This window comes from Rana temporaria, chromosome 12 (assembly GCF_905171775.1).
Source record: "Rana temporaria chromosome 12, aRanTem1.1, whole genome shotgun sequence".
NCBI lineage: Eukaryota > Metazoa > Chordata > Amphibia > Anura > Ranidae > Rana > Rana temporaria.
In genome coordinates, this window is record NC_053500.1 from 56784888 (window position 1) to 56856976 (window position 72089).

The window sequence follows — 72089 nt, forward strand, 5'->3', positions numbered from 1 at the left end:
CCTGGATCGGCGGTGACTTTCTGGCACCCGTCGTCGGTTCAGGGCGCTGAAGGTTCCCTTGTCATGCATTCCCTGATAAAGCCCCGGACCTGATGTATTTACAGTGCTGAATATAACTATTTTAACATCAGAGAAAATCAATGTTAATATTTGGTACAGTAGGCTTTCTTTGCAATTACAGCGGTCAAACCTTTCTTGTAGTTTTACACCAGCTTTGCACACACTGGAGGAGGGATTTTGGCCCACTCCTCCACACAGATCTTCTCTACATCAGTCATGTTTCTGGGCTCTCGCTGAGAAACACGGAGTTTGAGCTCCCTCCAAAGATTCTCTATTGGGTTTAGGTCTGGAGACTGGCTAGGCCACGCCAGAACCTTGATATGCTCCTTACAGAGCCAATCCTTGGTTATCCTGGCTGTGTGCTTTGGGTCATTGTCATGTTGGAAGACCCAGCCTCGACCCATCTTCAAAGCTCTAACTCAGGGAAGGAGGTTGTTGCCCAAAATCTCGCAATACATGGCCACGGTCATCCTCTCCTTAATACAGTGCAGTCACCCTGTCCCATGTGCAGAAAAACACCACCAAAGCATGATGCTACCACCCCCATGCTTCACATTAGGGATGGCGTTCTTGGCATGGTACTCATCATTATTCTTCCTCCGAACACGGTTAGTGAAATTATGATCAAAAAGTTATATTATAGTCTCATCTGACCACATGATTTTCTCCCATGACTCCTCTGGATCAGTCAAGACAATTATGTCAGCAGTTATTTCACACCCTATATACTCTTATTAATACTGCTGTTCATCATGGCACCTCCTGCCCATGTGATATGACTCTGTATCAACTACTACTGTTAATACTACTACTGCTGCCGCCCAGTCAATACACCTATGTCAGCAGTTATTTGACACTCTATATACTCCTATTCCTACTGCTGTTCATCATGGCACCTCCTGCCCATGTGATATGACTCTGTATCAACTACTACTGTTAATACTACTACTGCTGCTTCTGCTGCTGCTGCTGCCCAGTCAAGACACCTATGTCAGCAGTTATTTGACACTCTATATACTCCTATTCCTACTGCTGTTCATCATGGCACCTCCTGCCCATGTGATATGACTCTGTATCAACTACTACTGTTAATACTACTACTGCTGCTTCTGCTGCCCAGTCAAGACACCTATGTCAGCAGTTATTTGACACTCTATATACTCCTATTCCTACTGCTGTTCATCATGGCACCTCCTGCCCATGTGATATGACTCTGTATCAACTACTACTGTTAATACTACTACTGCTGCTTCTGCTGCCCAGTCAAGACACCTATGTCAGCAGTTATTTGACACTCTATATACTCCTATTCCTACTGCTGTTCATCATGGCACCTCCTGCCCATGTGATATGACTCTGTATCAACTACTACTGTTAATACTACTACTGCTGCTTCTGCTGCTGCTGCTGCTGCCCAGTCAAGACACCTATGTCAGCAGTTATTTGACACTCTATATACTCCTATTCCTACTGCTGTTCATCATGGCACCTCCTGCCCATGTGATATGACTCTGTATCAACTACTACTGTTAATACTACTACTGCTGCTTCTGCTGCCCAGTCAAGACACCTATGTCAGCAGTTATTTCACACCCTATATACTCTTATTAAGACTGCTGTTCATCATGGCACCTCTTGCCCGAGTGATTTGACACTGTATTGTCAATGTCTACTACTACTATTACAGCTCAGTCAAGACACCTGTGTCCCAATTTTTTGGTACACTATTGACTACTATGACCACTACTGATGCTGTAAAGTATTCCCCAAGTGTTTTTATGCTATGTATTACTATTACCACTACTGCTTGTAAATCATGCCTGTGTGATACTTAGTGGGAATGCTTTAATAAGCATTCCCAGTATGGATACCCGTAAATGTATTAATCTTAATTAGTGTGAATGCTTTAATAAACATTTCCAGTATTGATATCCGTAAATTTAGTAATCTTATTATTCCTTACGTTTTTTGGTTCTGCGTAACTTCGGCATACTTTCAGCTATTGAGACCATTCAACTGTAAAAATGTTCGTCTCGTTCAGCTAATGATGGGACTTCTTCAAGTTTTTTTCTACTTTTTACACTTTTATAAATTTTAAGCTTTTAGACCCTTTTTTTTAACATTGAAGTCAATGAGAACATCCTTTTCCCCTTTGAATTCACATGCCCTGCCAAAAGTTTCAGCTACTTCATACTTTCACTTACAGACACTGAAAAAACTTTAAAGCGGTCACAAAATATTTAGCTATCCGGCTATGACTTTTCAGATCGTTATCGTTTACAATTTTTTGGTGAAAACGCAATTTACGTTTTGCGAATTTTTCACAAAAATGCAATAGGTTATAATGTAATCCTATGGAGGGGATTTAGAGTCTGTCATGTGACCTTAACATTGGAGATCTTTGTAATTAAAAATATCTTTACAAAAAGGGGAAACAAATTGGTCTCACGCCCACAAGATCTACTTTTCATACACAATTTTTATATCAAAACGTAGCTATGCTTGTCTGGTTTATGGCAATGTGACAAATTCTGCGATACGTATTTTAGTTTTAGTTATTGGAGCAACAGCCAGAAATTATGTCTCATAGACTCTCATGTGAAATTATCTACCACATTTTTAAGTTTATCTACATAAATTTCATATCGATGCGTTTACAAGGGCCGTGTATTTCAAACGGTGTAGTCGTTGTATCAATTGCATGTACGTTTGAGGATTTATTAAGCTTTGTTTGGAGGCTTAAATCATGTATTAGATCTGTGAATTAAAAGCGTTTGTAATGTTATTTCTTTCCATAAATAACTTTCCTGACCTCAGTGCAATATTCCTCCTCACTGACCTGGGGGGGAGGGGAAACCTATTGAGGGGGGAGGGGCGACCAGGAAGTCAGCATACTCTATACTTTGCAGATAGAGAAAGAAGCTGTGTGTCCTAAAGATAGTGTAGTGGTTATGGTGAATGTCTTTGGCAAGGGGCTCACCAATTAAGCTATTCAGCATTCCCACTCGCATTTTCCTCAGGAAATGCATTGTTTAGTTATATTATATTTTAATACTCCTGCTGCTGCCTCCATGCTGAGTAAAGCTTCATGACCTCTCTGGCACAGCGGATCCACCAACAGCCTCCGCTACAAGCTACCAGACCGGACTACCAGACCGGATCTAAACAGCAAGTGTAACTATAACAATGAACCTTATGTTAAACCCTGTTTTGCGGCATTTATACTGCAACCATTGGGCTGTCTGCAAGAGCTCATCTGCATTCTCTCTCTTTCTTGCTCTCCCTCTCTCTCTCTTTGTATATATATATATATTGTTGCTTTTGTTATGTTCATTTTTCAACAGTTTATTTTGTGTTCGTCGTGTCTGTGTCGTGTGCTTTAGTTTGTCCTAGGTTAATGTTAAATAAAATAATAGTATAAAATGTTTTTGCTTATTATGAAGTTAAATGTGTTGATGTTGATTTGTTTGATGTGAAGTTAGATGTGTTGAAAAACCTACAACTCTATCTCAAAAAGAAATGAAACATTTCCAAAAAATAAGATTTTTTAATACAAAAATAAATTTAAATATAGCTATCAATGCGTTTCTGAATGCGGTGCAGTTCCGCAATCTGACCCGATAGCTGCTGCTCTAGCAGAGCATTTTGTTGGGTGAGGTAGCTCATCTTCCGCTGGTTTTGCAGGATCCTCTGGTGGGTCTTTTCGATGAGTCTGTTCTGCCTCCTCATATCTCTTGATGCTTTTAGGATATAATAAAAAAACATTTGGATTTCAAATAACGTTACCAAATAAATAAATATTTTTTTTTGCTTATTAATCAATCATTATCATGTGTATACACTTGTTATGTGTCTAACACATCCCGGGAGTGCAGAATTATTAGGCAAATGAGTATTTGGACCACATCATCCTCTTTATGCATGTTGTCTTACTCCAAGCTGTATAGGCTCGAAAGCCTACTACAGATTAGGCATATTAGGTAATGTACATCTCTGTAATGAGAAGGTGTGTGGTCTAATGACATCAACACTCTATATCAGGTGTGCATAATTATTAGTCAATTTCCTTTTCTTTGGCAAAATGGGCCAAAAGAAGGATTTGACAGACTCTGAAAAGTCCAAAATAGAGAGATATCTAGCAGAGGGATGCAGCACTCTTAAAGTTGCAAAGCTTCTGAAGCGTGATCATCAAACAAAAGAAGCGTGTGGAAAAACAAAGGTGCAAAATAACTGCCCATGAACTGAGAAAAGTTAAGCGTGCAGCTGCCAAGATGCCACTTGCCACAAGATTGGCCATATTTCAGAGCTGCAACATCACTGGGGTGCCCAAAAGCACAAGGTGTGCAATACCCAGAGACATGGCCAAGGTAAGAAAGGCTGAAAGACGATGACCACTGAACAAGACACACAAGCTGCAACGTCAAGACTGTGCCAATAAATATCTCAAGAAAGATTTTTCTAAGGTTTTATGGACTGCTGAAATGAGAGTGAGTCTTGATGGGCCAGATGGAAGAGCCCGTGGCTGGATTGGTAAAGGGCAGGGAGCTCCAGTCCGACTCAGATGCCAGCAAGGTGGTGGTGGAGTACTGGTTTGGGCTGGTATCATCAAAGATGAGCTTGTGGGGCCTTTTCGGATTGAGGATGGAGTCAAGCTCAACTCCCAGTCCTACTGTCAGATTATGGAAGAGACCTTCTTCAAGCAGTGGTACAGGAAAAAGTCACCATCCTTCAAGAAAAACATGATTTTCATGCAGGACAATGCTCCATCACACGTGTCAAAGTACTCCACAGCGTGGCTGGCAAGAAAGGGTATTAAATAAAAAAAAGTAATGACATGGCCTCCTTGTTCACCTGATCTGAACCCCATTGAGAACCTGTGGTCCATCATCAAATGTGGGATTTACAAGGAGGGAAAACAGTACACCTCTCTGAACAGTGTCTGGGAGGCTGTGGTTACTGCTGCACGCAATGTTGATGGTGAACAGATCAAAACACTGACAGAATCCATGGATGTCAGGCTTTTGAGTGTCCTTGCAAAGAAAGGTGGCTATATTGGTCACTGATTTGTTTTTGTTTTGTTTTTAAATGTCAGAAATGTGTATTTGTGAATGTTGAGATGTTATATTGGTTTCACTGTTAAAAATAAATCATTGAAATGGCTATCTATTTATTTTTTGGTTAAGTTGCCTAATAATTCTGCACAGTAATAGTAGTCACCTGCACACACAGATATCCCCCGAAAATAACTAACACTAAAAACAAACTAAAAACTACTTCCAAAAAAATTCAGCTTTGATATTAATGAGTTTTTGGGGTTCATTGAGAAAATGGTTGTTGTTCAATAATAAAATGAATCCTCAAAAAATACAACTTGCCTAATAATTATGCACTACCTGTATACTTCTAGCATCAATACCATATTATGGTTCTACAATCTGACAGGTGCGCTTTATATGTTGTCCATTTTTATATCTACATTTTGTTGTTGAAATGTTATTAATCATTGTGCACATATTTACCTTCCTGAACGAGGCTCACAGGACCGCTCTCTTCCTCCTGCTCTTCTGCTTGAGAAGTTGGGGTGGTGGGGGGGGGAAGCTCCTCAGCTTGCTCCTCAACAGGAGCTGGGGTTGGGGAGTGGGAGGGCCCTGGCTGCTCCTCCTCATGCATCTCCTCCTCTGCCGCATCCTCCTCCTCCTCCTCATCGGCCTGGCGCCTTCTGCGCTTGGCGCGCACAACTGGCATTGGAGCTCCTATAATAACACAATGTTCATATATTATAAAAATGTTTTCTAATGACGTATGCAAATTCTGTGTACTCTGCTGTATTGTATATGAATACAAATTGATTTATATAGACAGTTAACCAATGGGACAATGTTATATTAAAGGGTCTTGTGGGCACTACAGGGGACTGAGCGTGAGCTGGGATGCAACCATGTTAAAATGAGCTGTTTTTGTCTCCTTTGTTTTGTTCAGACCATCTCATGTTAAAAAAAGGGCCTGATGGAGCACACGGGATTACTATAACAACCCCACTCCTAACACAGGAATTTAGTGGTAATCTATATATATAAAACTCAACGTGTGTGTGTGCATAAATGTATGTATGTATGTATGTATGTATGTTCCAGCATCACGTACAAACGGCTAAAGATATTTATATGAAACTTGGCACACAGGTTACTTATATGTCAGCCACAAACATAGGATAGGTGGTTTAAACCTTACCCACCCCCACTTGCCATGGTCGGGGTTTTTCTTTAAAGTCCCATGCAAAGCAATGGGAAAATTATGTTCCCACATAACTTCTGTGTTCCTGTCTGCTGTCCCATGTCTTTTTTCAACAGTACTATGAATACCTTGGCTGGTGGTGATATATGTTAGCACAACATGGCATCTTACATGAATTACATATGACCTTACATAACTGTCACCAAAGGAGCTGCGGTGGCTCCACGCGATTGCCACTGCACTGACAAGTGATTCACCTCTGCAGCTAGGGGTTCGGATCCCGCTCTCGGCTACCTGTGAATTGAGTTTGGTGGTCTCAGCCCCGCCCCTGGTGGGTGTGCTATGCGAGGTTGGGTTGGGAGGACCCCCTCACACCCGCCATTGCCAACCGGGGCATGGAGAAAGGTGGCAGATTGCCTCTGGGGGAGGCCTCCCAACTCCTGCAGGCCGGCTCCTCTCTCTTTCGAGTTCACGCACAAAATACACTTTTTAAAAAAAAAACATAACTGTCAACAATAACTTACCTGGATGATATTTAGCCCGAAGACGTCTGACCTGATCCATTTGGCGCCTCTTCAGGTCAGACCACTTCTTCACAATTGCATTGTGGTCGTGTTGGCCGCCAAAGTCAGCGATTAGGGCGCTGACCACAGCCCTTTTCTCTGGCTGCCTCCGCAGCTTATCGTATCCTGTTTCCAGGAACTTCTGCAAGATGAAGAACAAAGTATATTGTAATACTTCTGTTGACAGCCTTATGGATATATGACATAAATGTATGCTATTCAACAATTGGAAGCATTCTCGCCTTATTAATCAATGACAGGGGTAACATGACAGATTTTATATCCTGCCATTTCGGTCGCCACCTTTTTTGCATAAATATAGCAGCCATTATCATTTGCATAATTATGAATATATTATTAACAACACAGGATACACGTATAGGGGAGATATGCGTTGCTAACTCTTTTCCCTGTCAGGAGCCTAACGCCCCGGGGGTCAGAGACGGGACCTTTTCGGAGGGCCACTGACGTATGTACCCGTCGCAGTTTTTTGTGATGTCACTCTTTAGGTGTGTGCACATTTTTCACTGCATCCGGGTGGAGTTTTTGGGTTGTGTTTTGCACGCCACAGGCTTTTCAACAGGAAAAAAACAGCTGGAGGCAGAATGGTTGCAAAACACTACGGGTTTGTTACCTAACTCTGGGTTTCAAGACCAGTCCACCTCCAGCTGTTGCAAAACTACTACTCCCATCAGCCACGGTCTGTCAGTGCATGCTAAGAATTTTACTTTTGCTGCATCTAGGGTGCCACAGTTTAGAGACCCGTGCATAAAGGCCTGAAAAATGGGGGCCTGCAGAACTTACAATACTAGAAGTGCCAGCATTCCCAGGCATGCTGGAAGTTGTAGTTCTGCAACATCTAAAGGGCAATATGTATTCGAACGTCCTTGGGCCTTGAGGACACTGAAGTCAGGACGTTCGCATACGTCCTATGTCCAAAAAAATTTAAATTCATTATGCTAAATAACAAGGAAAAGTGCCTAAATACACATTTGCCAACCAGGGTGTCTGCAGCTGTCCAGGCATGCTGGGACTTGTAGTTTTGGAAAAGCAGGAGACACATTTTTTGTGAAATACTAATATCTGATCATATATACTAACTTTTAAACTAGACTAAAATGCAGTTGAAGATAATGAAATAACAGTGGTCGAAATACTTACACAAATCAGCAAATTTTCCTCAGATACAGTGAAATTACTTCCAACCATCTTGCTCTGCGATTGCGTTGCGATCAAAAAGTTGGAAACTGGCAAGGGTCCAGGAAATAGTCGTGTGTTGTTCGCGTGTTGATTGCGCTGCTTGGACCGAGATGGGTCCATATGGCTTTGGCAGTATGGACCACAGCAACTCTTTTCCCTGTCAGGAGCCTAACGCCCCGGGGGGTCAGAGACGGGACCTTTTCGGAGGACCACTGACGTATGCAACCGCCGCAGTTTTTTGTGATGTCACTCTTTAGGTGTGTGCAAATTTTTCCTTGCACCGGGTGGAGTTTTTGGGTTGTGTTTTGCACGCCACAGGCTTTTCAACAGGAAAAAAACAGCTGGAGGCAGGATGGTTGCAAAACACTACGGGTTTGTTACCTAACTCTGGGTTTCAAGACCAGTCCACCTCCAGCTGTTGCAAAACTACTACTCCCATCAGCCACGGTCTGTCAGTGCATGCTAAGAATTTTACTTTTGCTGCATCTAGGGTGCCACAGTTTAGAGACCCGTGCATAAAGGCCTGAAAAATGGGGGCCTGCAGAACTTACAATACTAGAAGTGCCAGCATTCCCAGGCATGCTGGAAGTTGTAGTTCTGCAACATCTAAAGGGCAATATGTATTCGAACGTTCGCATACGTCCTATGTCCAAAAATTTTTTAAATTCATTATGCTAAATAACAAGGAAAAGTGCCTAAATACACATTTGCCAACCAGGGTGTCTGCAGCTGTCCAGGCATGCTGGGACTTGTAGTTTTGGAAAAGCAGGAGACACATTTTTTGTGAAATACTAATATCTGATCATATATACTAACTTTTAAACTAGACTAAAATGCAGTTGAAGATGATGAAATAACAGTGGTCAAAATACTTACACAAATCAGCAACTTTTCCTCAGACTTAGTGAAATTGCTTCCAACCATGTTGCTGTGTGATTGCGCTGCGATCATAAGTTGGAAACTGGCAAGGCTCCAGGAAATGGTCGCGTGTTGTTCGCGCAATTGCGCATGCGCGATCGAAAAATCGCAATCGCAATATGTATTTTGGTTAAAATATCATACATATTCGATTTCAGAGTGCTGCTACAGCAGTTTTCGAAATATCTGCAATCAATTTCACATTCGCATGTTGCGATATTTCGATAAAATATCAGGAATATTCTGAGCCAATCAGAGCGCTCCTCCAGCATATCTCGAAATTGCGCAATAAATATCGCATTCGCATGTTGCGATATTTCGATAAAATATCACGAATATTCTGAGCCAATCAGAGCGCTCCTCCAGCATATCTCGAAATTCCGCAATAAATATCGCATTCGCATGTTGCGATATTTCGATAAAATATCACGAATATTCTGAGCCAATCAGAGCGCTCCTCCAGCATATCTCGAAATTCCGCAATAAATATCGCATTCGCATGTTGCGATATTTCGATAAAATATCACGAATATTCTGAGCCAATCAGAGCGCTCCTCCAGCATATCTCAAAATTCCGCAATAGATATCGCATTCGCATGTTGCGATATTTCGATAAAATATCACGAATATTCTAAGCCAATCAGAGCGCTCCTACCGCAGTTATCAAAAAATCGCAATTATTTTCGCATTCGCAATAGCGAAAAATCGCAATCAATTAATTTCGATAAAATATCACGAATATTCGAATTTAGCGAATATATCTCGAATATTCGAATATATATTCGAGATATATCGCGAAATCGAATATGGCATATTCTGCTCAACACTAGTCCTTTTCCCTGGCAAGCTGCGATATGCAGGTACCGCCGGTATATCCCATCGAACACCCTTCCAAGAAACGAGACGTGCTACGTTTGAAGGGGTCAAGCAGACTGCCTTTATTTTCCACATTTTTCCTCCTTATATCTGGTTACAACTGTACAGAAACAAATGACACTCCCCCCTCATCACACACTAAGGCTAATTACTAAATATTCTTTAATTAATAACAACAAAACCTTCACCCACTCCGTCTCCTAGGCAGACATTTCGTCTCCGCATACAGAGACAGTGTTATCACACATAAACAGTTTTTAGCATGCATAATTATAGTTCTGAGAGCAGACCTGGGATTAACACCTGTCCATTACAACACCTTTATACAAGGACAATGGACTGCCTCCCAGGCCCTGACGCAATTAGCATGTCACTAGACTGAGTCATAGAATATTGACTGGTTGGGGTCACAATTAACCAACATCTTGTAGTCTCTCAAGATCCTGCAATTATTATCAATGTCCAGGCAGAATAGTCCATAATCCGTTACACTGCCCCCCTTTTGTGGAACACTCCGGCAGACCCGGATTGATCCTTTTCGGATCAACTTGGGGATGTCCGGTCTGCTGTTAGGGTAAAAGTTCCGTTTGCCTGGACAGTCCGTCGGCCTTCCCATTGGCTTACCAGGTCGGTAGCTGATGGTGACGGTGAATAATAGAATTCAATTCTGGAACAGTCACTTGCTTTGCTCTCTCAATGGCTCCCAAAACCTGTTGCTGATGCTCTTGGGACAGATACGGCACCACCTGGATGCAAATCCCATTTAATCTTTTGACAATTTCCGCCTGTTTGTGCATTTCAATGTTCAAGCCACGGGACATCTCATAATACGTGACATAGTGTCGTTGCATCTCTGATTTCTCACTGGCCAACTTGTCACATTCCCATTTTAGACTGTGATATTGTGCCGGATCTACAGTACATGTCGGGGAAGGTAGTCTTACCCGGTTCTCAGCAGCAAGTGGGTTGATTCCAGCAACGCGGGTGGTCACGGCACAAGCAGCAGCAGGTGTAGGTAAATAAGCCGAAGTCAGAGGGCCAATGTCGTTGCCCAGCACCACCTCGGCAGGTAGGTTGTCCATGATACCAACTGTGGTCTTTCCTGACCCGGCTCCCCAGTCTAAGTGCACCCGGGTGGTGGGTACGCGAAATACAGCACCCCCTGCGACCCGGACGGCAACTGTGCGAGTGGACACGTTCTCTGGCTTTACCAGATGTTTTTGAATGAGAGTGATAGTAGTCCTGGAATCTCTTAGGCCTTGTGCTACTTGTCCATTCACTCGTACCTCCTGACGGTGATGCTGACGGTTATCCGGAGAGGCCGCTTGTATTGGGTCTGCCTCATACCAAATTCCCAGACATTCCTCAGGGCCCCCTTCGGTCTCCAGGCAGTGGTCCGCAGAGGGACGTGATGGAGTGACCTCTGTGTTGGGTGTTGTGCGTCTCCAATTGTTATTTGCAGCTCTTAGAGGGCAATAACGAGCAATATGTCCAGTGTCGCTGCAGTGATGGCACGTCACCCTAGGCGAATCCCGGGGGTAGTTGCTAGGCCCCTGAGGACGTGGTGGGACTGGAGCCCGAAACTCTGGGCATGGGGTGACGGTTGGAGTACGCGGTTCTACCTTATGAGCCAGCCGTGTAGTACCCTGGCTTACTTTCCTTGTCTCCGCGTACTCATCTGCTAGCCGAGCCGCCTCGTTTAAGTTAGCGGGACGGCGATCTCGTACCCAGTCTTGTATGTCTGCGGCCAGGTCTTGAAAGAAATGTTCCATTAGGAACAGCTGCAATACTTCCTCCCCGGTGTTGGCCTTGCACCCTTGGACCCAAAGGGATGCCACCCTTTGTAACTGGTTGGCCCATTCCATGTGGGAGTCCACAGCCATCTTCTTGGACTCCCGGAAGCGCCGGCGGTAGGCTTCTGGCGTTACGGCGTATCGGGTTAGCAGCGCCTTTTTAACTTGCTGGTATTGTAAAATATCCTCTGGAGCTAGAGCCCGAAAGGCTTCATTGGCTTTGCCTGACAATTTCCCCGACAAAATAGTGACCCATTGGTCTGGTGATACCTGGTGTAGTGAGCACTGCCTCTCAAAGTCCGCCAAATATCCATCGATTTCCTCCTCACTTTCTACAAAAGCTTTAAATGCAGTGAACGGTATTTTCTTTCCTGTAGCAGCAGGTGGGGGGGTAGGAACTGCAGGTGTAATGGGCTGTCTCGCTCTTACCAGTTCCAGTTCTTGTCCCCTCTTCGTTTGTATCTCTTCCCTTGCTTCCCGGAACAGCTGGTTGATTAGTTCCACGGACGTTTCTGGATACAAGGATAATCTCCGCTGTACAATCCCAGTAATTACATCTTCTTTGCTGACAGGTGCAGGGGGCTCAGTGCCTTCCATGGATCCATCCATTTCGTCCAGCTCCAGCAGGTCAGCTATCAGCTCCCTCCGTGGTCTGTTGCTGGCGCTCCTACCACGACTCTCCAATAGATCTTTTAGTGTGGATCTTTTCAGCCTGGCGTACTGCGACTCCATTCAGCACTTGCTCTTTGGATAAAAGGACCATCCCACCGCTGCCAACCAATGTAACGGCTACCCAAGTGGTGTGAGGGTCTCAGCCGTTGGAGACGTCCTTTTCCCTGGCAAGCTGCGATATGCAGGTACCGCCGGTATATCCCATCGAACACCCTTCCAAGAAACGAGACGTGCTACGTTTGAAGGGGTCAAGCAGACTGCCTTTATTTTCCACATTTTTCCTCCTTATATCTGGTTACAACTGTACAGAAACAAATGACACTCCCCCCCTCATCACACACTAAGGCTAATTACTAAACATTCTTTAATTAATAACAACAAAACCTTCACCCACTCCGTCTCCTAGGCAGACGTTTCGTCTCCGCATACAGAGACAGTGTTATCACACATAAACAGTTTTTAGCATGCATAATTATAGTTCTGAGAGCAGACCTGGGATTAACACCTGTCCATTACAACACCTTTATACAAGGACAATGGACTGCCTCCCAGGCCCTGACGCAATTAGCATGTCACTAGACTGAGTCATAGAATATTGACTGGTTGGGGTCACAATTAACCAACATCTTGTAGTCTCTCAAGATCCTGCAATTATTATCAATGTCCAGGCAGAATAGTCCATAATCCGTTACATGGCTTTTTAAAACTTTCGAGTCTTTGTAAAAGAAATGTTCATGTCTATGTACTGTAGATTATTTATGCCACCTGGTGGAGTGTTTTGTATGCCTACAGATCATCATATTAATGGAATAGCATATGTTAGATACCCAATCTCTCTTAGAAGTGCCTCTTTTTAGAGGAGGGGGTTCAGGGAGGGATTGTATGTTTTTGATTGGTATAGAATTGAAATGCAAGGTGGAGACACTGACTTTATATGCTGTTAATCTGAAAAATGTATAAATAAAAAGATAATATGCAAAAAAAAAATAAAAAAAATAAGTGCCTCAAATAATTCCATTTATGATAGTCAATTTGAATGTGGAGGTAACAGTGCTAGGGAGTTGCATATACTGTAGGTAAAGAAAGATAGATATGCATAGTGGCCTACCTAAAGAGCTCAGGGTTCTGTACAGTAGGTGGCTGCGATATTGTGAGCCGGCTTGCCGCAACGGGAAAAAACCGACATAGAAGCGACGGGGATCCGACTTGTTTGGTATGAATCATGAGGGGGAACTACACACCAAATTTTAAATAAAAAAACGGCATGGGTTCCCCTCCAGGAGCATAACAGACCCTTAGGCCTATGCCGAAAAAACTGCGTGAGGGTTCCCCCACAATCCATACCAGACCTGTATCCGAGCACGCCGTTGCGGCCCCCCCCACCCCAAAGCACCCTGTCCCCATGTTGATGTCGTCATGCAACTCTACTCAAATTAAATTTATATAATTCTTTTCACACAAATAGAGGTTTCTTTTGGTGGTATTTGATCACCACAGTTTTTTTTAATTATATAAACAAAAAAGGCTGTAAAAAAACAATATTTTTTTACTTTCTGTTATAAAATATATCCAATAAAATCTAATTTCTTCATAAGTTTAGATGTATTCTGCTATATGTCATTGGTTAAAAAAATCCCAATAAGTGTATATTAATTGGCTTGCATAAAAGTTAGACATATGCACACTGAAATATTTCGATTTGGAATTTCGTTTTCGTCCGAAAAATAAATGTATTTAGTTACTCCCGAAATTTGTTTTTATTTATTTTGTTTCGTTATAAAATGCATTCGTCTGAAAATCTGAAAAACAGCTAAACTGTATCATGCCGCAACTGTACATTTCCGGTCTAATGTTCCACCTTCAAGCTATAGAACAATGGTTCTCAACCTGGGGGTTGGGACCCCCTCGGGGGTCAAATGACGATTTGCCAGGGGTCACCGAATCCTGGGCTGTTCCTGAAGCCCACACCGCTCTCCCAGCCTTTTCGCGGCCGCCCAACAGGGCTGTCCCTGGAGCCCACGGTTGTCTACTCAGGCTTTTTGTTGCCACCCATTCAGTTCACGGCATGGCTGGGGGGCAGGGACTAGAGGTCAGCTGACTGGTGGGGAATGTAAAGTGGGAGGGGCTAAAGGTGATCTTCTGATTTCGGCATAGGTGTCACTGCTGCGAGACACCACAAAGTCAGAGACACAGTAAAGCCGGAGACACAGTGAGTAACATTACCTGTGATTATAGTTGCCATTAAAAGTCCCCACTACAGTTCTCAGATCAGCAGATGACCTTGATCAAGAGCACCTAAGTTGGCTGATCAGAACTTCCCGCCTGCACTGCTACTTATCCCATTACCCCCTCCCCCCACCAAGGACTAAGAGAAGGAATACAAATCGAGAATACATGGAAGGGAGAGGAAAAGAGGGGAAGGAACACAGAGAAAAGGAGAGAAACAATAAGAAAGACAGCTAAAGCGAGGGAGGGGGAAAAAACAAGAAATTAGGATAGAGAGAGAGATATAAGGGAAAGAAAGGAGAACAAAGAGAAAGAGTGGTATATCCTAAAATGTACCACAAGGGGTTTTAATACTGTAGTGGAAGTGGAAGGGACTCAGGGAGCGGTAAATATTGGTGAGTTTGGGGTGCAAATGACTTGTCTTGCCTTGGGTGCTGACAACCTATGCTACAAAATAATTTTACTGTTAGGGGTCCCCACAACTTGGGAAATTTTATCAAGGGGTCACAGCACTAGAAAGGTTGAGAACCACTGCTATAGAAGAATTCTAGTGTTGTATGATACTAGTAATAATTATATTTATGAATTATTTTTAAGCATTTGACAGGAAATGTATGATTGCAGCGTCATACAGTTTAGCTGCTTGTCGAATCCTCTTAGAATTTTCGACAGACACCATAAGCCTTCAATGACAGATTCAACGTTTGTATGTTTTTCTCTGCTTCATCGAATCTTCATCGTTCATGTTGAATGGTCTACCCCAACACTGTCTCTATAATGTCTAATCTTTTCTCTCTATGTCGAATCTTCATGTCTCTATAATGTTGAATCTTTCCTCTCTATGTAGAATAATCTTGGACTAATAGAGTTAGGTTAGGCACATTCGGCCACAGGTTCGATAGACACAGATTGCTATTGCCACCATCATGTCTAATCTCCTATCTTTATCGAACTGTTGTACCACCAAAAACGAAAATAAAGCATTTTTTTTTTAAGGCTGATCTTTCAGATATCGGATTCTGCGCGTTCCTTATTGTTTGTTAAAACGATAACGAAAATACCTGAAATTCGCACGAAAATGCACATGTCTAAAAGTTATAGAGTCTACAAATGATGATATGTATACCCAATTTTTTATACTAGTAATGGTGGAGTTCAGCGACTTATAGTGGGACTATAATAGTGCGGTGGGTAATCTGACACTAGGTGGGAACTGACACTAACATCACCAGTGACACTAATACAGGGATCAATAATAATATTATACAGTGCCACTGTGCTAATGACACAGGCTGGGAAGGGTTTAACATCTAGGGGCATTCAAGGGGTTAACTGTGTACCTAACGATGTTTTTAATGTGTACTGCTTTTACTAATTGATGTGGTTGTATTTTCCCCCTGCAAAGTAAAAAAAAACACCCACATCTGCTACCATGTACAGAGCCCTGTATTGGTAGTAAACACAGGGCTCTGTACTGTGATTCGCTCAGCCAATTAGCAGGTCCCAGACATAAATCATTGGCTGGTACCTGCTGACCGACTTGTGCTGTACCGAATCAAAGCACAGATGGGGTGGCAAGCATGTACCCCCCTTACCCAGAAATGCTGGATCATGGTTATGTACGTGATCCAGTGCAGAGCGACCATCCTGTTGCAGTATTTTTGCAATGGGGCAGTTTGCTTGTGAGTAATAAATCATCCTCAATCAGTGTTGCCAACCGTCAGTATTTTTACTGGCAGCCAGTAAAAAATGGTCACTTTTATCCTGCCAGTAAATGCCAGTAAGAGGAAAAGGTTGTGTGTTTGGGTGGTGTCGGCGGGGGTCGGGTCTGGTGGAGGCGGTGTCTGAGCATGTCGTGTGATGTCATGGTACAAGGCAGTGGCCGGAACCTCATGTCTGCAGGATGAGATTAAGGCAGAACGAGAATAAGGCTAACCGGGAGCGGGACTGACAGTGCTGTTTGGACTGGGGGGGATACTGAAAGGACCATCTGGCATGGAGAGAGACTGTTACTGTGAATCAGGAGGGGGGCGTGTCGTGTCAGTGATCTGTGCTGCTACACACTGCTGTCAGTATTACTGTGAGAGTCAATTGTTATGTGTGCATCACCCATTCTAATGTATTGCCCTCCAGAGTCCTGTTCCCGAGCTACTTACTTACTATATTGAAAACAAGATAAGAAATATGCTTTTTGCCTTAATATCTACCTTAAAGCGGGGGTTCACCCTTAGAGGGCACTTTTCCCCCTTAGATTCCTGCTCGTTTTTACTAGGGGAATCGGCTATTTATTTTAAAATATGTGCAGTACTTACCCGTTTACGAGATGCATCCTCTCCGTCGCTTCCGGGTATGGGCTTCGGGAATGGGCGTTCCTTCTTGATTGACAGTCTTCCGAGAGGCTTCCGACGGTCGCATCCATCGCGTCACGATTTTCCGAAAGAAGCCGAACGTCGGTGCGCAGGCACAGTATAGAGCCGCACCGACGTTCGGCTTCTTTCGGCTACGAGTGACGCGATGGATGCGACCGTCGGAAGCCTCTCGGAAGGCTGTCAATCAAGAAGGAACGCCCGCTCCCGAAGACCCATACCCGGAAGCGACGGAAGAAGATGCAGCTCGAAAACGGGTAAGTACTGCTCATATTTTAATACAAATAGCCGATTCCCCTAGACCGAACGAGCAGGAAGCTAAGGGGAGAAATTTTTTTTTTTTACAAATGGGTGAACTCCCGCTTTAAATCACATTGCATATTGTACTTATTTGTAGCCTACATACTGGAATTTGCACTTAAAATTTTATTTTTTTTTACTTTTGTAACTGCCAGTAAAAACTTGGGGCCAGATTCACATAGAATTGCGGCGGCATAACGTATCGCATTTACGTTACACCGCCGCAAGTTTTACGGGCAAGTGCTTGATTCACAAAGCACTTGCCTGTAAACTTGCGGCGGCGTAGCGTAAATCCGTCCGGCGCAAGCCCGCCTAATTCAAATGGGGCGTGTATCATTTAAATTAGGCGCGTTCCCGCTCCGAACGTGCTCCGTTTTGAAATTTCCCGCCGTGATTTGCGCGAAATGACGTCGCACCGACGTAATCTTTTGAACGGCGGTGTGCGTTACGTCCTTTCCTATTCACGGACGACTTACGCAAAAAAAAAAAAAATTAAAATTCGACGCAGGAACGACGGCCATACTTTAACATGGCAAGTCTAAATATAAGCCACGAAATAGCAGCCGTAACTTTACGCCGTGAAAAGCCGACTAGCGACGACGTAAGAGAATGCGACGACCGCGCGTACCTTCGTGGATCGCCGTAAACAGCTAATTAGCATACCCGACGCGGAAAACGATGTGAACTCCACCCAGCGGGCGCCGAAGTATAACACCTACTATCCGAAGGCGTACGAAGCCGTACGCCTGTCGGATCGAAGCCAGAAGCCGTCGTATCTTGGTTTGAGAATTCAAACTAAAGATACGACGCGGCAAATTTGAAAGTACGTCGGAGTATCAGCAGATACTCCGGCGTACCTTTTCTGTGAATCTGGCCCTTGGTTGTGCCAGTAAATTTTTGGTGTCGTGTCAGTAAATTTCAATCTGGTAGGTTGGCAACACTGTCCTCAATGTGTATGATATTTATAACGTTTGCGCTTTAAAAAAAAATAGCCTTTAAATTAATTCATGAAAAATTGAATAAAAACGAGAAACAAAAACATTAGTATTAATACTTTTATAAAATCTAAACTGAAGTAGACAGAAAAATTGGACAAAAAAAATCTAATCTAAGAATGCTAATGGTCTGATTGTCATTCTAGAAATAAGCGTTTTGTTTTTTTTATCCTCTCGTAGGTAATGCATGAGCTAAAATAATGATTGATGTTATTTTAAAGTTTTCGCTCAGACATTAAATTAGATCCTGTTCTCCAAGTCCTTAGAGAAACCAAAAGGGACTAGTTCTTTAGTTTGCAGTTAAAAAGCGTATTTTTTGGCTTTGTATTTGCTTCACAGCATGTTTGAGCATTCACAAGCAAAGTGCTGTATCCAGTGTGGGAGTTTCCTCAGATAGTTTCCAGGCTGCTGTCACAGCCGGCGGGGACCAGGAGGATAAATTTGGCTGCCTAAGCTATGAGATGGTAGGAGGGACCGCAAGTAGTGGAACTAGTAATGCTGAATTAGCACACCACTCCCCCTTGTTTAACACCTATGTACTATGAATGAAGCTGGCATGAAGCCCTTCCTATCTCTTCAACCATTGGCTGGCCTTGCTGAAGAAAACATTTAAAAAAGGAGAATAGTATGTGTCTGAATAACATCCTAAGGCTGACTGTGACTGAGCTGGGAGGTTCAGCATCATGTACATTCCTCTGGTTGTGTGCTGTGCCTTTGCACTCATTGTACTTGATCCTGTGCTGGCATGGCCATCTCTTAAAAATGACGGTACTGAAATTAAACCAGATGACATCGAAAATTCCAAGACCATAGCGGAAGGTCCTACAACCAACGACAATTATACCTTGAACCAAGCTAAGCACGGAGGAAGATACCTGCATCAAACTACTGATCAAAAAGGTAATATGACAGAAAAAAAGTTGTAAAGTTTAAGCGAATGCTAAGAAAATTGTTTTCATTTTTTTGTTTCACAAATTTTTAAAGTTTAAGCGAATGCTAAGAAAATGTTTTCATTTTTTGTTGTCATTAATCTTTTAATAAGCCTGTGAGTATACACAATAAATGTGTTGCCGTTTATGTTTGTATTAAATCCCAAATCTGTGCCATTTATTTTTATAATAATTTATGTATGTGTTATATTATTGTTTATAATTGCAGCTTTACCTTACTAAAGTTACAAAGTAAATAATGATTTTTTAAATCAATTTATAAAGCGGTATATAGGCAGAGATGTATATGTGCGTATGGGTAAAAGTTTTGTTACGCTATGCTGCATAACTGATGCTTTGAGCTATTAAAATGTTTTTTTTTGCAATAGAAACAGTGGGGTTGATTTACTAAATGCAAATAGACTATGCGCTTTGCAAAGTGCAGTTGCCCTCTTCAAATGCAGTTTCTCCAGAGCTTAGTAAATGAGCAGGAGCTCTGCTAACTTCCATCATCCAATCACGTACAAGGAAAAATGCATTTTTTTTCCTTGCATGTGATTGGGTATTCTTTGCAAAGTGAAGCTTTACTTTATTTACTAAGCCCTGGGGCAACTGCACTTTCAGAGTGCAAATGCACTTTGCAAAGTGCACAGTCTATTTGCCTTTAGTAAATCAACCCCAATGGAATATTATTGCATTGCCATAAAATCTGTAAAACAGATAAAGGTGTGTTCCAGCCTTTTTTTTAAGTTTATTAAAAGTCAGCAGCTACAAAAAGTGTAGCTGCTGGCTTTTAATAAACAGACACTTACCTGCTCCACGGTTCCAGCGACACGCCGGCCGGGGCTCCGCTCCTCGCCCCCCGTCGCCGGCCGCCGTCTTTATTCCTAGTGTGGGCACCCGGCAGTGACAGCTTTCGGCTTCATGGCCGGGCACCCACTGCGTATGCGTGAGCGGCACTGCGCATGCACGAGTGGCGCGGCGCCGTCCAATTGGACAGGCGCTCGCCTACAGGGAGGGGCTGCAATAAGGCGATTAAGCTAATCGCCTTACCAGCCCCTCGGCGGAAGGAGAAAGTGGGACAGGAAGTCCCACTCCTCCTGACCCCCCCCACTACCCCCCCCAAAAAATTACATGCCAAATGTGGCATGTAAGGGGGCAAGGAGGATTAAGCGGAAGTTCCATTTTAAGGTGGAACTCCGCTTTAAGTAATCAGCTAGTGAGTACATAAAAATCTGATCAGGCAAAAAAGTATAAAGGCACATGCCCTTAAGGAGTTTACAATCTATGCCAGATTTAATTTACTCAGGAAACACTGCAGTCATTTCCTGGAATTTACCAAGCAATAATTATTGCAGTTGGATGATTTTAAAATGATTTTCTGCTTATTATCTGCTCGAATGATCTCACTTTTTTATTTAGGAACTTCTAGACAGATGGGTAGAGATAGATAGACAGACAGATAGATAGACAACCTCATTTTTTTTTTAATAACTATATTATACAATTAATATTATATACTTTAAAAAGAGTGTGCATCACATTTGCAGTATAAAGTTAAAGTGGTTCTTCAGCCTGTTTGAAATAAAATTTAAAATCAGTAGGTACAGGATACGCACCCATTCGAGGTTACTGTGCCATGCTCAACGAAACTGATTCTGCGTCTTCAGGTCCAGTCATGTTTACTATGGGCAGCTGGCTGTGATTCCTTATGGCTTTACAGCTGACTGGCCACTGCACATGCATGAGCCGTTCTGCTCTATGCGAATGGTCCCGCAGCTATCTGGGACCTATGATGTGTCCCAGAAGGTTGCGAGTTGGGGGAGAGGACAATTTCTGGTGGATTGCTGCAGCAATCCAATTAGAAATTGGAGTGGGACCTGCCAAAAACAGATACCAACTCCCCCCGAAAAGTGTCATAATAGAATAGGAATAGGAGAGAGGACATAAAGGAGGACTTCTCCTTTAGGGTCAGGTTCCGCTTTAACAAGACCCTATTGAGGTTATTTACGGAAGGCAAATCCACTTTGCTCTACAAGTGCAAACTGCACTTGAAATTGCACTGAAAGTGCAGTCTCTGTAAATCTGAAATGAGGGGAAGCTCTGCTGATTTTATTATCCAATCATGTGGAAGCTAAAATTCATTTTTTTATGTTCCTTGCATGTCCCCCTCGGATCTACAGCGACTGCACTTCCAAGTGCACTTTCAGTGCAATTTCAAGTGCACTTTGCACTTGTAGTTTGCACTTGTAGTGCAAAGTGTATTTGCCTTTCGTAAATAACCCCCAATCAGTCTTTAAACAAATCTGAAGGTCCTTCACATAGGAGAGCTATTGTTTTTCTTTTACAGCACTGCAGACTCTTTAGCATTCAATACTTCTGGGTGTGCTCCACCACACTGTGGTTCCTTTCTCTAACCACTAGTCCCGACAGAGGAACTAGAGGATCTACCCACTGCTCACAGGGGATACAGACACCTGAAACGCCAAGAAGTGTTTTCAGAAGAAGAGAGGTAAGTAGAGCTTAGCATCTATATTACAGGGAACTTAAAGTGGAGGTCCACCCTAAAAAGAAAATAGCCAAAAAGTCTACAAAAAATGTGAAAAATATATAAAAAAATTATACTTACCAGAAATGGCTGTTACTAGGCAGATCGTCCTAATCTGACACTTCCTCGTCCGCGGTGGTCTTCTTTCTTCTCCTCCTCGCGCTGCCTCCTGAGAAATGGGGAGCAGTGTCTTCTGGGACCTTGTGTGCGTCCCAGGAGACATCCGCCCATTCTCATAGCGCCGCGCAACTCGCGCATGAGCAGTAGGGAATCCTAATCTTGCTTACCTCGGTGGATGCAGCATCAGACTGATGCTGCATCTATCCCCCGGCATCTCTGCACTGAGAACTGAGCCACCGAACACCGCCAATGGCTTGGTTCTCACTCCTCCCCGAGCAGAGAGATGCTGACTGTCACTTCTGCTCTACTTCTCTGCGCTCATTGGAGTGCTGAGCAGTGGAGGGGTGGGGAGCGGCCGCCTCAGCGACTCCCTGAGACTGCCATCAATCAAGGCAGTTGGCAGATCCCGACTTGGTGGCAGTGACGTCAGCGGAGAGTGGACTTCAGACCACTCTCCACTGAAAACGAGTCACAGGAGTCGTAGAAAACTCAGTCTGGACTTCTCTTTTAAGCTTTGACAGTAAAACCTGGAAGATGATTGGTTTCTCTACAGAGCTGCAGCAGAGTTTGCACTCTCTAGTTTTAGTAAATGCAGGGCCGTTTGAAGGAATTAGGGGGCCCCAAGCAAAATGAACATGGAGGCCCCAAACCCCCCCCCCCCCCTGCGCGCGCACGGGCAGAACTTTTTTTGGCAGAACACCGGCCGGCAGGGGCGTACCTAGAGCATTTCGCACCCGGGGCAGATCCAATATCTGCCACCCCCCACGTTACAATGTAAAAACACCCAACTGTGCCCTCTGCATCCTTCAATATCTCTTTGTCACTACTGTGTACCCCCTCTCCACAACTGCACCTCTGGACCCCTTTACATTACACAGCACCCTGCACTTCTGGACCCCTTTATATTACACAGCCCCCTGCACCCCTTTACATTAAATAGCACTCTGCACTTCTGGACCCCTTTACATTACACAGCCCTCTGCACCCCTTTACATTAAATAGCACTCTGCACCCCTTTACATTACACAGCCCCCTGCACCTCTGGGCCCCTTTACATTACACAGCACCCTGCACCTCTGGACCCCTTTACATTAGACAGCCCCCCATAGCTCTGGACCCCCTGCATGTTACACAGACTCTTTTCAGTGCAGACCCCCCTTCAGTTCACCCCCCCCCCTCAGTGCAGAGACCCCCTTCAGTGCAAACTCTGTTATGTTTGTGTCCGCTAAGAATGATTTTAGTATATTTTAAGTGAAAATCTTGTTTTGATATATTTGAGGGGGGCCCTGCCAGGTAGGCTGTACAGGGACCTGTGATTTCTAACAGCAGCCCTGCAGAAGTCCATCAGGTCAAAAAAATATTGGATCATGTAAGGTTAAATAGTATTTCATCTGGCCTTTGTGTTTCCTATTTACTGTGTCAAGGTGGCTTTTCAGGAGTGGTTGAGTATAGTATAAAATTTATGTAAAATATAATTGCATAATTAAATGAATTATTCTATAAAATGTATGTTCATTACTTATATTATATGGAATGCATACACTTTATTTTGAAGCTGAACTCCAGACAAACATAAAGAACTAAATACACATAAAATACGGTACATTTTTTGGCGCGTACACACGGAATTTCCGACAAGAAAAGTTTGATTGTGAGATTTTGGTCGGAAATTCCAACCGTGTGAAGGCCCCATCTGACTTTTTCTGTCGGAATTTCCAACAGCAAAAATTTGAGAGCTGGTTCTCAAATTTTCGAAATGGAAAAGTTCTTGTCAGAAATTCCATTCATCTGTATGCAAACACGCATACTCGACGCATGCTCGGAAGCATTGAACTTAATTTTTCTCAGCTCGTCGTAGTGTTATATGTCACTGCGTTCTTGACAGTCGGAATTTTATGTGACCGTGTGTGTGCAACACAGGTTTGTGCCAAAATTCCGATCGGAATTTCCGATCGTGTGTACGTGGCATTACTCTACATTTCTGAAGAGAGAATATTTATTTGATATGTTTTGTTATGGAAAGTAGGAGAAACAGACATTAAAATGATAATGCTTATTTCAATTTTTTTATTTTTTTTGACTATTTTGGGGCCTTTGCCTTGAGCAAGCAATAACTGAATAGCTTAAAGTCTACAGAGATTGTCATGCATCAGCTTGGCAAGCACCATAAGTGACCATTAATTTGTATTGAACAATAACATATGTATTATGACAAGTGGAAATTCTGTTTTTTCAAATAATCAGTAATAATAATATTTCAGTAATTAGTAATAACAAAATAAAGTTTACTCATATAGACAATAAAATAAAATAAAGATTAATAATAATAATAATAATAATCATCATTTAATCAATAAAAATAAATTATTATTATTATTATTATTATTATTATTATTATTATTATTATTATATATTAATATTTCCACTTAAAGAGAACTTTTCTGAACTTGACCATTTAATTTGAATGTGAGAGGTTAGAGATGTTTGTTATTTGACACTATTGTGCTATACATTCAAGGTATCAGCCTCAAGTAAAGATGGGTAAAGGGAAATAGTACTGTTTTATTAATAAACCCGAGCAAAATAATTAAATTTGTCTTTTCTTTCGTTCGGGAAGTTGCCCTTTAAACAGGCACGCGCATAGGCTCCGGGGACACGCTGCGGGCATGTGCGTGCCTACTAGGGCGTCATAAAGGGCCGATGTACAGCTACGACGGCTCACCCAGGAGAGCCATCCTGCCGCAGTATACCTGCAGCGGCTGGTTGGAAAAGGGGTTAAAAACTATAAAGTAGCCCTACCTGAAAAGAGAACAACTATTACTCTATGGCCTCGTACACACGACCGGTTTCCTCGGCAGAATCCATCAAGAAACTTGCTGGGAGATATTTTTTTGCCGAGGAAACCGGTCGTGTGTACATTTTCGTCGAGGAAACTGTCGAGAAACTCGACGAGCCAAAAAGAGAGCAAGTTCTCTATTTCCTCGACGGGAGTCTCAAATTGGCTCGTCGAGTTCCTGGTCGGGCTGGTTTCCGACGAGAAACTCGAGCGTGTGTATGCTAAGAAACTCGCGCTTGTTCAGAATAAAGTATGAGACGGGAGTAAAAGTAGCATTTGTAATGGAGATAATTTTAGAAGAACCGATAACGGAAATGGAAATTCGTAACAATTTAAAGGAGTCACCAAAGGGGAAAAGCCCAGGCCCCGATGGGTTAACAACTGCATATTACCTAAAGTTCAGTGACATTCTGATCCCCAGGATGTGCTCTTATATAAACGGTATTGGTTCAAATTGGGATATTCGCCGAGAGGCATTAGAGGCCGCTATTACAATAATTCCCAAGATAGGTAAAGATCCCTCCTTATGTTCTAGTTTTAGACCCATCTCGCTATTAAATGCGGACGTAAAATTGTTTGCCAAAATCTTAGCCGGGAGAATGAAAATAATCATGAAAGATTTAGTACATACTGATCAAGTAGGCTTTGTCCCTGGGAGGGAAGGTAGGGACAACAGCATCAGAACACTCCTGTTAACACAGACATTAAAAGATAGTAAATCCCCAGGTCTACTCCTGTCTATAGACGCCGAAAAGGCGTTCGACAGGGTAGACTGGGGATTTCTACTGAACACATTGGAGTTCATTGGGATCGGTCCAAAAATGATGGGGTGGATAAATGCTCTGTATAAACACCCAACAGCAAGAGTCAAAGTGAATGGGACACTATCAGGGACTTTTGAGATGTTCAATGGGACCAGACAGGGGTGCCCCCTGTCCCCTCTTTTATTTATTTTATCTTTGGAACCATTGCTGGACGGGATTAGAAATAACCCGGACATCAGGGGGATTCAAACAAATGATGGGGAACATAAACTCGCAGCATTCGCCGACGATATCTTACTATATATAACGAACCCAACTATAACCCTCCCGAATCTATTAAAAACTCTTAAACTGTATGGAGATGTGTCAAATTTCAAAATCAATCCTCTAAAATCAGAAATCCTTAATATTAGCGTGAACGCACAGGACGTACGGAGATATAAGCAAGAGTTTCCATTTATTTGGAAAGATATCGAGATAAAATATTTGGGAGTTAATATCACAGCATCCCCGGAGCTAATTTACCTACAGAATTTTATCCCGTTATTAAATGATATTAAAATTGATTTAAAGAGAATTGCATCTAGACAAAGATCTTTACTAGGGAGAATAAATTGTTTTAAAATGTTTATTCTCCCTAAGATATTATATAAAATTCAAATGTTACCAATCGTATTACCGGGTGCTTACTTTAAAATATTAAAACAGTTATTAAATAGGTTTATATGGCGGAGCAAAAAACCGCGCATAAGTATGGAAATATTAATTAGAGATAAGGAACGTGGTGGTTTGGGGGTACCTGATATCTACACATATTACACGGCTATTCACATGGCACGGGTGGTTGATTGGGTTAGAGATAACAATGAGAAAAGGTGGGTTAGATTAGAAAGTTGCTCAAACAAGTCACTGTTAGGAAAAGAGATTTGGATACCGCCATATTTCAGACAACAAAATACGCACATGCACACGATCACATTGGCATCCATGTCCATATGGGATAGGACACACAAAAAGCACAGATGGGGCTTTAACTCCCCATTAATCCCTCTATTCGACACAAATTTTTTTGCACCAGGGAAAATAGGCCTGTTTGGTAACTGGATTAAAAAACCAGATGCACAATTAAAAGATATATTAAAAGACGGCAAAATTCTTACCTACCAGGAATTAAGTAAAAAAAAAGAATTGTTTGAGCTGAACTGGTGGCGATATATGCAGCTGACGCATTTTGTAGATTCCTTCCCCTCCCCCCCGAGGTCAGATAGAAATCTGCTCCCTTTGGAGCGTTTGTGTGTGGCACCAAAAGGAAGAGGCGGGATCTCCTCAATTTACAAAATTTTGATGGGATTGAAAGATCCCGGTTTCCCTCCTTATATTAATAAATGGGAAGAGGAATTGGGAACGGGTAAAACCGAGTTAGAGGTCAGGAAAATATTAAAAAAGACGCATACTAGTTCAACTAACTGTGCATTAATCGAAATGAACTTCAAATGTTTAGCACGGTGGTATATAACCCCGGTCATAGCACACCGTTTTCGAGATGATACCTCCAAATATTGTTGGAGGGGCTGTCTTGAAGTGGGTACTATGTCACATATATGGTGGACCTGTCCAAAAATTAAAACATACTGGAATAACGTATTATTAGTAATTGAGGAGATAACCGGAATTAAAATACCCCCTGATCCATGGGTTTGTCTGTTCCACGGGACAGAAATGTCAACCAAACAGTATATGAGAACTTTACTTCCCCACGTACTAGATGCAGCAAAGAGTCTGATCCCCAAACAATGGAAGGACCCTATGAGTCCAACAGAGAGGAGCTGGTTTTGCAGAATCAATGATATATATTATGCTGAACAGCTCAGGTTCATGGGAGAGGAAGGAGAAGGAGGATTTAAATTAAAATGGCAGGATTGGGTTAATTTTAAACTTTCATCGAGGTATATAGATAGGATGATATAGTGTAAGAAGTATAATGGGCAAAGAGAGATACAATACGAGACTGAATTTCGGAGATAGGGGAGGGCGGAGGGTGGGGTTAAGGGATGAGGGTGGGATGAGGGTCTGTTCGGCTAGGGGAAATTAATGAATTCATTCACATATTTAAGTATTTTTTTTTTTCTCTTTTGTATATTTATTGACATATATTTAAACGCACTTTTGCAATAACAAAATGACCAAAAAAAAAAAAAAAGGTTTCCCACCATGATGTGAACTAAGGAGACTGCGAATGAACGCAAATTGATTAAGTTTCCTGATAGTTCTCTGAGGCGGAACAAAAAAAAAAAAGTAATGGAGATAACACATTTTTCAAGCTGTAACAGACTGAAAAGTGCAAATCGTCTCTTAACAAACTTTTACTTAACACGCAAACACATGAGATTAGCAAAACCAGCCCCAAGAGTTTAGCCAGTGGAATCGAACTTCCCCTGCCGTTGTATGTGTTGTATGTCACCGCGTTTGAGAACGAGGAGATTTTGTCTTGACAGTGTGTACGCAAAGCAAGCTTGTCGAGTTCCTTGACAAGCCTAACAAGGAACTCGACAAGGAAAACGATGTGTTTCGCCCGACGAGTAATTCAGTCGTGTGTACGAGGCCTATTACTTACATGTTCTGCTGCCTGCAGTGTTAATGTTGGCAGCAAATTTCAATTAAGTTTCAGTCTTAAGCCTCGTACACATGACCGAGTTTCTCGGCAAAAAACAGCAAGAAACTTGCTGGGAGATATTTTTTTGCAGAGGAAACCGGTCGTGTGTACATTTTCATTGAAAAAAAAAGAGAGCAAGTTCTCTATTTCCTCGACGGGAATGGAGAAACTTGCCTTGTCGAGTTCCTCAACAGCCTACCCTGATGAATAGACAAGGTCTCGAAAGGCGTAGGGCCTGAATGAACCCCTGTGGATACGTCAGACACCTACCCACCTATGAATTTTGAGTTTAATATTTATATTTTGTATTTATTGTATAAATAAACTTTTACTATTATCATTACACCCCCTCACTCTATGTACTGTTACCATTAAAGCCCCACCCTGGGGGATTCCTCTTTTTCCTGTCACAGCATACAGTAGTTCAGACAAAAACAAAGGTAGAGAAGCGCCTCTAAGTGCAGTAAGACGTTGTATTTTAATAGACCTCACAACAGGGCTACTTACAATAGATAGGTAAACAGGCACATCAATAAGTGTAGGTCCGGAATGCCAGTACAGGCGTTCTGGACCTACACTTATTGATGTGCCTGTTGTTTTCCTATCTATTGTAAGAGGCCAGGAGTGGGCCCATACAACAGGGAGCTGTAACTAGTGACCTAAGAAATCACATAGAGCTGAGGATGCCAGTCTGAGGGATCAGTGAAAAGAGCAGCAGCACTGCTGAATGCGAAGCCAGGTGGCTTGCCATTTTCTGTTATGTTTTGCTGTTGAAAATCTCCTGCATGGGCAACTGTTTATGGACCTTTTTACTTTTGCTTTTGTTTAATACAAGTGGGCTGGAAAGCCTTAAAGACACAGTTAGGAATGGCAGAGACTCACTACAAATCTACCACTGAGCTAAACAACCCCAACATCACAATATACTGTATATTTTCTTTCTTTGTATCCAAAAGTAGGACCATGCCGTTGAACTGACAGCCTAGCCCTGCAGATCACTCTAGAACAGCTACTCTCTCACTGTTAGACCCCATTCACACTGGGGCTTTTTTCAGGTGCTTTAACATTTAAAAAAGTGCCTGTAAAGCGCCTGAAAGAAGCCTCATCTGCAATCCCAATGTGAAAGCCTGAGTGCTTTCACACTGAGGCGCTGTGCTGGCAGGGCGTCAAAAAAAGTCCTGCAAGCAGCTTCTTTGCAGCGCTTTAGGAGCATTGAATACACCGCTCCTAAAGCACCCCTTCCCATTGAGGCGCTTTTTTAATGACAAAGTGCCTGAAAAACGCCTCAGTGTGAAAGGGGTCTTAGCAGAGCTTTACCGGAATTTTACGGGCGCTGGCAGTGTGAAAGGGCTCTGAAAGCACTCAGGCTTTCACATTGGGATTGCAGATGAGGCTTCTTTCAGGCGCTTTACAGGCGCTTTTTCTAACGCTAAAGAGCCTGAAAAACTCCCCAGCATGGAAGGGGTCTTATTCTGGGGTTATACAGCAAGGTAAAGTGGTTCTAAAGGCAGAAGTTTTTTTTATCTTGATGCATTCTATGCATTAAGATAAAAAAAACTTCTGTGTGCTGCAGCCCCCTAAGCCCCCTAATACTTACCCATCTTGATCCAGCGATGTTGTATGAGAGACTCGGCTGTCCAGGACTATCCCTTCTGATTGGTGGAGACACAGCAGCGGCACCATTGGCACCCACTGCTCTCAATCAAAGCCAGCAAACCAATGAAAGGAGAGAGTGAGCGGAGCTGAGACACAGGTTTGTGTCTAAATTAACACACAATGCAGCAGGTCAGCTTGGATGCCCCCATAGCAAGCTGCTTGCAGTGGAGGCACTTGGCAGGAGGGAGGGGTCGGGAGGGCTGGCAAAGGGACCAAGAAGACAAGGATCTGGGCTGCTCTGTGCAAAACCTACTGCACAGAGCAGGTAAGTATAACAAGTTTGTTATATAAAAAAATACTTTAATATCACTTTAATTTGTGTACTAGGAGGCAATTTCAATGCTCATGTCCCAGTATGATATGATGGTCTGGGCTACCATTTGGACAGATGGGTCCTGTTTTTTGTATCAAAAGCGTCAATATTACAGGTTGCAGTACAATGTATAAAATCCAGTACAGACCAATAAATGTGCCAGAAACTGGTGAACATGCTTAAAAAAACAGTACTATACTGGGAAAAATATTCAGTAGTGAAAGTGTTACTAGTTTCTTTTTACAGCATAAATACCAAATAGATCTAATAACCTCTAGGCACATGAGTTGGTATCTTTAAGTATGTTAGAGCTTTATGCAATAACAAGCCAACACAATCCCATTCATCACTTCAATTTGTCAGGCCATTGTGATTTTACATGTAAATATCAACATTTATCTTCATGAGTCACACCATACTTGATTTGTGATCAGAAATAGCCGGGAGACAGAGGTACTGCAACAATAAGTATTACATTGTCGACCTGATACTATCTTAGCAGTGTATGAGATACGTGCAGTTGGACGCCTTTCACACTGTGCCGTCCATAGCGTTGGTGGTAAAATAGCGATAAAACACTGCTATTTTTACCGTCGGATTTGTGGCATATTTCGGCCGCTAGCAAGGCACTTTTAACCCCCTGCTAGCAGCCCAGAAAGGGTTATAACCACCCCCAAAAACTGGATGGGTAGACCTGAAATTCTGTATCCACTACATAGGGTAAGGAGGTACATCTACCCACAAAAACTCAGCTGCAAACTTTTAGACAGTATTGTTAGGCCCCTTTCACACGGGGGAGCGGAGGTGCGGTGGCGGTATAGCAGCGCGATCTTTAGCGCCGCTATACCGTCGTATTTATCGTGATATTCGGACGCTAGCGGTGCAGTTTTAACCCCCGCTAGCAGCCGAAAAAGAGTTAATACCGCCGGCAATGCGCCTCTGCGGTTTCCCATTGATTTCATGCGAAGGAGTGGTATAGGAGCGGTAAACTCCCCGCTCCTATACCGATCCAAAGATGCGGCTAGCAGGACTTTTAGAGTGGTCCTGCTAGCGCACCGCTTCAGTGTGAAAGCCTTCGGGCTTTCACACTGAAGACTGCAGGGCACAATTTTTTCAGGCGGTATAGCAGCACTATTTTTTATTGTCAGTGTGAAAGGGGCCTTACAGATTTCACTTACAAATGGCAAAGATGGTGATTGTAGTATGACGACTAAAATTTTAGAAACATTATACTAAAGAAAATGGTCACCACTGGCGCTATAATCCATATATAAGCTGTACTTAATAATATGTATGTTGTGTATGCAACATAAGTAAACTTTTGGTCGAAAGTGAATGATTCAATGCTGTGCAGCATAGATAGTCCAGCATTTGTGAAAATGTCTATGACTGCCTCCATACTATGTACAGGTCTCTTTATTTTTCCTATATTACATAATTAGCCCTCATTACTAGTCAATCTAAGGTCAGCATATTTGTAAAATATCTTGTGGTCACCTAAAATTTGAGAGAAATCACTATTGTGCTTTTTGATCTTTTTGGAAAAAAATAAATTGTGTGTTAAAGTATATCTAAACGCAGGAACAAAAAATGTAATATATTGCAGCATACCAACCCTTATATGTGGTGGCTGAATACGTTTTTCTAGATTTGCTGTCCTACGGTGACAACGCTCACTCATTTGTCTGTATTTATGGAGGAGCATTGCTCTCCCTGTAGGACAGGAAATATATTAGAGCAACGGTACACACCCCACCCTCTCCTTATCACCATAACATAAGAAGGGGGTGTTCTGTTGTCCTAATATACTTCCTGATAACATTGTTTAAAAATTGGGAAAATATTAAGAAGCGCCTAGTACAAAAGTTCATATCACTCAGAGGTATTTTAAAAAATGTTTTTTGGGTAAGAGCCTCAATTAAAGTAGAAGCCCATCCTAAAACGAAAATCCCTACATCGATAGACATCCACGATCTAACACTAACCTATCTACCCCCGTAAAGAAAAAATCAGCATACCTACCTTTACTGAAGCCCCTGCCGACCCGATCCCACACTGAGCTGTCAGCTGCGGCTTTGCTGTGGAGGAGGGTGCAGAGGACACATCTGACAACAGAAGCCTCATAGTAACTCTATGGGTGACATTACAACCCATTCATTTCACAGCCGTTGTTGGTTGTGTCCTCTGCAGAGCTTCCGTAACTGGAGATCAGGCCAGATCGGCTTCAGAAAAGGTATGTATACAGATTATTTCTTTACAGGGTTAGATAGGTTAGTGTTCGATTGTGGATGCAGTGATTTTAGTTTTAGGGTGGACTTACACTTGCGTATTGGGGAAAGGCCTCAGTCTTCCTCCGGGCTGGAGCAGTAGTTGTTATTAGAATCATAATGAGTTGCAATAGGAGATCTATATTAGGAATTGGTAATGACTGTCAAATCGTAATGGCACTCTGAACTGCTGGCAGGGTCTGTAGTGTAGCTGGACCTTGTTCTGGTTCTAGGTTATCACAATTAGAGAGCTCAGCGGATGATAAACTTTTGGGATGAGTATCAAGGAGTTTAACTCGAACAACGTATATTCGATCCTTCTTTGAATTAATGCTAGTAGCATATGGATTAAAAATAGTTACTGTTGATTGACAGAGTTTTGTTCCACTGAACTGCCAGCAGGGTGATCAGATTTTTTGAGATAAGGCTGCACAGGACAATTCTCGATTTCTGGCAGAATCAACAGGTATTTTTTGTGCTTATTGAAGAATTTCAATTGTATATTTAACCAAAATGGAGAAAATAAGAGAAGTTCATTGTTGGGGTTTACATATACCATATATACTCGAGTTTGAGCCGAGTTTTTCAGCCCTTTTTTAGGGTGAAAATGCCCCCCTCGGCTTATACTCGAGTCAGTGTACCTGAACGATGTGACGCTCCTTCGCACGGCGGCAACCACTACTATAGGTCGTGGCTTCGGCCTAGTCTTTGGATCCGGCGGATCTTGCTCCTCCCGGCATCTCCACCAGCACTGTATCCCGGCCTCCCTGGTATCTGGCTCCCTCACAGCTCGCAGATCCTGCTCCACGGGCTTCCGACCATGCGGGAATCTGCACAGCGGCACCCCCAAATCCAGACCGCGGCTTCGGCCTAGTCCCGGGCTCCGGCGGCCATCTTGGTACTCCTGGCCTCTCCACCAGCGTTGCATCCCTTCTTTCCTGGCTTCTGCACTCAGGCCTACGGACGCTTCCTGCATCCTCCAGCAGAGTGGCACAGTGAGGTTGCAATTAGCACAGTGATGTTGCTATGGGCACAGTGATGTTGTAATGGGCACAGTAATGTTGTAATGGGCACAGTAATGTTGTAATGGGCACAGTGATAGTGGACAGTCAGGTTGGGCACAGTGAGGTTGCAATGGGCACAGTGATGTTGCAATGGGCACAGTGATGTTGCAATGGGTACAGTGATGTTGGGCACAGTGAGGCGTGCAAATGGGCACAGTGAGGCATGCAAATGGGCACAGTGAAGCTGCAAATGGGCATTGTTGACCCTCTTTTTCGCTTAAAGTAGCTGCTACATTCTTACCCTAGGCTTATACTCGAGTCAATAAGTTTTTCCATTTTTTTGTGGCAAAATGTGATACCTCGGCTTATACTCGGGACGGCTTATACTCGAGTATATACGGTACTTTAAACAGTTCTGAAATCATACTGGACCACTAGGAGAAAACATATTTGTTCAGAGCACAGATACAGTGGTATTAAAACTTGTGTATCTGTAGATGGAATCCAAACACACATAATCTCATTTCCCAGTTTACATCGATCATCAAAGATCCCTGTGCTAAACTGGAGAAGAAATGTTCTTTTATTCAGTGACTGATATCATTCTCAGAACAAGAATGCCTCAGACACCCACACAGGAAATTACTGAATGGATTTCACAAATGCAGCAATACAGTTTGCATTCTGGTTTTAATTAATTTCAGCCAGGGCAATCCATTTAAAGGCTGCCAATTAAATCAGAGAGCTCTTTCATGTCCATTGGTGGTATGTAGAAGTACAATAAGCACGCAGAGCCTTGCTGTGAAGCCTTCACACTGACAACTAACAAATCGAAAAGAGACCCAGGGGTTATCATAGCTGATGACCTCAAAGGGGCAAACACTGTGACAAAGCACCAGGGGTTGCGGTAAAACACTTAACATAATGCAACTATTTTATTCCTCAATGCACTGCTTATGAATCTGCATATCTGTTTTTACTGAAAGAGCATTTTTTGTTTTTTGATTCTAAAGGAGGTTGCCAAATCCATAAATTGCCTGTAACCCTTAACAACCGTGGACAATTTTATTTCTTCATGCATTTTAGATACTGTAAAAGAACTTTGATTACTTACTATTAATATGATAGAATAGAATAAATTCCATGCTATAAAACGTACCCGAGGGGGTAAGAATTAATGACATTTTTTCAATGACAAATAATTTTTTCAGTAATAAAAGAATAAGGCAATTAAATTGCTTTGTTGCATGATGTAAGAATTGTGTAGGCTACATAGGAGTTTCAAAGCAGCACCAGGCCACAAGTAATAGTGAGGTCAGGAACAAAAAGGAAATTATTTGGAAAGCAGTAGGAATAGATCATTTCAACTTCTTTAACCATTTGCCGACCAGCTGCCGTCATTATCCCAAAAACCATTGTAGCTGTACGTCGGCCCTTTAAATGCCTATACCGGGCGCGCGGTCGTGGACATGAGAGCCAGAACAGGGACGTGTGTGTGTGTAAACACAAATCCATGTTCTGTGAGGAGAGGAGAGGAGAGGCAGATCCTTTGGTCCTACTAGCTAAGAACAACAATATGTTTCCTCCTCTATTCACTCCCACCCCCCCACAGTTAGAAACCAAAACGAGGGAACACATTTAACCCCTTGATCACCCCTAGTGTTAACCCCTTACCTACCAGTGACATTTATACAGTAATCAGTGCATTTTTATAGCACTGATCGCTGTATTGGTGTCAGTGGTCCCAAAAAATTGTCAAAGGTGTCCCTGTCCGCCGCAATATTGCAGTACCGCTAACAATCGCTGATTGCTGCCATTATTGGTAAAAAATAAAAATGCCATAAATCTATCTTATACTGTAGTTTGTAGACGCTATAACTTTTGCACAAACCAATCAATATACACTTATTGTGATTTTTTTTTTTACAAAAAATATGTAGAAGAATATATATTGGCCAAAACTGTATTTTTGAAAACTGATAGAAAAAAAAGGCAAGTATTATTGTAGAAATAGAATACCTGACGAGACATCTACATACAATATTGCCGGTTATAAAACTTGGGTGAAATATGCAGAACAAATAATCAAAGATAATATAAAGCAACATCTGATCGGTTGAGTATGATTCAATGCTTCTGTATCACGACAGAGTCTAGACTGCCAGAGTGCGTGTTGGAGAAAAGAGGAAAAGGGAAATGTAGTGAGAAGGTTAGCAAGTGTCAAGAAAATGAAAAAGAGCGGAAATAGAGAGATAAAGAGTTAGGGTGCATTCACACCACGATTTTATCATCCTACTTGTTCTCACGATTCTTAGGTTTGAAATCGTACAAATCTGTATGGCAAAACGTATCCATTCACTTCCATTCATTAATGTAGGTCCCCAAGTGCATCCGATTTGATCCGCATCAGATTTGATACGATTTAAAATCGCATCAAAAATCGTGTTTGACCACGATTTTTGGTCCTGATTTGAAATCGTATTAAAATCGTGTCCGATTTTTTTTATATTGTGGTCAATCTAAATCGTAATAAATCGGATGACTGTGCGTTTTTATCCGATAAATCGTACCCAATTTTTTTATTACGCATGCGCACTAGACACTGGAACGAGCTAGAAACTTCAAGAATCTTCTTTTTCCCAGACATTATTTAAAATCAGGATCCGATTTTTTTGTGAAAATCGGATGGAAAATTTAGCTGTGCGATTTATGAATCCGATTTAAAAAATACATTTTGACATACGATTACATACGATTTTGTCATATACGATTCCATCCGATTTAACGGTCCGATTATCGGATGTAAAAATCGTGATGTGAACCTAGCCTAATGAGAGAGAAAAGAAAGGAGAGGACAACCACCCGCCCCAGAGCCTTCTCGCTGCCCGGGGACCCCAACCATGTGTCACCTCTGCCAGAACGGGGGTTTATCCAGTTATTGGGGCTTTTAGCACATTCCACAGCTCCCATACAAGGTTATGGGTATCAAGGGAATTAATTAGGGAAGCTGTCAGATACTGTATTCCATTCGTTTGACGTCTCTGATCCGAAATTACATTTTTAAATACATTTTTGGGGATATTTATTACAGCAGAAAGTAGAAAATATTTTATTTTTTCTCAAAAGTAGAGGTGATCAAATACCAACAAAAGAAAGCTCTATTTGTGGGGAAAAAAAATTGCATGGGTACAGCGTCGCACGACTGCGCAATTTGGCAGTTAAAGCGTTGCAGTGTGATATCACAAAAAATGGCCTGGTCATTAAGGAGGCAAATCTTCCGGTCTGTAAGTGGTTAAACAGCAAAACTGGTACTTTTGAGCATGAGGCACACATAACAATCTCTATTGCCTGTCAATATAAAAAAATCGGTGCATAAGTAAGCAATATTAAACCTGAGTTACACTAATCAGCTATAACATTGTGCCCCCTTTTCCACTCAACAATCTCCAGCTCATGAACTTATAACATTTCTCAGGTATGTGATTGAGTGTCCATTGTGAGTGGGGACAAACCTGGGATATATGCAACAGGAAATCCATTTTTTGAGGCCTAAAAAAAGAGATTGACTCAGGCAAACAACCTTCACCTGTAAAGGACTATACAGTAAAACCTTGGTTTGAGAGCAGGGATGGACTGGCCATTGGGACCACAGGGAGTTTCCCGGTGGGCCGATGGCTCATTGGGCCGGCTTCAGTGACAGCGGACTGCTGCCCCCCTTCGCTCCTCTGTCTCTCCCTCCCCGCAGCCCTCACCTGGGGGGTAACAAAGAAGCAGGGGGAGGACCAGAGGAGCAGGGACGACGACAGAGGAGCATGGGGGGATGGGACAGACAGCTGACTCAACAGCTATTGCCTGGGAGTTTCTCACTTCTGCCTAATCTTGTACCATAAGGGGGAGCACCGAACTGATTCTGGTGAAATAATGTCTAGCTTCCCCACTGGTACTGCCTATAAGAGTACCAGTACCAACCATTATATTCTAATAAAGTAGAACGGCTAGTGGCTAGTGAAGGGGGAGAGGGGGCTTGGGTGGCTGGGGGGGGGGGGGAGTGCGGGAGTTGTCCGGCCGCCATGGGAGAGATCTGTCAAAGTGGGCCAGTCTGGATGAAGTCCAGGGCCAAATTTCTGTCCCAGTCCATCCCTGCAACTTGGTTTGAGAGCGTTTTGCAAGACAGGCAAAATGATTTAATACATTTTGTCTTGATATACAAGCAATGTCTTGATATAAGAGTAGCGTCATGTCACAACTGAGTATAAAATAGAAGAGAGGTGCCTCTAAGTGTAGCAATCTGGTTACATTTAATAAAGGTACAACATTTAGAAACTCACATGGTTGATGATTAAAACAGGCACATCTAAGTATGCAGGTATCTGGGGTAAAGCTGTCCACATAGACCATCCTCCGCACCACCATCGGCGTCATCCCTTCCACGAGCGGTTCAGAACGCTCTACTGCATGGTAGTCTTCCCGGTCACAATTGCAGACTGACAGTTGTGAGAGCCGATGGTGGCACTTGTAGCACATAGAGGAAAAGCTCAAGGAGAGCTAGAAAAAGGGAAAATGAAAAGGAAGGAAAACAGAAAAGAAAGCAAGGTCCACTGTGACACCGCACTCATTGAAAAAGGGCTAAAAAAAAGGAAGGAAAGAGACCAGTTGGGTCTCAGGGTGGGTCCTCCTGGAGATGCCATGGTTCCCAAACACGGTTATGGACCTCCAGTCTATCCTTGTTTCTATCAGTCAATTTCTCCATTAGTTCCACATCTTTAATCCTAGCATATAACGCAGCTGAGGAGGGAGGGGAGCGTTTTTTCCCAAATAAAAGCTATTGAACAACATGCAGCCATTAGAACATGGCGTAACAACTTCTTATAAGGTTTAAACTTTAGCTAGTTTCACTATAGAAGTTTTCGAGACCGTGGTATGGATATCTCAAAAAGGCGGCACAACAGCTGTTGTACGGAATGACAAAAGGGGATATGGGCAGCTCTTTAATGCCAACATTATTTCTCAATCATTGCAAATAAGGCACAACACTGTCAAATCATTGTATGGCCATTCGAAAACAATCAATGTGTGAGTCTTAGACCCCTTTCACACTGGGGCATTTTTTTTGCGTTAAAAAAAGTGCCTGTAATGCGCCTGAAAGAAGCTGCGTCTGCAATCCCAATGTGAAAGCCTGAGTGCTTTCACACTGAGGCACTGCGCTGGCAGGGCCTCAAAAAAAGTCCTGCAAGCAGCTTCTTTGCAGCGCTTTAGGAGCATTGAATACCCATTGAGGCATTTTTTTTTAACGCTAAAGCGCCTGAAAAACTCCCAGTGTGAAAGGGGTCTTAGCGGCACTTTACCAGCATTTTTCGGGTGCTGGCAGTGTGAAAGGGATCTGAAAGCACTTGGGCTTTCACATTGGGATTGAAGATGAGGCTTCTTTCAGGCGCTTTACAGGCTTTTTTTTTTTTAACGCCCGAAAAACACTCAGTTTGAAAGTCCTAAAAAAAATTATGAAAATAATAAAGTGAGCGGATATTAAAAGAGAAGTGTGGGATAGCAAAAAAAAAACAAAAAAATATATACATACTCACCAATTTGGCTGCAGTATGATGCAGTGGCTCTCCCCTGCAGGCTCTAAGCCTGAGAACTGAGCAACCACATGACCGCTGGCCACTCAGTCCTCGGGGTTCAGTGAGCAGAGAACAGCGACTGTCACTTACTGTCTCTCTCTGCTCTGCCCCTCCAGTGCCCACTGGAGCACCAAGCTGTAGAGCAGGCTTAAGCAGCTAACCCAGGCTCTCAGCAGCGTGCTGAGAGGCTGAGCCAGCTGCTGGGTTCTCATCTAGGACATTATTGTCAGGATCTCAGCAGAGCCTGGACTGACTTATTGATGTGAATCTGGGCTACCGGAGTGCAGAACTAAATGCATTCCTGTAATCCATTCGAAAATATGGTCAAAAAAGCTTTGGCCATACTTTTCTTTGAAATAGTCTATATAACTGTATATAATATATAGTGTATAGAATGTATATAGTGTATATAGCTGTGCACATACTTACAGTGCCTTGCAAGATAAAACATAACCCTTGAAATTTTCCGTATTTTGTCATGTTGCAACCAAAAACATAAATGTATTTTATTGAGATTTTAGGTGATAGATCAACACAAGGTGGCACATAATTGTAAAGTGGAAAGAAAATGATAAATGTTTTTCAACAAGCTTTACAAATAAATATCTGAAAAGTGTGGTGTGCATTTGTATTCAGTGGTTAAAGAAGGGATGTTATAAAAAAAATCCCAAGATTTGAACATCTCACGGAGCACTGTTCAATCCATCATCCAAAAATGGAAAGAATATGGCACAACTGCAAACCTACCAAGACATGGCCGTCCACCTAAACTGACAGGTCAGGCAAGGAGAGCATTATTCAGAGAAGCAGCCAAAAGGCCCATGGTAACTCTGGAGGAGCTGCAGAGATCCACAGCTCAGGTGGGAGAGTCTGTCCACAATACAACTATTAGTCGTGCACTCCACAAATCTGGCCTTTATGGAAGAGTGACAAGAAGAAAGTAATTGTTGAAAGAAAACCATACGAAGACCAATTTGCCGTTTGCGAGAAGCCATGTGGTGCTCTGGTCGAATGGGACCAAAATCAAACTTTTTGACCTAAAAGCAAAACACTATGTGTGGCGGAAAACTAGCACTGCGCATCACCCTGAACACACCATCCCCACTGTGAAACATGGTGGTGGCAGCATCATGTTGTAGGGATTATTTTCTTCAGCAGGGAAGCTGGTCAGAGTTGATGGGAAGATGGATGGAGCCAAATACAGGACAATCTTAAAAGAAACCCTGTTAAGCCCTGTACACACGATCAGTTTCTCTGATGAAAACAGACCGATGGACTGTTTTCATTGGACAAACCGATCGTGTGTGGGCCCCATTGGTTTGTTTTTAATCGGTGAAAAAAAATGGAACATGTTTTAAATTTTTCCTATGGATAAAAAAACGATAGAAAAATCTGATCGTCTGTATGGAACTCCATCGGTCAAAAATGCACGCATGCTCAGAATCAAGTCGACGCATGCTTGGAAGCATTGAACTTCATTTTTTTCAGCTCGTGGTAGTGTTGTACGTCACCGCGTTTGGACACGATCATATTTTTGACTGATGGTATGTAGGCAAGACTAATGAAAATCAGCTTCATCGGATATCCGACAAAAAAAATCCATCAGATTAGATTCCATCAGATATCCGATCGTGTGTACGAGGCTTTAGAGTCTGCAAAAGACTTGAGACTGGTAACATGACAAAATGTGGAGAATTTCAAGGGATGTGAATACTTTATCAAGGAACTGTATATGTTACATCAATGCAAACATATTCTCTTCATATACTTTTATCTCCAGTACATAACAGCTTTAACAATTATCAACGCATTAAAGAAAGCACCAGAGCTGTAGCATTACAAAGCTTACATACAGTATGCCACTCATAGTGCTCAAAATGCGCACCAAAAACATTTATCATTTTCCTTCCACTTCACAATTATGTGCCACTTTGTGTTGGTCTGTCACATAACATCCCAGTAAAATACATTTACGCTTTTAGTTCTAACATGACAATATGTGGAAAATTTCAAGGCTCTGTATATTTGCCAATGTCTGTTGCAGGATTTTACAATGAATCTACCAAACACAACATAGTGTAAACAGCAATCATAAACATAAAAGGCAAATGTGGTCATCCTCACTTCTTCACCTACTATAAATCATTTAGTAAAGTAAAACCTGGGCCTGCCTTGATGCCACAAGGAACATTTAATATGTGCTTTGAAGCATCTATATACTCCAAAATTTTGCAAGGCTTGTTAAGTTGGATTTGTAAATCCATTCATCCATGAAAGCATTTAAATTAGAGATGACACCCCCGGGGTAGAAAATGTATGCTTTAAAAAGTGATCTTTTTTTCCCTTCATCTCATTAAAAGCAATATTTTTCTCCTATTATATGTGATGGGTAAGTGCAAATGTAAGGAAATAAAGGTATTTTGTTAGTCATACATTTAGGTGATTAGAGGGGAGTAATACCACACTATGCTACATGGAATGCAGGCTTGTCTATGTTAGTGCTGCAACCTTTATCTTGGCTAATGCTTTCCGCAAGTACTCCCGCCAAGACATAGGGGTACGAAAAATGTGTGCCTCTGGCACACTGAGCTCCTTCTGTTATATCTAAAGTCAGCAGAAGTATGACATTCTTAAAAGAGATTACACTTACATATAGCACTAATGTGTATATACCAGCATGACTTTCTTTAGGATTTGGGGGGCACTGGTCAATTTCCAAAATGGGGGGACTGTCCTGCAAAAATTGGGGTGCATCACTTATATTTTACTTACTTAAAATAACAGAATCGGAACTTTTTTCGTTTTTATTTTTATATTTAAGTACTGCAAAATGAAATAAAAAATAAACAAAAGCTTATTAAATAATATAATATAATAATATGAAATGTTAGAGTAAGTCAGAAGCTTTGTGCCAAATTCATGAAACCCATGCAAATTGTTATTGTTAATATTGACGAGTGCGACGGATTTATGTAGTTATTATTTGTGACACCTTTAGGCTCCATTCACACCTGAGAATTTTTACAAATGTAGGAAACGCGTGAAAAACACTTGTCACATTTGTGGTGCTATTCATTGTTAAGAACATCCCAAACTCGGTAAGCAGATGCACATTTTCCCCATGGAAAACCATGCGACAAATGTGTAAGACGTGCGGTAAAAGACATGCAAAACTGAATGCACCAAAAAGCTATATGAGCTACTTTGCCGCGCTTGTCTCACGTAGGGCAGGCCATTAAATAGTATGGGCTGCTCTATGTGCATAGCTTGAGAATGCGCACAAAGTTGACACTTACTGTCAGTCACTATTTGTCAGAGCTGGCTCTTGCTACTTACGAGCAACTCCTTTATTCCAGTGCTCAGAAGCTGCTCAGCTGCCAGTTAATTACCACAGTGACTCACTTAGTTACCATTATCTGCCTTATTAGTCCAGACTCCAGCATTCCCATTTTTGCTATTTAAACAGCTTAGCTCATTTCCTCCTTGCCATTGAGTGGTCTATGATCTCTAAGTGCATTCCTTCCTGTGTATGACTTGGCCTGGCTGACTTACCTTTGGTTTTTGTTCCTGATTTTTGATCCTCACTACACTGACTTCTGGTTTCCTCACCCAGCTCATTTGATTACCCGCTCTGGCTTCCAAACCCTGGTGTCTGTTTTTGACTACATTCCAGAACTGTTATTTTTGCCATTTCACACCTGAAGTCAAAAAGCCAGATCCCATTAATTTCAATGGCCCCTGTTCACATCCGAGGGTTCTGTCACTGGAAGCAAAATGTCTGTTGCTCAAATAAATACATGAGCTTCATTTAGGCAGATTAAAAGTGTTTTTGGCCCCATAGATTTCACCAGAAACGTCTGACTTGAGCGTTTTACAGTGCTTCTCTGAAAATTATGGAAAAGATGAAAAAAAAAGAATACTTTTGGATGGATGTAAAGGCACGCTCAGTATAACAGTTAATTACAGCTTGGGGTGACAGGTAAAGCCAACACAAAAAGTATTCCCCTTGATCTGACCTAAAACAAAAAACAAGTGCAGCCATCACAGCTAAAACATTGTTACAGAGCAGTATAATAAATGTTTGCTTTTGGGTTTAATACAGCTTTAAAGAACAATTGTCAACAGGATATAGACATTTAAAGGATAAGTTCACCTTTGGGAACGTGTTACATGTTCCACCCTTTTAAAAAGTGGAATATGTAACATGTTCCCACTCCTGCAGCCTCTCTCCGATTCTGCTTTGAATTGTGACAAAGGGTCCTGGGATCTGCTCCCTGGACCCGATATCACAATTAGAAATGAACACAGCTATTTATGGCTCTGCCCACATGGCTGCTTTGTTCATTCAGAGTTCTGTAAATGAATGCACTTCAAGTACTGACAGCATTTTCAGCTGACAGCTTGTAGTTCTCAATGAACCACCAGGGTGTTGATGAGCGCTCTAGTAGTTCATTGATTCTTCCTGTCATTCAGTAACTGCTTGCCCATATGAGGTACGAGCAGACAGCTTACACAAACAGTCTGCAGGAGCCTGAGATTGCACTTGTGATCTCTTGGTCGCAGGCACAATGCTTTACGGGCTCCTAATAAGCCTGCAAAAAATGTGTATGTATTATTTTTTTGAAAGGGTAAACTTACCCTTTAATTATTTATGCATTTCTCACTGCCGTAGGAGCCACTGGATTGTGCCGGCTTCCCCTTTCCACAAAGCCAGGCAACAGGAATTTTTCAACTTTCTCACAGGCTCAATAATCAGTCCAGGGTACTTTGTTTTGATTTTGTTTATTTAGGTGAGAATCTTAAATGGTGAATGGTAAAACATGGGATGCCCGGTACTGTAGAACTTGAATGAAATCTTGAGGACTTGCTAATCTCTCTAACTGCTAGGTATTAACACCAACAACGCTGTCCACCTGTAGGATTATTGATACAGTAAAAATGGCGACAAAAAGTTTTGAAGTTCAAGAAGCTGCTGTACAGGTTTTCTGCTATACAGGTACGACCTCGTCTGTCAGAATGGCTTCAGCTAAGCATAGCTGAGGCTGGCAAAGCGGTGAGATTTCCAGCTCTGGACCTTCCTTCTGCCCAAGACCAAGAGCAGAGCCCCCAGCACAAGGGTCCCATCCAGGTGACTGGACCCTGGATTCTGCTCCCTCACTGCCAGGCTCCTGAACATTTATTAATTGACAATATGGACACAGCGCCCATCCCAGTTTGAGAGGCATGTGGGTGCAGGCGAGTGGTCCTGAACACAGACAATGTGTTTTTGGGGGCTCTCACATACACAACAATATATAAGTGCAGCCTCAATCAATGCACTCACTCAGGATGGATTACACATACAAGCCAAAAACACGTAGAAACGTTATAATTGTTGGAACAGTCACAATGATTACCTGATTGGCACACTGTAGAACAAGACTAGATGATGGCTTCTGCTGGTGGGGTGGTAGTATGCTGTGTACCAGGATAGCACTAGCCCACTGAGCAGAGATCGTAGGCATCAGAATTAGTCTCATTATGTTGTCCCTACTTGCAAGGAACCTGTAGCCGGCCACTCAGTGCGCACCCAATGGATGTAGGATTCCCTATTTAAAGACCTTAAGATGGCTGCCTGAATTCTCACTGGCATTGTTATCAAATCCGCTACCTTCTTTCCCAGAGAGGACTACCAGAATCCCTAAGGGAGAAATCTCCCTTAAAGTGGTTGTAAACCTTTACATGTACCCAGTGAAGTGACTAGCATTAGGTGTTACACAGAGATTAAACAAATCCTCCTACATAAGTTGTATCCATTTATCTGCACCTATTTCTTTCTTCAGGGAAGCCTATACTGCCTCCACCTAACAAATTAACTTTGAATTCTTCCATCAGCTCATCCCTCACAGTTATTGCCTTTTGTACCATGTGCCCCACCCTGTTAGATTGCAAGCTCTCATGAGCAGGGCCCTCTTAACTCTCTTGTATTGTATTATAACTGTACTGTCTTCCTTTATATTGTTAAGCACTGTGCAAACTGTTGGCGTTATATAAGTCTTGAATAATCTGAAATCTTGACACATCTGACAGCGCCCCCAATCACAATAAGCATTGCTGTGGATAATAGATCATAATAGTGATCGCTGTATAAATGTCAATGGTCCCAAAAAGTGTCAAAAGTGTCCGATCTGTCCGCCGCAATGTTGCAATCCTGAAAAAAATCACAGATCACCGCCATTACTAGAAAAAAATAAATGGCATAAATCTATCCTCTATTTTGTAGATGCGATAACTATTGCGATTTGTTACCAAAAATATGTAGAAGAATATATATCAGCCTAAACTAAGGATGAATTTTGTTATTATAGCAAAAAGTAAAAAATATTGTGTTTTTTTCAAAATAGTCGCTCTTTTTTTGTTTATAGCGCAAAAAATAAAAACCGCAGAGGTGACCAAATACCACCAAAAGAAAGCTAAATTTGTGGGAAAAAAAGGATTTTGTTTGGCTACAGCATTGCACGACCGCACAATTGTCAGTTAAGGAGACGCAGTGCCGTATCGCAAAAAATTGCCAAGTTAGGAAGGGGGTAAATTCTTCCGAGCCTGAAGTGGTTAACAGACTCCCCTTTCCCTCTAGTGCCACCTGCAGGCGAGAAGAATACCTGCATCTGCCTAAATGCCTTTACATCAGTGGTTTTCAACCTGGGGGTCGGGACCCCCTCGGGGGTCAAATGATGATTTGCCAGGGGTCACCAAATCCTGGGCTGTTCCTGAAGCCTGCACCTCTTTTGCAGCCACCCAGCAAGGCTGTCCCTGTAGCCCACAGCTGCCTACTCGGCCTCTTTGCAGCCGCCCATTCAGTCCACATCATGGCTGGGGGGGCAGAGACTTTATGTCAGCTGACTGGTGAAGAATGTGAAGTGGGAGACATAATGAGTAACACTACCTGTGATTATAGTTCCCATTAAAAGTCTCCACTACAGTTCTCAGATCAGCAAATTACCTTGATCAAGATCACCTATGTTGGCTGATCAGAACTCTCCCACCAGCACTGCCACTTATCCCAACTCTCCCACCAGCACTGCCACTCATCCCAACTCTCCCACCAGCACTGCCACTCATCCCAACTCTCCCACCAGCACTGCCACTCATCCCAACTCTCCCACCAGCACTGCCACTCATCCCAACTCTCCCACCAGCACTGCCACTCATCTTAACTCTCCCACCAGCACTGCCACTCATCTCAACTCTCCCACCAGCACTGCCACTCATTCCAACTCTCCCACCAGCACTGCCACTCATCCCAACTCTCCCACCAGCACTGCCACTCATCTTAACTCTCCCACCAGCACTGCCACTCATCTTAACTCTCCCACCAGCACTGCCACTCATCCCAACTCTCCCACCAGCACTGCCGCTCATCTTAACTCTCCCACCAGCACTGCCACTCATCTTAACTCTCCCAAGAGCACTGCCACTCATCTTAACTCTCCCACCAGCACTGCCACTCATCCCAACTCTCCCACCAGCACTGTCACTCATCCCAACTCTCCCACCAGCACTGCCACTCATCCCAACTCTCCCACCCCCAAGGAGTAAGGGAAGGAATACAAATAGAGAATATGTGGAAAGGAAAAGAGGGGGAACAACAAATAAAAAGGGAGAGAAAGATTGAGAGAGGGCAAGAAAGATGTCTAGATTGAGGGATGGTGGAAAAAAGAAGAAATTAGGATAGAGAGATAAAAGGGAAAGAAAGGAGAACAACGAGTGGTACATACTAAAATGTACCATAAGGGGTTTTAATACTTCACAAATATAAGGGTTAGGGGCGCAAATTAATTGTTTTGCCTTAGGTGTTGACAACCCACGCTATGAAAATTTTTACTGTTAGGGGTCCCTACAACTTGGTAAATTTTATCAAGGGGTCACGGCACAAGAAAGGTTGAGAACCACTGCTTTACATGGACTGCCCGCACGCAGCATCTGGCGGCTCAAGCCGCATTAAAAACACACAGTCTATTCACAGTGTGCAAGCCTCAGCTCCTATGTAAATGAGTTTTTAGGGATGGTGCTACCATCTATACAGTACATGTTTAGGGAAAAGAAATGGTTCACCTCAAAACAGAAGTGATTGCTTAAACAGTGTCAGATTCTTTCAAGAGCCCTCGCCTCCCCACAGAAAAGTATTTTTACTGCCAATTGAGGACTAGATTGGACTATATATTCATCATTCCGTAAACCTTAAAATTTAGAAGTGCCTCTGGTATAATATGTTAGCAGTTGATCTATAGGGCTACACACTGTCTTCACAGCTTGCCAGCAGCAGCAGCAGCTATGTGCAGAATAAAGGCTTCCTAAAGTGTTCCCGAGGACCTGGAATTACTGATGAGAGTTTTAGCTGTATACATGCTCTACTTTCCTTGTGTAGCTTGATTTTAATAATGCTTCTAATTTGAGCGTTTTCATCAACTGTCATCGCAGCTTTGCATGTTCTGCCAGGCCAGTATTCACATTTGTGGAATTTAAATGAAAAGATCTGCCTGCAGTAATCCACCAGTAACTGTAGCACAGATATGTTTGATTTTTAGGAAATGATTTAAAGCTGTGTGTAGCCTCAGTCTTCCTGGGGATATATATTTTTTCACACAAGACCTTTCGGTGAACCAAAAGAAAAAGCTGGATAGATGCAAATGTTTCTGTGTTCTGAAAATGTTCATATGGGAAGTTTATCCACAGGCTGTATACAAGGAAAGCAGTCAACAGACGTACAAGTCATGTGATAAAGTAAGAATACCCAGTGGAAATTTCCGACTTTGTAACATATTTGAACAGACAGACATTAGATCTTCATTTAAACTGTGCCTACTGATAAGGATGCTATACTGGAATAAAACATAAGGACAAGTTGCATTTCTAATCAAATATTCAACACAAATATCAACACATGTAATTGTGTACTGTGGAAATTCATCTTTCAAAAAAATTACTTTATAGCATTTGTATAGCTGCCCACTAGCATAGCTCCCAACTGTCCCTGACTTCGAGGGACTGTCCCTGATTTGAAGCAATGTCCCTCTGTCCTTCATTCCTCCTCATTTGTCCCTCATTTTGGTCTGATCTATATAGATGCATATAAAATGCATTTTTTATCTATAAGAAAGTGTTTTCCAGTGCTAAATCTTTCATCCCATTTCTAAATCGCTGCATCTGTAAATTTCAAAAGCCAATATAACGGAATAGAAGTGGTAAAAAAAAGCACTTGTGGGTTTAACCAATCTTGTTTTTTGTTCAAGTCTCCTTTAAGGGGGGCGTGGCAAGGGGTGTGTCCTATGCCTGCATACTTTTGCTGATAGTTGCCCCTCATTCTCATCTCAAAAAGTTGGGAGGTATGCCCACTAGTCTGTAAAATTACCCTAAAAATATTAACTGGTGACCACTCCTCCTTTAGCTGCAAGATGTCAGTGGGCTGTATGGACTTCCTCTCCCCACCGCAACTCAATAGGATTTCAATCAGAGGTTTGACTAGGCCCATCTATAACCCTCCATTCATTGCTTCTGAACCATTTCTTGGTAGATTGCCTAATGTTCTTCAGATCATTATTGTTTTAAAGGTTATTTCTAAGCTTCTTCAAAGTTCTAAATATCAAGTTTAGAACATTCAGAGATTCAGCTTAATGATTTTTAGTTTTTTTAATGATCTGAGGAAGAAAAAAATATTTACAGAAAATTAATTACAAACAGATAAAAGCAATACAGTAGTAATATCAAATATTATAATACTGACAAAATAGTTGAGTGGAGTTCACCTTGTCTCAGCACCGTAAAGGGTGTGGATCACTTGAAGATCCAGTTGTAGGAGTCATTGGCCCTCTTAACATGACCCTCAGAAATCCTTTAAATGTTTTAATAGTAAAATTAGAACTATTGATACAACTATATTTTTTGTCCCTGGAGAATGTGTTGCAGAACTAACTTCCAATTAAATGGTCAGAGAAGTGTGTTGTAGGTAATTATTATGGCCAGTTGGCACACTCTTAATAGCATCAATCCTGATTTCACAATCTGAAAAACAAAATATTATTTAGCAGAATGAAATTTCAATTTCTCCTATGTGATCTACTGTGTCGTGTTATGAAAAATGAATGGAAATTGAGAGTTTGAGATGTATGTCAATATCTTAGCCTCACTGATACACTATAATGGCAAAAGTATTAGGACGCCTGCCTTTACACACACATGAAGTTTATTGGCATCCAAGTCTTAGTCCGTAGGGTTTAATATTGAGCTGACCCACCCTTTGCAGTTTTAACAGCTACAACTCTTCTGGGAAGGTTGTCTACAAGGTTTAAGAGTGTGTCTATGGGAATGTATGATTATTCGTCCAGAAGTTTATTTGTGAGGTCAGACACTGATGTGGACAAGAAGGCCTGGCTCGCAGTCTCTGCTCTATTTCATCCCAAAGGTGTTCTATCGGGTTGAGGTCAGGATTCTTTGCAAGTCAGTCAAGTTCCTCCACCTCAAAACGCACTCATCCATGTCTTTATGGACCTTGCTTTGTGCACTGGTGCAAATCATTTGGTGGGGGGGGGGGGGGGGGGTTGTGGTGTGGAGTTGTTTTTCAGGGGTTGGGTTTGGCCCCATAGTTCCAGTGAAGGGAACTCTTAAGGAGTCACACATACCAAGACATTTTGGACAATTTCATGCTCCCAGCTTTGTGGGAACAGTTTGGGGATGGCCCCTTCCTGTTCCAACATCACTGAGCACCAGTGCACAAACGCAAGGTCCATACAGACATGCATGAGCAAGTTTGGGGTGGAAGAACTTGACTGGCCTGCACAGAGTCCTAAGCTCAATCCGATAGAACTCCTTTGGGATGAATTAGTGCAGAGACTGCGAGCCAGGCCTTCTCATCCAACATTAGTATCTGACCTTACAAATGCACTTCTGGAAGAACGGTCAAACATTCCCCTAGACACACTCCTAAACCTTGTGGACAGCCTTCCCAAAAGAGTTGAAGATGTTATAGCTGGGCCAACTCAATATTGAACCCCATAAACTAAGACTGGGATGCCATTAAAATTCATGTGCGTGTAAAGGCAGGTGTCCCAATACTTTTGGTAATTGTGCATGTATTCTTTAAACTGCACCAATCTAAAAAAATGAGGGTGGCACTGGGATTGATTTACTAAAACTTAAAAGTGCAAATTGTGGTGCAGCTATGCATAGAAACCAATCAGCTTCTAGGTTTCAAAGCTTAATTGAACAAGCTGAAGTTAGAAGCTGATTGGTTTCTTTGAAGAGCTGCACCAGATTTTACATTCTACAGTTTTAGTAAATCAACCCCATTGTGTTCAATACCATGCTGACATTCTCTTCACAAAGTTTGGGATGCATCATCACATTGGGATCTTCTCCCAAAATGCTGTTGTCGGTTTGCACCAGCTGCATGACTACATTTGACGTGGTCAAACAACTCTATCCTTTATTCATCAGTCTATAGCACATTGTTCCAGAAGGCTTGATCTTTGCCTTAAGCCTCGTACACACGACTGAGGAACTCGACGGGCGAAACACATCACTTTCCTCGTCGAGTTCCTTGTTAGGCTGTCGAGGAACTCGACAAGGCAAGTTTCTCCATTCCCGTCGAGGAAATAGAGAACTTGCTCTCTTTTTGTCTCGTCGAGTTTCTCAACAGTTTTCTCGATGAAAATGTACACACGACCGGTTTCCTCGGCAAAAAAATATCTTCCAGCAAGTTTCTTGATGGATTCTGCCGAGGAAACCGGTCGTGTGTACGAGGCCTTAAGGTTCAATGTAAAACTGTAGTCTTGCTCTAATCCTTTTACCAGTTGAACTTGTCCTCCATACAGCATTAAATGACATAAATGAAAAACATTACTGTTACAGTGTTCTCTATTTAATGAATATATCACATAATTAAGACTGACTGACCGCGTAAGACTGACCTGAGCATGAGAATATAGTGCATAATGAAATGTTATTGAGTTTCAATCAATCTGGTGCTGTAGACCTATGAGAAAAGGCTTGATGAGCGTTTGTTTCCATTTTTATTTCAACCAACCTACTTAAATTTAATGGGTAAAAGGTTGAAATAATCTCTTTGATAGTTCACTGGACAAGAGGTAGTAACTTAGAAATAACTCCCCTGGGAGTTTTCTGACTGCTGCTGTTGCTTGTGTTTTAAAAGGTAAAAAGTGATGTCTTAGGCCTGTCTTTAAATATAGATTTGAAGGAGAAGGACATAGAGGCCGGTGTGAGTATAACACAGGGTTTGAAAACTCCATTTTATTATAAGGATAATATATTTTAACTAAATGTAAAGCCCAATAAAATAAGGGCCCTTTCACACTGATCAGTTTTTCTTCTGTTTTTGCCTTACTTAACTACTTAATTAAAATTGGTTTGTTCACAAAGTAATTTGTAAATAGTTAATTACAATCATGCATAATTAGTACAGTTGGTTCTGAGAGAATAGATGAACCTCATAAATACTGTGGGGAGCTGAAGTGTAGATCACGACGCAGTCCTCCATTTTAATAACATATTTTTTTTTACAAAATTGTTATTTTAATAAGCTTGGCCTAATCCTAGGGTGCCGAGATAGTCCTGCTTTTGGCAGCCCTAGATATTCCTTCCCAGTGATGGGTCAGATCGCTGGAACAGCAAATGGCAGCAGAGACAGCAGACCCAGGACTGGGCAGGCACCAGGTGCTTGATGGGCAGATGGCAGGTGCAGAAGGGCTGGCAGCACTCAGCAGGTGAAGGACCAGCAGGGACCAGGTAACATGCAGAGCAGGACAGGAAGAAAACTGTATGCAAGGTCAGATGAGCCAGGTCAGCAACAAACGGTTTGATACATGCATGGACAGCAGGCAGAGGATCGTCAGGATACAAGTAGAGGTCAGCAACGTAAATTCAGACAGATGAGCAGGGGGCAATGCAAAATCCAGAGAAAGCCAAGATCAGGGCAGGCCAGGTCAATCACAGGAATCCAATACTTAAGCAGATACAGGAAATCAGGAATAGTTGCAGATCAGACAGCAATTCAGTAATGCAGCTGCTCTTGTGTGCACACGCCCATGCATATGTGTGAAAATAGTACAGACACCCCGCAGACCTGGGCCTGTGCATTTCATGTGTGCTTCAGAGCTTCACTTGGGCTACGGCCAGCATGTCCCTGTCAGTGGTGCTCAGATACAGTTACATGTTACTTATAAATCCTCTTGACTGCAGCTGAGGAAGGAGCAGTCAAAGAATGGTGGGTGGGTTATAAGGCCACTGACCACCACCATTGTGTGATTGTTTTGGGGGGTGTAAAGGGCCAGCGACCATGCCAGTCCTGAAGTGGTTAAAGATTATATATACATTTATGACCGGGTTTACAAAAACTTTAATCCCTGGTAAGCCAGGCTGGTCTATTTTATAGGAGGAAAGCTATGCATTTTTTTGTCAAATAATACAACACTGAATCAGTTCTGGAGGCTTGAATCCATCATATTTGCCAGCGGATAGAATATAATTCTTGGATATCCACTAGTTTTTAATTTGTCTATTTATCCACAGGCCTTTAACCTGGTGAGTGGATGTGTAACAGCATGAGTTTTTCTCTTCAGCCTTTATTTTATTGACTGAATGAGAATGTCTGTGTGCTTATATTGTAGACAGAAAATAGAGGTCATTGTGTCTGGTGTAAAGTAACCTTTTTTTTTTTTTTTTAGAAAAGGAAAAATAAGAATGACAAGAACAGTTCTTCCTGTAATCAATAGGCCGTGTGTTTAAGTATCTTCACTTGTCATTGTAGCTGAAATCAAAGGCCTTTTTACTGCACGGAGTCACATATGGTTCAAAGCCATTAAACCATTACACATTTTTAATTTTGGAATAATAGGGTATTATAAGAACTTCTGTCAGGTTTTTATGGTTATCTAAATCTCAGCTGAGGAGATTCAACCTCTCTATGATAATAGTCCTTAGGACAAAAAAATCCAGCATTTTACAGAAAACTTCTACTGGGGACACTTTTACTTTGATCGCTATCTAGGATGGGATTTCTCTTTAGTTTGTAGCGACTTCTTCACTTCCTGTTGAATCTCTAAGAAAGGAAGTAAAGGTACATCTCCCCAATGGGGCACAGACAAAAAATAAATACACAGGCTTTAACCATTTCCTATTTTGCGCAAAACTAAAAAAGGTTTTGTCTATAGATACACTTTAAACAATCACAATTACAAATAAGGAGACCTTTAATGTATGTATACTATATGGGACACATTGCTTGCAGTTACAGTTTAAAGGGGTTGTAAAGTCTCAGTGTTTTTCATATTAATGCATTCTATGCATTTAGGTGAAAAACCTACCATACTGAAGCAGCCACCCAGACCCCCCCTTTTACTTACCTGACCCAATCTTTCCAACGACTAGAATGAGCAAAGCAGCTGCAGCCGCTGTCTCAGGGTCTCATTGGATAGATTGACAGCAGCAGGAACCACTGGCTCCCACTGCTGCCAATCAAATCCAGTAACACGGGAGCTGGGGGTGGGGCCGAGTCCTGCTGTCTGTGTCAATGGATGCAGCAGCAGGACTCAGGAGCATGCCTGAACGACTGCTCCCATGGAAAGCGGCCCTCAGTGGGGGCACTCAAGAAGAGGAGGAGCCAGAAACGCCACTGGGGGACCCCAAAAGAGGAGGATCGGGACCGCTCAGTGCAAAACCCTTGCACCGAGGAGGTAAGTATAACATGTTTGTTATTTTTTTTTTAAACAAACCTTTAGTATCACTTTAATGCTACTTTTCATGGCATGTATAGTGAAAAAGCTTGGCTTGGGCTATCTGCTCTGCACCATCAGTGGTAGCTGTTAACAATGCTGCTCGCAGGCCAGGGCAGACTGTAGACAGGTCCCAGGGTACCCAATCAGGGAGAGACTACACACACACAGACCTTGATGTTGTCATTATTTTATACAGTAAATAGGTTAGCAGAAATGCATAAGGACAGATCTTTTAGGCACTGATATAAGGCAATATATTAGTTGCAATTCTCAAGCTTGGTTGTGTATTACCTAAGAAGGGCTTCCACTGGAGAGTTGGCAGTTTTCGGTGCACCGGGACAGCACTATAATGCTGCTGGAAAGAGCCCCATATTACTAGAGTCGATAGCAGGATGTTTCCACTAGGAATGCATTTTCCATGATCTGACCCTACTTGTCTGGAACCTCTCCCTGCCCTATGCACTTTACTTCACCAGTGGGGTCTCTGTCTCTGACCTACCACTCAAGGTGTGCCCAAGTGATGTGGGTCAGCCAATAATACAGGGCCCCACACCAAGATGGTTGCATGAGATCTCGAGAGGTTACAGTGTCCAATTGGACAGTTCATATCTCTGGGAGACTGAGGGAGTCTATGAGGGGACAATCCCCTTAATAGTTTATTGAGTGCGTCACAATGAGTGCAATTAAAGATGAAGTTATTTTGCACTCCCTGGTTCCTGCCTCCCAACATGCCAATGTATTTTAAAAAAAAACTTTCTGTTTTTATTACATAAATTATTTTAGACCCAAGAATGTCATCACTGGGTTCCTGTGCCTCGCTATGCAATGCAAGCAGATCTGCATTGTGTTGTGCATATAGCTTCTCATAATATCATAGCATTCTGTTGTGGACAATTACCGTATTTATCGGTTTATTGCACGCTCCGGCGTATAGCGCGCACCCCTAATGTTGACGCAACAACCTGTAAAAAAAACATTTTATTACCTACAGTTTTGGTGTCTTGCCCGGCGTCCTTGTCCGGTCCGGCGTCCGTCCGCGGCCTCGGTGGTGTCCTCCCAGCTTCTCCTGCGCTGTCTCTGAGTCGAATCCCCGCTTCCCGCGCTCAGTTTGAAGCCTCCGCCGACATATACCGAGCGCAGTACACTCGGGCACGTTCGTCACGCTCGGCTTCTCACGCATAAACGTCACAGAGCGTGACCACGAGCGAAGCCGAGCCTGGCCGATTGTACCCGAGTGTACTGCGCTCGGTATATATCGGCGGAGGCTTCAAACTGAGCGCGGGAAGCGGGTATCAGCGTATATCGCGCACCCACGATTTTCCCCTTATTTTAAGGGGAAAAAAGTGTGCGGTATACGCCGATAAATACGGTATGTTCCTCCAGCCAGGAAATAAGGTGTGTCCTATGTGACTTGCTGCAGATTCTAATGCACTGAGGGGTTTATTTACTAAAGTTGGAAAGTGCAAAATCTGGTGCACTTTTGCATGGAAACCATATAGCTTCCAGGTTTTATTGCCAAAGCCTAATTGAAAGAGCTGAAGTTAGAAGCTGATTGGCTACCATGCACAGCTGCACCAGATTTGGAGTGCATCAGTTTTATTAAATCAATCCCACAGTGAGAAGCTCACAGTGTGCAGTGAAATCAAACTATTTTTAGTACAGGAAAGGAGCCTGTACAACTGTTCAAAATGTTTTGCTCCAATCTGGCGGTTAAAAGAAAGGTACAGTAAAACCTTTGTTTTACAAGCATAATTCGTTCCAGAAACATGTTTGTAATCCAAAGCACTTGTATATCAAAGAGAGGCACCTCTAAGTTTAGCAATACGTTGCTAAATGTTGTACCTTCATTAAACGTAACCATATTGCTACACTTAGAGGCTCCTTCTCTTCTTTTTTTATACTCAGTTGTGACATGATGCTACTCTTATATCAAGACATTGCTTATATATCAAGGCAAAATGTATTAAAACATTTTGCTTTTCTTGCAAAACGCTCTCAACCCAAGTTACTCTCAAACCAAGGTTTTACTGTATTTTAATTTCATTCACATCTGATACTCACTATATATTGTATATGTGAACTTTTATTGTTATGTCAGGTGTTTAGTATGTTCATAAAGTCTATTTTTTCTTTATTCTTCAGACCTTTCCGAGTTCAGCTGTAGAGAGCTGCATTCCACGCAGTATATAACAGATGGCCCATGTCGCAGTCTGAAGCCAACCAAAGAGCTGGTTTGTTCTGGTCAATGTTTACCCACTCATCTCCTACCAAACTCCATCGGTCGAGGAAAGTGGTGGCGCCAGAACTCATCGGATTACCGCTGTGTGCCGGCCCACAGCCACACACAACGTATTCAGCTCCTATGCCCTGACAACGAAGTACGAACATACAAGATCAGAGTGGTCACATCATGTCGCTGCAAACGCTACACTCGCTTCCACAACCAGTCAGAGCTGAAAAATATTGGCAAGGAAACGGTGAGGACTTCCAAGAACAAGAAGCCTCATCTTGTCAGGGTTAGACATAAATCTAATCACCATGAGCTAGAAAATGCCTACTGATCAACTAATAATAAATCAGAGGTTTATGTATATGTATGTTTTAAGAAATATACAAATAGTGTTGATTTATACGGCACACTGATTGAATCTGGATACATTCTATAGATTATAGTTTAGGGATTATCTAGACTAAACTGAGCAGGGATCCAAGGAGAGATTATTGAAGGATGGCTGAACTGAAGTAGGGGATAGAATATATTGAATATATCCTTTAGTCAATAATATTTTATCCTGTGCTGAATAGTGAGGTCATCATGAATTTTTTAGTCATAAGTTCATGTCTATGCAGTTTTGATACATGATTGTCAGGCAGAGATTGGGGTGCCTATATTAAGAGAACTTTGCAATTTGTGGGCCTGATTTACACATGTTGTCAGCAATGATAAATTGTATTTTCCCGGTTGCTTCCCTGCATGTGCAACCCTGTGCATGCAAATACATAAGGGATAAGTCCCTGATCAACAATTAGTTTCTAGGATATAACGTTCGAGATAAATAAACAAAAAAGTAAATGAAGTAATGGTAAAGATCTACCACCTCAAGACTTTATTAAATATAAAAAGAAAAATGTTGACGGAAGTTTGAAAATAAAAATATAAATAAATAAATATATATATATTGAAATGTATGAATTATAAATAAAACCCCTCCTCCTCCCAAATAAAATATCCATATATTATTTAAATATTCAGATATACTTATGGTATACCTTGGTACGCTAAGAAAAACATAAAATATTTAAAAATTATTTTTCTTGATTAATCAATAGATCAAGCACTCGAAATTTACATTTAAGTAAATTAAAGCTATACACTATGCAAACTTCAACAGGTCCTGATGAACAATCTGAAATTCACTCCATGAGTGGCCCTCTTGTATCCTCTGGCTCAACAAAATGAATGTGAAAATTAGGAGCTAGATGGAAAATTGTCAACCAAACACCAGTTGCATCCAATTAGATGCAGCTGCGGTTCAGGTATTCTGATAGCAACCACAGTGGAAAACAGTAATGTCAGCAGGAGATTTTTACATCTGCATCATATAGCACAGATCAAAGACTCTCTTCAAAATGTTTTCGCTCAACCTATAGGATGAATAAAAAAATAAAATAACTGTACATGGCCAGTTTAAGTTTTTTGTCCTCGTTTGGCAGTGTTAATGAGAACTAAAAAAACAACAACATTTTTTTAATTATTTTTATAAAATAAGATTAGATTCTAAATTAAAATTTGCTAGTTGTGAAAATGTATTTTTCAAAAAAATTGTATATATATATATATATATATATATATTTTTTTTTTAAATGTATATACCGGTACTGTATATATTATTGTTAAACACAGCATTTTGTGGTTTGATCTTTGGATTTTATGGTTCAGTCACCCTGGTTTATCTGCATTACAATTCTTGTATACAGTGGCCCAGATTCTCAAACACTTACGACGGCGTATCTCCAGATACGCCTTCGTAAGTCCGAATGGCTGCCTTCGTATGTATGCACCTGATTCATAGAATCAGTTACGCATAGATTTGGCCAAGATACAAGCGGCGTAAGTCTCCTACGCCATCGTATCTTGGGGTGCATATTCACGCTGGCCGCTATGTGGCGCTTCCGTTGATTTCTGCGTCGAGTATGTAAATGAGCAATATACGCAGATTCACGAACGTACGTACGCCCATCGCAATTAGTTATGCCGTTTACGTAAGACATACGCCGGCGTAAAGATAAAGCTGGTCTCTAGGTGGCGCAGCCCATGCAAGGTATGGACGTCGGAACAGGCGTATCTTTTTACGTTGTTTACGAAAGTCGTACGCGAATAGGGCTGTGCGTAAGTTACGTTTAAGTTGTAGGCAGTGTTCGACATATCTTAGGCTTTCTATCCGACGCATGCGCACTGGGATACGTCCACGGACGGCGCATTCGCCGTTCGTTCGAATCGTCATTTACGTGGGGTCATGCTTAATTTACATATGTTTTACCACCTCTTCCACATTTGAATTAGGCGCGCTTACGCCGGCACATTTACGCTATGCCGCCGTAACTTAGGACGCAAGTGCTTTGTGAATACAGCACTTGCCTCTCTAAGTTGCGGTAATATAGATTAATACAAAATAAAATATGAATGCACATTGTTTTAACTATTATCCAGGCACATTTATAAACCTGGTTAATTTTAAAAGACCCTCTTACTATAGAGTCACTTAAAGCGGGAGTTCACCCATGTATTAAATTTTTTTTTTCTCCCCTTAGATTCCTGCTCGTTCGGTCTAGGGGAATCGGCTATTTGTATTAAAATATGAGCAGTACTTACCCGTTTTCGAGCTGCATCTTCTTCCGTCGCTTCCGGGTATGGGTCTTCGGGAGCGGGCGTTCCTTCTTGATTGACAGTCTTCCGAGAGGCTTCCGACGGTCGCATCCATCGCGTCACTCGTAGCCGAAAGAAGCCGAACGTCGGTGCGGCTCTATACTGCGCATGCGCACCGACGTTCGGCTTCTTTCGGAAAATCGTGACGCGATGGATGCGACCGTCGGAAGCCTCTCGGAAGACTGTCAATCAAGAAGGAACGCCCATTCCCGCAGCCCATACCCGGAAGCGACGGAGAGGATGCATCTCGTAAACGGGTAAGTACTGCACATATTTTAAAACAAATAGCCGATTCCCCTAGAGAAAACGAGCATGAAGCTAAGGGGAAAAAGTGCCCTCTAAGGGTGAACCCCCGCTTTAAAGACTCAAGGAAACCTTTAAAACAATATGCTGTGTATGTACCTTTCCAGTGGCCCGTATACTCTACCACATTGCTGATCCCAGGCCAGAGCCTGAAAATGTGTTACTCTAAGAGAATATGTTTTATTATATTTATATTATGTGACCAAATATTTAAATGGAAAGTGCTATATATTCTTCATATTACACATTGCCTATACTGTGTTTCTTTGAAGAAAGACATGTTTCCGTAACATGTTGCTTGTCACAGTGATATTACTGTTTTCCAGAAAATTATTATAATTAGGTTAGGTCAGGATGGCCTGGACATTTTTAAACTTTAACACCTACTGTATGCAAATGGCAACTTTTTGAAAAGTCTGCTCAAAGGATCACTCCACTGTCCCCCCCAAAGAAATGTAGAACCTCAACACCCCACTGAAATGCACCTGGACTATACACTGTGCACTGGAGGCAGAAAGCAGGCCATAGATGGTTCAAATCTTGGGCAGTTCAGCAGGAACCAGCTGAGATTCCAACCATGTATGGGCAGGCTGAATGTACCATGTAGGGCCAGGCTGAATGTACCATGTAGGGGAAGGCTGAATGTACCATGTATGGGCAGACTGAATGTACCATGTATGAGCAGGCCGAATGTGCCATGTATGGGCAGGCCCAATGTGCCATATATGGGCAGGCCGAATGTGCCATATATGGGCAGGCTGAATGTGCCATGTATGGGCAGGCCGAATGTGCCATGTATGGGCAGGCCGAATGTGCCATGTATGGGCAGGCCGAATGTACCATGTATGGGCAGGCTTAATGTACCATGTATGGGCAGGCTGAATGTATCATGTATGGGAAGACTGAATGTATCATGTATGGGCAGGCTGAATGTACCATGTATGGGCAGGCTTATTGTACCATGTATAGGCAGGCTTATTGTACCATGTATGGGTAGGCTTAATGTACCATGTAGGGGCAGGCTTAATGTACCATGTAGGTGCAGGCTTAATGTACCATGTAGGGGCAGGCTGAATCTATCATGTATGGGAAGACTGAATGTATTATGTATGGGCAGGCTGAATGTACCATGTATGGGCAGGCTTAATGTACCAAGTATAGGCAGGCTGAATGTACTCAAGTAGTACTCAAGTTGTACCCAAGTTGATCGATCGATCAACTTGGGAACGATCAACCTGCCAGGTATTACATGCAATTATAGCTAGTGGCTGTTATAGTCATTAGCAATAATCACTGTGTTTTCCTGGTGGGGAAGGCTTCCCTTGCCCCCGCCGGGAGAAGACAATGGCTCTGTGGGAGGGATTCCCTTTTCAGTATTGTCTGTGTTGATGGGGGAATAGCAACCCATTGTTGGAGGAAAGAAATTTGCTCTGTCTATGGCCGGCTATAATGCAAGGTGATACAATCTGATAGGTTTGCCTAAATATTTTCAATTATTTGCACTAATCATAAGCAGGAGCTACAAAATATGAGACAGCTAAAACAATATATTACAGAGCATCTCATGCAAAATGCTTAAATGTCCAGTAAAGAATACTGACCTAAATGGAAATATACAGCTTTGGATTTCTGCATTGTATATATAATACAGTTGTAACCTTAGTGTACTTAGGATTTAGGGCCCCTGATCTTGGGCTCACACTTCTTTTGCTGTGGTGCATTGCAGTATCCGCAGCACATGGTAACACGTGTTGTGGCATGTTGTGGAGCAGGTTTTTTTTGGACACATAGATGTGCTGCCAGCTCAGTCATTTCAATAGACTACATTAAAACAATGCATGTTAACACACGTAAAAACAACAATGCAACGCACCAGAGAAGTGTGACTCCAGGTGCACTGACGTGCATTGTGTTTGGTGCCTATTCATTTGATTTTGGCTTCCGAATGCACCAAAATTCACCAAAATGGTGCATGTACCATTTCTGGCAGCACAGCACAATGCACGTCAGTGTGTCTCCATGCAATGCGCTGTGCTGCAATGCAGGTCCATCAACAAGGTACACTAGGATGCAATTCAGTATGAATGGCACTGCATTGCACAAGTGAATATAAAAAAGTAATACAGCAATGCAGTAGTGTGAATGAGCTTGTTATAATATTAAATAGATTTCTATGTAATCAGTACATATAACCTTAGCTCAGATATTTATATTGTGACATAATTTTATCACATACAAAACTGTATATGTATCATTGTCTAACTGGAACAAACAATGCATTGGAATAGAATACTAATAAAACTGTTTCCTGAAATGTTTTCCTATGTTTATAGATATTTGAAATATTAAACCCACATTGAAGGAACTATGGGGTTCATTTAATAAAACTGGAGAGTGCAAAATATGGTGCAGTTCTGCATAGACACCAATCAGCTTCCAGGTTTTTTAGTCAAAGCTTAAAGTGATTGTAAACTCAGAAGGTTTTTTATCTTAATGCATTCTATATGTTTATGTAGAATTATTAAAATTGGGAAGGCAGAATTAGATTGGTTGCAATTGGTTACTGTAGTCACTGCATTATCCCTATTCAATGCACTGTTTGAATTCTTTATTTTTTTTAATAAGCCAAAATTATCTACTGTTACCTTTTATATTCTAAAAGGAAAATGCCATGTTATAAAAATAGTAAAAAAAATTTGGTCATTTTTACTATGCTTAAAATATGAGTTTGGATATAGAGATATGTTTAAAGTTTATTATGTAATGGATTAATAAACAATATTATATAGCCCATCATTGTACAATGTGTGAGGCTCATGGCAGATTTGAGAGATTATCTACCGTATTTATTTTTTTGTTATTTATTTAAGTCCACATGTGTTGCTGAAAAGGACAAAATGTATAATGTCCTTAAAATGTATTCTAATTGTACTTGCAGATGTCTTAACCTATTGTTAATAAAATATTGATTACATCTTAATATCTGTGTACAAATTTTGATTTGCTTATTGTTTGGGAAGAAAACTTCAACTTTAGTAGTACAGTCAATATGGTGAAATTTCTACCGTATTCACAACTCAAGAACTCATAACAGTGACTCAAAACAAGTGCAGTGCTACCATCTATTCATATAAATACAAATAAAAATTGCGCTATGAGTCCAAAGTAGTACTGGAATATGAGTCCAATAAGAAAGGCTGGTAAGAAAAAACACACAAAGACTTCTTGGGTTCTAAATCAACCTGATAAATTGAATGCTTACCAGAAAGTAAGCCAATATGGTGGATGGCTATAACCCAGCCCAGGTCTTTGGTTAGCACACCAGTACTAACTCCTCCAATGTTGATAGGTTTCAGCAGATGAAAAATTGACTCCACAGGATGCGTAGAAAAAGAAAAAAGAAAAAACATAGCGTGATCCTGCCAAAAACGGTCACCCTTATGATGGAATCAATGCTGGGAGACACAAATACACCCAGTGTTCACAGTAAGGCCCCTTTCACATGGGGCAGTGGAGGTGCGGTGACGGTATAGTGGCGCGATTTTTAGCGCCGATATACTGTCGTATTTACCGCGATATTCGGTCGCTAGCGGTTTTAACCCCGCTAGCAGTTGAAAAAGGGTTAATACGGTTTCCCATTGATTTCAATGGGAAGAAGCGGTAAACACCCCTCTCCTATACCGCTCCAAAGATGCGGCTAGCAGGACTTTCGGGCTTTCACATTGAAGCCTGCAGGGCACGATTTTTTCAGGCGGTATAGCAGCGCTATTTTTAGCTCTGTACCGCCTGAAAAACATGTCAGTGTGAAAGGGGTCTTAGTATAATTGTGCCACCACCGCATGAGGTGTCTCCTTACCAAACAATGGATATTAAACAGAAATAGGATCAAACCAAGTGGGAGACGTACAAATCCACCGCAATGTGAACCGCCACCATACAGGGAGTCTCCTTACCAGATCAAAGCAGCTATGCGCATTAATATGTATAGGACAACCGCAGGTTAAAGATGGATTGATGGATGCAGACTCTCACTGCTGCGACCGTAACCTTCGTATGACTCGTGGATGAATTAAGTACCCAGGAAGAAATGAAGGACTAATAGTGTAATACCATCAATATTTTAATATAAAGAGGAAATCCACTTACTAAAAACATGATATGGATAGCGTGTAAAAATTAAGCCGGCCGACTATAATACAAAAGCTCCCATCCTGCAAACGTGGTGACGTCAGCACGTACCCCCTCAGATGCCTTTAGTCATCAAAGACATTTTCAATAAGGGACGGGTAGCGTGCTGACTCACCACAATAAATAGTACCATGGCTTGCTTTGAATTCCGGTCATGAATGGATGGCCGCCATCTTAGTTAATGGCAAACCCAATAGTATATATGAAACTCGAAGTAATAATGCCAATTTCTAATCCAAACAGCAGGAATATGCAAACAGAGAAATGTTGCACTTATTTTGATTCACCATTCAGATAAATTGTAGGAATACAATTACAGTAAAAATTACAGTAAAAACTTGGTTTGAGAGTAACTTGGTTTGAGAGCGTTTTGCAAGACAAGCTCAATTTTTTAATTAATTTTGACTTGATATACAAGCGATGTCTTGATATAAGAGTAACATCATGTCACAACTTAGTATAAAATAGAAGAGAGGCGCCTCTAAGTGTAGCAATATGGTTACATTTAATGAAGGTACAACATTTAGAAACTCACATGGTTGATGATTAAAACAGGCACATCTAAGTATGCAGACATCCAGGATAAAGCTGTCCACATAGACCGTCCTCCGCACCACCATTGATGTCGTCCCTTCCACGAGCGGTTCAAGCCTCGGTTTCAGATCACTCTACTGCAGGGTAGTCTTTCTGATCACGATTGCAGACTGACAGCTGTGAGATCCGGCGGTTCGGAGGATGGTCTATGTGTGGACAGCTTTACCCCAGATGCCTGCATTCTTAGATGTGCCTCTTTTAATCATCAACTACGTGAGTTGATAAATGTTGTACCTGCATTAATTGTAACCATATTGTTACACTTAGAGGCGCCGCTCTCCTCTTTTATACTCTGTAGCTCCTGCTATATTTTGCTTCTAATCCCCTTGTGGAGGTTTCCAATTGTAGATGGACATTTTATGGTTACACAACCTCATTGCTATAATCTTTTTATATGGACTATAAATGAAAGGACCTATGAATAAATGGTTGTGGAACGAATCATTTGAGTTTCCATTAATTAGTGCTTTGGATTATAAGTGCTTTGGATTGCAAGCATGCTTCCAGAACTAATTATGCTTGCAATCCAAGGTTTTACTGTATGTGCTTGCTGCAACCATAAGGCTCCATGCACACTGGATGTTAAAATAACATTATAAAAACACAAGTAGCTTTTCAGTGAGTCTTTTTCAAAGTTTTTTTTTTTTTTCGTTTTTGCAATAGCGTTTATTATAGTTTTTTTTTGCGTTTTTCTGCGTTATTTATATTTTTTTATTATTTATTTTTTATACATATTTCAATGGATAAAAAACATAAAAAAACACTGGTGAGCCACGTGTTTGCGTGTTTATCGACGTTTATCAGCGTTTATGAACGCTTGGCGTTTTTTGGTGGTCAGAAAAATGACTCCTGTTTTAGGGGGTTCAGAAAACAGTCCATAAACTCCACTGCTGATAAACATCCAAAAACGGCCATGTGTGCATGGACACATAGGATAACAGAGGGGAGTTTATGGACTGTTAAAAAAAAACGCCTAAAAATGGCCATTTATGGGCTTCAGTGTGCATGGAGCCTGAGTATTATATGCAGTTGTTATTCACAGATATACACATATATTTATATATATATACACACAAAGGATTTTTTAGTTTGCTTGTCACACATTTTGTTGAATGTTACACATTGAGGGTTGAGAACTAGATGTAAATCAGGGAGCGTGGGGGTTATCCTATACCTATATATATATATATATATATATATATATATATATATATATATATATATATATACATATACATATATAACAGGAGTATTTCACTTGGTTATGATGCTGTGAGAAACTCACTTGAAGCAAGTCATATGGAGGTCAAACCAATGTCATAGACATAAGCCCAAAGTCTGTGAACACAAGTCTTAAATGACATCTATAACCAAAGCAGGCCCTAAATCAGTGGTTCTCAACATGGGGGTCGGGACCCCCTCAGGGGTCGAATGATGATTTGCCAGGGCACCCCGAATCCTTGGCTGTTCCTGAAGCCCACACCGCTCTCCCAGCCATTTTTTTCCCTGAAGCCTGTGGCTGCCCAGCTGGGCTGTTCCTGGAGCCCACGGCCCATTTAGTTCACTGCATGGATGGGGGGCCAGAGACTAGAGCTCAGCTGACTGGTGAGGAATGTGAAGTGGGAGGGGCTGGAGGAGACCCTGTCTCCTGATTCCGGCATAGGTGTCACTGCTACTAGACACCACAAAGTCGGTGACACTGTGAGTAACACTACCTGTGATTATAGTTGCCATTAAAAGTCCCCACTACAGTTCTCAGATCCGTAAAATGACCTTGATCAAGAGCGCCTAAGTTGGCTTCCCCCAACATTGCTACTCATCCCAATACATGGAAGGAAGAGGAAAAGAGGGGGAGGAACTAAGAAAAAGGGAGAGAAAGAACAAGAAAGATGACTGGAGAGGGATGGGGGAAACAAAAATAAATACATTTTTATATAGACAGGGATAAAGGGGAAAAAAAGGAGAACAAAGAAAGAGTTGTACATCCTAAAATGTACCATAAGGGGTTTTAATACTGTACGAGTGGAAGGGATTCAGGGAGCGCAATATGTCTGTGGGTTTGGGGGCGCAAATTACTTGTCTTGCCTTGGGTGCTGACAACCCATGCTACGAAAATAATTTTACTGTTAGGAGTCCCCACAACTTGGGAAATTTTATCAAGGGGTCACGACACTAGAAGGGTTGAGAACCACTGTCCTAAATCAAATCCGTAAATTGGAGGGTTGTATCAAATATATTAATTATAGACTCATTGGGTCCAACATGAAAGGTGAGCATTAAATGCCTAAGGCCCCGTACACACAACTGAGTTTCTCTGCAGAATTCAGCCAGAAACTCGATCGGAGCCGTATTCTGCCGAGAAACCCGGTGGTGTGTACACTTTTGGCCGAGGAAACCGACGAGGATCTCGTCGGGCCAAATAGAGAACATGTTCTCTATTTCCTCGTTAGTCAATGAGGAAACTTGGCTCGCCGAGATCCTCGGCGGCTTCACGAGGAACTCGACGAGCAAAACGATGTGTTTTGCCCGTCGAGTTCCTCGGACGTGTGTACGAGGCCTTAGTCATTAGGAAGTGGCATAGTCACTAAAGGAATCAGACAATCAGAATCAGAGGTTATAATTACTGCTGAAATTTCTATGGATAGAAACAAATGTGAAATATATTCCCAAAACATCACTATGGGTGGATACTTTATTAGTCTGGATATATTATTAATGTATGGTATGCCTACTGCTCCTTAAGGCTTCATTTCCACTGGCGTTTTTACAGCCACTGTTGTTAGGCTTTTTTTACAGCTTAAAAACGCCTGTCCATGTTTATTTTGTAAAAAAAACAAAAAAAAAAAAAAATTTTTTTGTAAGCTGCAGCTTTAAAAATGCCGCGGTCGCGTTTTTGAGCGTTTTTGCGCGTTTTTGAGCGTTTTTTAATGTCTGGCGTTTTTACAGTTCTACTCTGGAGCTTCAGAACGCCCTGGTCCTGCGTTTTATTTACAGCTCAAAAACGCCTATGCCATTTGCAGCTCAAAAACGTCTATGTGGCCATGATGCCAAAGAATAAAATGGACAGGCGTTTTTAAGCTGTAAAAAATGCTCAGAAAAGTGGCTGTAAAAACGCCAGTGGAAATGAAGCCTTACAGTTAATGTAGAGACAAACTATTGCTGAAATGTACAGCTTATTACATACCTTAAGGGCTTGTAGGTTTATGGGGTGTATTTATAAAAAAAAAAAAATAGAGAGCTATTTGTCCTGCAAAACTGCATGCACATTTATTATGTGCAAATGGGAACAAAACCAAGTGTTTTTAGTTTGTTTTCTTGTGAATGATATTCATTCACGCTATTCAAAGTGATTTATAAAATGCAGCCTTAAAAAGCCACTAAATAAGTATCTGGTTACCATGATTGTCAGCTTCATCTAGTGGCCTAAATGCGTAATTTCCCTGATTTACTCTATGCTCTATAAATCAACATAACCCTCCTCATAACCTATGTAGCGGCCTGCTACTTTCTAGCCGGCACTGCTTTAAATGTAGAGGGTAGTCTGAGAGTAAAGCCCTGTACACACGATCGGTCCATCCGATGAGAACGGACCGATGGACCGTTTTCATCGGTTAACCGATGAAGCTGACTGATGGTCCGTCACGCCTACACACCATCGGTTAAAAAAACGATCGTGTCAGAACGCAGTGACGTAAAACACAACGACGTGCTGAAAAAAACGAACTTCAATGCTTCCAAGCATGCATCGACTTGATTCTGAGCATGCATGGATTTTTAACCGATGGTTGTGCTTACTAACGATCGGTTTATTCACATCAGCTAGGAATCCATCGGTTTTAAATTTTAAACAAGTTGGCTTTTTTTTAACCACTTCCTTACCGCGTCATTGTGAAATGACGGCGGCAGGAACCCCTCCTCGATCCAGGAGGACGTCATATGACGTCCTGGGCTTTCCGGGTGGATATCTGAATGATGCCTGCAGCTAGAGGCATCATTCAGATATCCTTCTCTCCTGCCGGCGATTCTGCACAACGTAAGAACGATCGTTCTTACAGGCAGCGGGAGGGGACATCCCCCCCTTCCCGCCGCCATCCGGTGCTTCTCCGGGCTCTCCCGTGCCATCGTGGGCCCGGAGAACGAATCGTCCGGCGCTGGCAGGAAGCATAGAGATGACTGGTGACCAGATGGTCACCAGTCATCTCTATGACCGTCGGAGGACCCGGGCGCGATGTGATGACGTCACGCCCGGGTCCCCGTAAGTAAACAAAGCCGCACTTGCGGCTGCTAAGCAACCGTAAGCATGAGATCGGTGAATTTTTTTTCACCGATTTCATGCTTTCCAGCCTGTGCGGTCTTATTGACCCCGCATCTCTCCATAAAGAGGACCTGTCACACACATTCCTATTACAAGGGATGTTTACATTCCTTGTAATAGGAATAAAAGTGATAATAAAAAAAAAAAAAAAAAAAAAAAAAGTGTAAAAAAAAAAAAAAAAATGTAAAAAAAAAAAAAGAAATACAATTTTATTTTTTTAACGCCCCTGTCCCCAGTAGCTCGCGCGCAGAAGCGAACGCACACGCAAGTCCCGGCGACATATGTAAACGCCGTTAAAACCACATATGTGAGGTATCGCCGCGTGCGTTAGAGTGCCAGCAACAATTCTAGCGCTAGATCTCCTCTGTAAATCTAAACTGGTAACCTGTAAAAAATTTCAAAGCATTGCCTATGGAGATTTTTAAGTACCGAAGTTTGGCGCCATTCCATGAGTGTGCGCAATTTTAAAGCGTGACATGTTGGGTATCTATTTACTCGGTGTAACATCATCTTTCATATTTTACAAAAAAATTGGGCTAACTTTACTGTTTTGTTATTTTTTTAATTCATGAAACAATTTTTTTCCAAAAAAAAGGCGTTCGAAAAATTATTGCGCAAATGGCGTGCAAGATAAAACATTTCAATGACCGTCGTTTTATTCCCTAGGGTGTCTGCTAAAAAAACATATATAATGTTTGGGGGTTCTGTGTAATTTTCTAGCAAAAAAAATATGATTTGTACATGTAGGAAAGAAGTGCCAGAATAGGCCTGGTATGGATGTGTGTATAACTGCCCTGTATGGAAGTGGTTAACCAATGGTTAAATAACCCATGGCGCCCACATACGATCGGTTTGGACCGATGAAAACGGTCCATCAGACCATTCTCATTGGTTTAACCGATCGTGTGTACGCGGCCTTAGTTGACTCAGACTGTATGATTTTTCACAAAATTTGGGCCTCTGTTCCAGCCATGGCTGTACTGTGAGTGACCACTATTGTTGTCTGGGGGTGTCGTTATCACTCCAGGTCGAAGGTGGCAGCAATCAGGTCAAGGTGTTTTGGGTGTTCCTTTTCAGCAGCGAGTTGATCGTCCCGCTGTGCATGCTGGGGAGTAGTACTTTAGGGACAGACGCCATTGAATCGGGGTCGTCGCCGATCCTGGTCTGTCGTCCCACCACCCCCCGTGTGGGCCCTCCTGCGTGTTCAAGTGATCCTGGCTCCGGGACCACGCTGGTCCGGGGTTGTGATCTACTGAGTAGGCCTGGTAGTCAGACTTGGTCTACATTTGCAGAGTGGTCCTGTGCTGTCCGTCCTAAGGGAGGAAGCCACTCAATGAAGAACCTGTCTTGGAGAGCACCGAGCAAGAGGCTGGTATCTCAGGAGAGGCCTTGAACTTCGTTGAAGGATGCACTATTACTGAAGGGCTGAGTGATGGTCGCCTGTCAGTTCACAAGAGTTTATTCAAGAGAGATCCGGGTGCTTAACCACTTACCCCCCGGACCATATTGCTGCCCAAAGACCAGAGTACTTTTTGCGATTCGGGACTGCGTCGCTTTAACAGACAATTGCGCGGTCGTGCGACGTGGCTCCCAAACAAAATTGGCGTCCTTTTTTTCCCACAAATAGAGCTTTCTTTGGTGGTATTTGATCACCTCTGCGGTTTTTAGTTTTTGCGCTATAAACAAAAATAGAGCGACAATTTTGAAAAAAATTAATATTTTTTACATTTTGCTATAATAAATACCCCCCAAAAATATATAAAAAAACATTTTTTTTCCTCAGTTTAGGCCGATACGTTTTCTTCTACAAGTTTTTCGTAAAAAAAAATCGCAATAAGCGTTTATTAATTGGTTTGCGCAAAAGTTATAGCGTTTACAAAATAGGGGGTATTTTTATGTCATTTTTATTATATTTTTTTTACTAGTAATGGCGGCGATCAGCGATTTTTTTTTCGGTACTGCGACATTATGGCGGACACTTCGGACACTTTTGACACATTTTTGGGACCATTGGCATTTTTATAGCGATCAGTGCTATAAAAATGCATTGGATTACTATAAAAATGCCACTGGCAGTGAAGGGGTTAACACTAGGGGGCGGGGAAGGGGTTAAGTATGCCTGGGTGTGTTCTTACTGTGGGGGGGGGGTGGCCTCACTAGGGGAAACACTGATCCTCGGTTCATACATTGTATGAACCGAAGATCAGCATTTCCCCTGCTGACAGGACCGGGAGCTGTGTGTTTACACACACAGCTCCCGGTCCCCGCTCTGTACCGAGCAATCGCGTGTGCCCGGCGGCGATCGCGCCCGCCGGGCACACGCACGGGAGTCGGGGCGAGCCCCTAGTGGCGGCTGGGAGAGAGGACGTCATACTACGTGCTCTCGCCCAGCCGAGCCAACTTGCCGACGTATAACGGCGGTGGCCGGTCGGCAAGTGGTTAATCCTGTGCTGAGAGTATTCTATACCGAAAATATCTCCATCTTTGGGAAGGTCTGTGGCAGAGACTTTACCAAGTTTCTGTGTGACATTCTGGCTGCTAGGTTAGTGAGGGAGGCCTATCCAGATGCACAATACACACTTTGGCTAGAGTGGCGACGAAAACTGCATTGCTGGAAACAGGAGTGTTTTCAAACAAAGTTATACACCTGAACCTATTACCTGGTACCCTTCCACCTCTTCCCCTTCCACCTCTTCAACTACTACTTTTATTTCTTCTACCACGTTGGGTAAATAAAGAAAAGAAAAAGAAGCCTAAAGTGTGGACATTGAAGTTTTTCTCAACTCTCATCTAATACCCTAGACGGCGAAGAATTAGAGGTAACATGCCGCCCAAAACAAACCAGCAGCTCCTTCGGGGGTAGTGCTACACATAGTTTTATTAACTGTAAACATGTTCGCTGTATTTAGGTAATTAATTTATCTGTAAAGCAAAATGTATGTAAAACTATATGTCCATGCAGGACTACCCTGTCCCAAAGAATAATAATACTTCTGTATGATATTATTGCAGAACAAACAGCATTGTCACCCCATTATAAGAAGTATAATATAATAGGCCTACTAGCAGAGATAAAACTGATAAATGATAAAACTATGTAACAGGGAGGACTCGCTATTTCTCATTTTGCCCATTGTTCTTCTTTAAAGGGTCACTAAAGTAAAAAAAAAATTTGCCTAGAATTAATGTCTGCAAGGTAGACAGACAGAATAGTGTTAATGAAAAAACTAGTAAATACCTATTAAATTCCTTCATCTATATCACCTCCGGCGTTCTAGTTTCTGTTCTCTCATTCACTTCCTGGTTTGCATCGTTTGTTCATGTAAGAACTACATTTCCCAGTAACGCATTGCGTCACGCCCAGTAATTCACACCTCCTTGAAGTCTCTAACATGTAGAGAGCATCCTGCCGCACAGATGTAGTTCAGGTGAGCACCTTACTGACCACCGCAGTAAAGCCTCCCTTCACGGTGGTGAGTAACAATCAGACAAGCAGGAAGTGAACAGAACAGAGAAGAAATAGAGCAACTTCTGAGCAAAAACGAACAATGAGGAAGTGAAAAGAGGAATGTCTGCAGGTAAAGGATGCTTATTATGAAAAAAATGTTTTCCTTTACAACCCCTTTAAGTAAAGTAGTATACACGTGCGTCTCATAAAATTAGAATCTCATCAAAAAAAGTTAATTTATTTCAGTTATTCAATTCAAAAAATGAAACTCTTTTATATAGTTGTGTTACACACAGAGTGATATATTTCAAGCATGTCTTTTTATTTTGATGATTAGCCATAAAAACATATGAGTTTCACTTTTTGAATTGAATTACTGAAATAAATAAACTTTTTGATGAGATTCTAATTTTATGAGCTGCACCTGTACAGTGCTTGATAAAGGCTGGGTCATTTAGTCAGTAGGGATAAGACGAACATCCCCCTCCCTCCCGGTTCGGTTTGCACCAGAACATGTGAACAGGCAAAAAGTTTGAGCAAACATGCTAAACTCTATTAAAGTCTATGGGACACAAACATTAAAAATCAAAAGTGCTTATTTTAAAGGCTTATATGCAAGTTATTGCCATAAAAAG

At 42.0% G+C, this 72089-nt stretch overlaps 1 protein-coding gene across 1 annotated transcript; it reads left to right on the forward strand.

The window, feature by feature from the left end:
- The first annotated feature begins 18647 nt into the window (after positions 1 to 18647).
- Positions 18648 to 56861, forward strand: SOST (sclerostin). Its single transcript, XM_040330221.1, has 2 exons — positions 18648 to 19103; positions 55822 to 56861. Exons 1-2 carry the CDS (start codon positions 18887 to 18889, stop codon positions 56238 to 56240), a joined length of 636 nt encoding a protein of 211 aa, XP_040186155.1. The 5' UTR covers positions 18648 to 18886; the 3' UTR covers positions 56241 to 56861.
- Positions 56862 to 72089: the final 15228 nt, after the last annotated feature.

Bases quoted from the DNA above. Each gene is read 5' to 3' on its own strand.
- SOST (XM_040330221.1), top strand. From the start codon at position 18,887: ATGTACATTCCTCTGGTTGTGTGCTGTGCCTTTGCACTCATTGTACTT. The intron at 19,104-55,821 runs GTAATATGACAG...TTTATTCTTCAG, and splicing joins TCAAACTACTGATCAAAAAG to ACCTTTCCGAGTTCAGCTGT.